This window comes from Rattus rattus, chromosome 15, assembly GCF_011064425.1.
Source record: "Rattus rattus isolate New Zealand chromosome 15, Rrattus_CSIRO_v1, whole genome shotgun sequence".
In the NCBI taxonomy this organism is placed as follows: domain Eukaryota; kingdom Metazoa; phylum Chordata; class Mammalia; order Rodentia; family Muridae; genus Rattus; species Rattus rattus.
Window position 1 is genome coordinate 24,983,356 of NC_046168.1, and position 72,089 is coordinate 25,055,444.

The window sequence follows — 72,089 nt, forward strand, 5'->3', positions numbered from 1 at the left end:
ATTACTGCATATAAACAATTTTTAAAATAAGTGGAGTATAATATTATATATGTTTGTATAAGTGTGTCTTAACAAATAAACATTTAATATATATGCATACATTTATATAGATAATAGATCATTAAGTTCTAGAATCCCTAACAAATTCCAGATTCCTGATAGAGTGGAGTAAGGTAGCTCATTGCTTAACCTGATGATGTACGATTAGGAATCCACATGATAGACGGAGAAAACTTGGTCCTGCAAGCTATTCCCTGGCCTTCACCCGGTGTGTGTGTGTGTGTGTGTGTGTGTGTGTGTGTGTGTGTGTGTGTGTGTAACTATCTATGATCTGTCTATAAGTTCTCTCTATAAATCTCTTAAAGAGTTCATATTTTTTTGTGTCATAACAAAAAATATCTTATCCTAAGCCAAGGTAACAAAGGATTTCTCCTTAGTCTTCATTCAAATGCCTTATGAATTTATGTTTTATTTCCATATCTTTACTACAAGATATTTTCAAGTTTTAGCTATTAAAGATGTATCAAATTTGTAGATATTTTATATGGATATTTCCTTTTCCAGTTCCATTTAAAAAAATTCATTCTACATTGGACTTCTTTGGAAAACATCCAAAGTTCAAGAACTCAATTCGAATAATTATTTCTTGAATATGTGCTAATATATGTAGCTCAATTTCCAAATAGTTTTGGAATTTCCAAAAAATGTATGTTAATTATTTCTAAATTTTATAAAAAAAAAGAATGCTTTGCAGTGTGTTTGTGTAGGGAGTGTGTCTGTGTGTGTTGTTATGTTTTGTTTTTATTACAGAAACTTGTCTCAGAGAATTGGTGATCTAAAATTGCGAAATTGCAAAATTGTTTGAGACTTTCTGCATTTCAAGTGATTAGCTTTTTTAACAATGTCCTTCATATATTCCATATTTTATTTCCCCAAATTTTGTAGTTTTTTTGTTTATTATTTGTTTCTTACACCTTATCTTCTTATGTATGCCTACATAGCCAGAACATACTTTGTTCCTGTTTTATCTTATTTTATAAAAAAATTCCAAAGGTCAAATAAAGTGGATTTGGGAAAACTATACAAATGAGTACAGTGATACCCTGTTTGACAACTTTATTTTTAACAATAGCATTTTCATTTTTAAATAAATGGTAAATACACCAAAAATGACAAGTGAAACTATTTAGATTAAAACTTTTAGTAATCTTTATTTTAAATGTTTAAGAAAGTTTATTGCTAATGTTTGTCATGTCTATCTCAAAATGTGCCTGACCAATGCAAGTATTTTAAGACTTTCTGTTTGTGTGCAGGAGAATTTCTACAGCTGAGCGTTTTGATAAGTATAATAAACTGAAAGCACTTGTCTTGCACTTGAAAGCATTTATTCTAACCTGTATTCTTTTCCTGCTTCCCAGGATACAGAAGAGTTCTCCTTCCTTTACTGAGGATAACACTGGACTAATAGAATGCCTTGTGAATGGATATGCTCAATCTTTAAGAGCTCAAGATCTGTGTACTCACTGACTTTCTTTTTGATGGTAATCACAGGTTATTCTTTCATCACCTAGCCTCATATTAGAATAGCTTTTCATTAAAATTCAAGAAAATAGAAAATTCAATTCTATGTACAATTTTATGTACAATTCTCCAATACAATTTCTATTTGTATAATCTAAGAGTTCCTGGAATATTTAGTCAAAACTATAAGAAAAAAGGCTCAAATCAGAAACAATAGCAAAATAAATATATTGACATAGCAATACTCAGAAACACCAGAGAAATCAATCTCTTTTCACAGAAAATTGAATAAGTACCCAAAATTATTGATGCAGAATATGTAAAATCCAGTGCTAAGGTTCACAGTTAAAGAATGGCTATTCTAAGTCTCACTGGGATGTATAGATGTTGAGTCTGGCTAATTTCACTACACAGTTATTGTTTTTTTAAGTTCTTTGCCATTACATTTATAAATTAAAAAACAAAAATTAAAAAGAAAATAAAATATTAGTGATAAGAGCAATCTGTCCCTATGATACTCTTCTGTCCCTGTGAATCAGTGAAATATCTGAGCTTTCATCTAAATCAAAGGAAACCTGCTTTAACTTTGTTTGACTTTAAAGGAGAAATGCAAGGTCCAATTTTCTATAATCATACTGCTTGAAACTCACATCAAATTGTACAAGCACATTTCATAATGCATGTTGATCACTGAATCTACACTAATGCATGTAGTAAATTGCTGAGTGAAAATCAGACACCAAATTCATACTATAAGCTTGTTTTACATCTTGTCATCTGTTCTTTCCCTCCCTATTTGTTTTTAAAGAAAATGTTTATGACTTAAAAATCCATATTTCTGTGGAATAAAGCTGACTAAAATCTGTAGAAACTGGTCAGCCAGTAAATATCACATTTAATGATAACATTGGGATATGATTCTGTGGTTTTAGGTATGTGGCTGCAACAAATATACATTTGGCTAATGTCTCTTTGACTAAAACACTCATCAAACCTTTCATTTGGCCTCCTTACATATTTATATAAGTCAAATACATCGGTATTATTTTCTAGAATTATATACTTTACAGTAGGCTTATTATCAGAAAAGTATCAGTATTTTGGTTTTGTGCTAGGGTGTTCTTTCTTATTTCAGGGTGTTTATCATTCTTCCTTCTGCATATATTAAGATGAAAAAAATCTCATGGACAACATCATTGAGTAGCACTCTTCTACTCATACATGTATATTTGGGAGAATATTAGAGACCACGGGCAAAAAGAAAGGTAAATTACATTTGCATCACATAATGTATCAAGATTAAATGTATGAAAGATGCAAGTACATGATTAGGATTCAACTAGCAACGTTTAAGGAATGGTCATTGCTAACAAATCAAGTCATTGCCCCTCATAAAAAAAAGTATGCCAATGTCTCCACAGCAGAACTTGACTTCTGTCCAAGCATTGCTACTTTGGATTCAAGATAAATATATAAAATACTTATCAAGGCCATTTCCCTCTCTGAATGGTATAAAAAATTGTAAGCTTGGTATTCTTATGTATTTGAGTTTCTTAGATGGTGGCACACTTTCTTTCTTCTGAGAGTTTGATAAAGGACAAAAATGTGTGCTGGTTAATTTTTGTTGCAAATTTCTTTGGACTAAAAAATATAGGCACTTCTGAGACATTTGTATGAGACATGTGTAGGGTAGGAAGTGTCTGAATAAGATTTACTAAGAGGAAATATCTTACATGTAAATAAATGTCCATATGTGACGGATAGAATCATGGACTGAATAAACAAAAACAAAAGCAAGAAACTACCTTACTGAACACTGGTATGGCTTACCTCTGCTCTCTGTGTGCTAGTTTTGAGCAGGAATCCCATTTGTACTGTGCTGTAGCCTAGAGGTTGTCTTAAGACCAAACACGGTATGCCATGCCATGAGAACAAAGAACTCTTCCTACTAAAAGAATTTGCTAACAGTTTGTCAGCAATAAGTAGTATATACTGATCTGAATAAGATTTTCTTAAAACTAACTAGGCAGATCTCATCTTCCACATTTTAATAAGTTTCATTTGTTGAGCATCTGCTACATTTAAAAAGTATAAATGTTTTCTGTAAGCATCTAATACGTGACTTCATGACTTAAAAATACTTTATTTCTATTTCATTTTTTCTTCTTCTTGTTTTTATTTACATGAGTATGTGGGAGCTGTCTTCAGACACATTAGAAAAAGGCACTGTGTCCCTTTACAGATGGTGGTAAGCGATCATCTGGGAATTGAACTCAGGCCCTCTGGGACAGTAATCACTGCTCTTTCCTGCTTAGACATCTTCTAGCCCTTATTTTTCTTAAAATGTTTTTAATGATGCCAAGCAGACATGTTTTTTTTTTAACTTTGAAACTATTACGTTTCTGTTATAACTAAATCACATATATGATGACCACAGCTAACATGCACATGTCTCAAAAGTGGCTATAAATTATCAGTCCCCAAACAAAAGGAACACAATGAAAGCAGTTTGAAGAGGTAAGCTTCCTTCGCTAAGTACGAGAAAACAAAAACAAAAACAAAACAAAAAAAACCAAAAAACAACAACAACAACAACAAAAAAAAACAAAAAAAAGAAAGCAAAAAACAAAGAAACAAAACTGGAAAGATCTCATACTAGCAACTTAACAGGACATTTGAACACTCTAACACAAAAACAAGTAGTCATACTAAATAGGAGTAAATACTCAAGAGCAAAAAATAGTTAAACTCATGGCTAAAATCAATAAAATAGAAACAAAGAAAATAACACAGTAAATGTATGAAACCAGGGTTGTTTCTTTGACAAAGTCAAGATAGACGAACCTGTATCCAAACTAACTAAAAGGTATAGAAAGAAGATCAAATTATTAAATTAAGAAATAGAGAGCTGGTTCTTTGAAAAAAAAATCAACAATGCTGAGAAACATTTAGCCAGATTATTCAAAGAATAGAGGGAAAAGATCTAAATTAATAAAATTAAATAGGAAAAGGGGTAGAGAACAACAGATATTGTGCAAATCCAAAGAGTCAGAAAAACAAATTTTAAAAATCTTAAAAAAGGAATATAGATATACAAATTTAAAACTATTAAAAGAAATGGATAATTCCTTCATCAGTATCAGTTACTAAAATTAAATCAGCATCTGATAAACAGTTTAAATAGACCTACAAGCCCTAGTGAAATAGAAGTCATAACTATCCCCTCAATGCTCAGTGATAGTTGGACTTACAAAGAATTCTATTCGATTTTCAAAAAAGAACCCAATGACCAGGAGTGTTCCAACATATAACAAAGACACATGCTCCATTATATTCATAGCAACCTTATTTATAATAACCAGAAGCTTTAAAGAACCCAGATGTCCTTCAACAGAGGAATGGATACAGAAAATGTGGTACTACATTTGCACAATGGAGTACTACTCAGCTATTAAAAACAATGACTTCATGAGATTCTTAGGCAAATGGATGGAACTAGAAAATATCAATCATCCTGAGTAAGGTAACCTAATCACAAAAGAACACACATGGTATGCACTCACTGATAAGGGGATATTAACTGAAAAGTTCAGAATACCCAAAATACAATTCACAGACCACATGAAGCTCAAGAAGAAGGAAGACCAAAGTGTGGATGCTTCAGTCCTTCTTAGAAGGGGGAACAAAATACTCACAGGAGGAAATATAGAAAAAAAGTGTAGAGCAGCGACTACAGGAAAGCCCATCCAGAGACTGCCCCACCTGGAGATCCAGCCCATATACAGATACCAAACACAGACACTAATGCAGATGCCAAGAAGTACATGCTGACAGGAGCCTGACATAGCTGTCTCCTGAGAGGCTCTACCAGAGCCTGACAAATACAGAGGCAGATGCTCACAGCTAATCGTTGGACTGAGAACAGGGTCCCCAAAGGAGGAGTTAGAGAAAGGACTGAAGGAGCTGAATGGATTTGCAACCCCATAGGAAGAAAAATATAATCAAACCACCACATACCCCAGAGCTTCCAGGGATTAAACCACAAACCAAAGAGCACACATGGAGCAACCCATGGTTCTAGCTGCATATATAGCAAAGGATGGCCTTGTAGGACATCAATGGAAGGAAAGGCTTTTGGTCCTGTGAAGGCTGAATGCTCTAGTGTGGGAGAAAGCCAAGGCAGAGAGGTGGGAGGGAGTGTGTGGGTGGGTGGGGGAGCACCCTCATGGAATCAGGGGGAGGAGGAGATGGGATGAGATGTTTCCTGGAGGGGAAACAGGGAAAGGGGATAATATTTGAAATGTAAATGGAGAAACTGTCTATGAAAGGAAAGGAAAGGAAAGGAAAGGAAAGGAAAGGAAAGGAAAGGAAAGGAAAGGAAAGGAAAGGAAAAAGAATCAGTGCCATTTCTCCTCACATTATTTCACAAAATAGAAACAGAGACATAGAACATTTCAATTTATGAAGTCACAATTACCCTCATATCTAAACCTCATAAAATCCAACAAGTAAAGAATATTATAAACTGAATCTAAGCACACATTAAAACATCATCCACTGTGATTAAAAGGCTTCATCCCAAAGATAAAAGTGAAGGTTCAATATATAAAAATTAATAAAATTAATCTACTATATAAGTAAACTGGAAGAAAAAAATAATCTCACTAGATGCAGAAAATGTCTTTAACAGTATCCAACACCTCTTCATGATAAAATCCCTATAGATATTAGATATACAAGGAACAAGTCTTAACATAATGAAGTCACTTTAAAGCAAGCCTATAGACTATATCAAATTAAATGGAGTGAAACTCAAGTAATTCCACTAAATCCAGGAAAAACTCTCTCCATATATATTTAATATAGAAGTTGAAGATCTATCTAGAGTAGATAGACAACTGACAGAGATCAAAATGATACAAATTTGCAAAGAAAAAGTCAGTTATCTTTGATTGCAGGTGATATAATACACACAAGTGACCCTAGCAATCAACTAGTAAACTGCAACAATTCATAAACACTTTCAGCAGAGCAGTGAACTAAAAACAAATGGACTCAAAAATCAGTAGCTCTCCTATATAAAAATGACAAGCAGTATCCTATTTAAGTTATTTTAGGTAATGTACTTTTAAACTCTATCTAGATAATGTTGTCTCCCAAATATACCCTTGTGTTCCCTGTGTGATTTTTCCAGTGTATTTATTGAGATTTAAGGAAGCTTTACCAGTCATGGTAACACACACTTGTAATACCAGAACTTGGGAGAATGAGGCAGGAGAGTAATATGCTCTGTGTTGAGACCAGTCTGGTATAAATAGCAAAAGAGAAAAACCCTGTCTGGGGGATTAGGGGTGGGGCGGGGATATGGAATGAAGGAGAGTAGAGAGAGCTTGACCAAAAGAGAAAGTTGGCAGCATCTGGAACTTTAGGTCAGGTCAGAGCTCCAGGAACAATCCTTTCCTGTAATCTCTGGTTTTCACATATGTAAACATGCAAAGGATTACCAAGAAGGAGCCCATCAGTAATGGTTAAACTGCACAACTTCTATTTATGTAAGGCTTTTTATGTAACATTTTCTCCTGCAGATTCTGCTTGTGTGTTTTATCACCTCAGTGTATAAGTGGTAAAGTTTGAAAAGTATTTGTAGCATAATTCAGTGTACATGTAGGCAATTATAAAAAAATCCAAAACTGTGCCAAATATTCAAGGTGGGGGTTGGTGTTGGGCTCATGTATAAGTTGTATTTTTTTTTCCTACTTTCTGAATCTTTCACAGTGTACATGTTTTCATGGAATTGTGTAAGAAAATTATGTGAAAAATAAATGTATGTGGCAAATCAAAAAAGAAAGAAAGAAAGAAAGAAAAGAAAAAAACAGAGTAACAACACCCTTCATGGTAGCCTGAAAGAATATAAAATTTTTTCAGTTAACTCTAACTAACAAAGTAACACTTGTTTGATAAAAATTTCACATCTTTAAAGTAAGAAATTGAAGAAAATATCAGAAGATGAAAGCTTTCCCATACTAATGGATTCATAGAATTAACACAGTAAAAATGGCCATGCTACCAAAGCAATATATACATTATATATATATATATATATATATATATATATATATATATATCACCAGTACAATCCTCATTAGAGTTTCAGCACAATTCTTCAGAGACCTGACAGAGAAATTCTCAACTTCATATGAAAAAAAAAGTCCAAGATAGCTATACCATTCCTGAACAATAAAGAAACTGCTGGAGATTTTATCGCTTCCAATTTCAATTTATACTACCAAGCAATAGAAAAATAACTTATGATATTGGAATAAAATAGACACATTGATCAATGAAATTGAATGAAAAACCCATGTATAAATTCACACACTTGTGGGCACGTGAATTTTTGATTAAAAATGTCTATAAACGTTCACTGGCAAAAGAAAGCATCTTCAAAAGATGGTGCTGGTCTAAATGGATGTCTGTGTATGAATACAAAGAGATCCATTCTTAATCATTCATCATAGAATTCAACTACACATTGATTTTAACATAAAATCAGATATACTGACTCAGATAGAAGAGAAAGTAAGGAATAACTTTGAAGTCAATGACATCAGAGAAGACTTCCTGAACAGAACTGTTGAATTGTCTTATACTGCCTTGATGTGGTGGTATTTGTTTTGTCATTATTTTTCATTTTTCATTTTCAGTTATTACCAATTAGTAGCATGTTATTTTCTAATGAGAGAAATGGAGTATGTCCAGAAAGGAAGCAAAGGCGAGAGGAACTTGGATGAGTTTTAGGAAGGGAAATTAGGATATATTGTATGAAGAAATAGTCTACTTTCAAAAATAAGGAAATAAGGTAAAAAAGAAAAAAGAATATAAGTGGTACCTTAGGGTTTCTCATCTTATGTATTGTTACTTAGGTTTATTTTGTCAGTAATATTTATCTCTGCTGATTAAGTTGAAGTTCCTTAAAACATTAAAGTAAAACATATTATAAAGTTTTTTTTCATGGTGGGGGTGTTGTTCCCTACTGTGCTTCCCCATCAGGATCATACAACACTATTACTTTGATTGACAAAAATGAAAATAAAATAAGAGTTATAGGAATTCAAAAGATTACCTTAAACTAAGAAATGTGGTAATTTAAATATACACCCTTTCAAAATAGTAAATAATATGGGAGAAAAGAGGACTAAGGAGACCAGAAAACACCATACAACCACAAAGCTTATTTTCAACAGAGTGATAGTTCTTTATCAAGTTCATGGACATAGGCACATGCTGGCTTTTAAAACTACTGTTTCTGATTTCTAAAGGAAATAATTTACAAAGTCCTTGGATTGTTAACTCATATAAAATAATTCTATAACTAACAGTATATTTGTTTTTGCTGTCAATATTTAATGTGTTTGTGAATATTTAAAGTGCTAGATTAATAATTTAAAAGTTAAAAAGGCTTCATTCCAGAACATTTTAAATTTAAACAGTTTGTTTTGTAAAACACATGAACACAATTAAATGGTTTGATGATATCATTCAACTGTTGGAGAAGAGAGTAAACTGAATTCAAACCCTGGTGATAGCAAGAAGTAATGAAAATCAGAGTAGAATCCAGTAAAATAGAACGAAGTCAATTCAATAAATCAATATATTTAAGAGCTGCTTCTATGGAAAAACACAGAAGAAAAACAGAGAAGAATGAAATTAACAAAATCAGAAATGAACAGAAAGCGTTACAACCAACAAGTAGCATAAAAATTCAGACTATTAGAAAATTATTTCAAACTATATTCTATAAAGATGGAAAAAACTAAAGATTGTAGGGTTCAGCCAAACAAACACAATTAAACCAAGAAGACATCAATAACCTTAATAAAATTCTTCCAGCTAAAAAATGTCCAGAGCCAGAATTCTACCAAGGATTTAGGAGGCTCTACATTTATTCAGTCCTGCTTAAACTATTCAAAATAACAGAAAACAAATCATATTCAGAAATTCCTTTTATGATACAAACATTGTTTTAAACCTATCTAAACCCAACTAAACCCGAACATAACAACAATATAAAAGAGAAGGAAGGATGGAAGGACAATAGAAAGAACCTATATAAACTACAGAAAATTACAGGCTAATATCCCTGATGAGTATACTCAAAATACACAACAAGATAATGGCAAACTGAGTAGAGATATATATCAAAATGATGAGGGAAGAATAATTCGCCTTTATCTTAGAAAAGCAGAGGTGTTTCTACATAAGTAAATCAATAAACCTAATGGCTATCATAAACAGACGTAAGGTAAAAGTAACACAATTCAATAAATGCAGAAAATTATTAAGAATCTAACATACATTCATGAAAAAAATCATAGAGAATATAAGGTTGAAGACAACATGTGTCAACGTACTAAAAATTGTATATAAGAAACCCACAGCCAATTTCATCCTAATGGATAAAAGCTTAAAGAGTATTACTGAAGTTGGAGATGAGAAAAGGATGCCTTTTCAGAACTGTGCTCAAAATCTTACCTTGAGCAATAAGGCAAATGAAGGAAATTTAAGTAATACAAATAGGGAAAGAAATCAAACCATCTCTATTTGCAGATGATACCATATTATTCATGCAGATTACAAAATGATTCAGAAACTTCTAAAAATGTTAATACAAATCACAGGTGGGACAGTATAGATGATAACCTTGGACAAATCAAAAGCTTTCCAACAGATCATCAGCAAACATACATAGTAAGAGAATGGGAAACACTTCCATTCACAACACCCTCAAACATATCCAGAAATAACCCAAACCACTGAACTGAAGGACCTCTACAATGCTTACTTTAAACCTGTGAAGTTTGGAGAAGAACAGAAGATGAAAAGACATCTCATGATCATAGACTGTTAGAACTAATACTGTGAAATGAGCACTCTACTAAAAGCTATTTATAGGTTCAGTACAATGTCATTCAATTTCCATATTTAATTCTTCACACAAATAGGAAAAATGGTAAAATTTTTATGGATCCACAACAAAAACGGAATGAAAACAAATAAAACCTGAATTAAAAAATTATCCTAGCAAAACAAAAAAATTGCTTGAGGTCTTACTGCTTTAGAATATAAGATAAATTATATACCAAATAATAATAAAAATAACATGGTACTGGCAAAGTAAAACAAAAGGAAGTATAACAAACTAGTCAAGTTAGCCAATAGAGAAAATATCAAAGACACAAATATGATTACATATAACTTCTGTCACTTACTATTTACAAAGATACGAAAACCAAAATATGGAGAAGAGAATGTGTGTTCAACAACGTATCTTGGAAATCTACATGTCTACACTACACACAGTAGAATGAAATTGTGTCAGGAAACGAGAGTAAACTCTAAAACATCACCAAGCAGCTGATTCCCATATAATTGCTTTATAGTCTCTTATTCAAGCTTGAGCTTGGGATCCCCTTTAACCCTGACACAGCAAGATGGGAAGGTGAAACTCCAAGCCTAGTTTCAGGCAAGCATTTATAGAAGCAAGCAAGCAAGCAAGTAAGTAAGTAAACAAGCAAGCAAGCAAGCAAGTAAACAAGCAAGCAAGCAAGCAAGTAAACAAGCAAGCAAGCAAGCAAGCAAGTAAACAAGCAAGCAAGCAAGCAAGCAAGCAAGCAAGCAAGCAAGGAAACAAGCAAGCAAGCAAGCAAGCAAGCAAGGAAACAAGTGTTTCTAGTCTGACACACATTTGACTTGTGAGTTATTATGGCCTTTAACATAATTGGCTGGTGCTGGGAACCAAACCATAAACTTAATTTCTGTTTCCCCTTGATTGTTGGCTGATAGGTAGTGAAGTGCCAGGGGCAGACTTGTAACCTAGAGGTACAGATTTGTTGGGGAGTAACCTGGACACTGGTGCTTAAGTGTCTGCTTGTTAGTTAGCTTGAATTCAACCTAGATCAGGTTCTCTAATATAGAATCTGAACCCAAAGTATCTGGTCTCTCAAAATTATACCTGTATCTATCACCTGGCACAGAAAAAAACTCCAAATGGATCAGACATCTACTCTTAAAACCCTAAACACTAAAACTGCTAGGAGAAAATATAGGCAGTAACTTACATGATATGATACATTGAAAGGACTTTCTAAATAGGCCTCCATATACTCAAGAATATAAGCCACTATTTGTTAAGGAGTATTTAATAAAACTAAGAAGTTGCTGTACAGTTAAAAAGATACCAGTTGAAGAATGTCTATAGAATGGAAGAGAATTTTTTTTTTTGCCTGCGATACACATGACAGAAATTTACTATCTAGATATCTAAATAAATTTAAAAAATGCTCTGAAATACCACCAGGTTTTTTCTCAACTCCATTTACAGAACCTTTATTCATAATAGCCAGAAAATAGACAGAAACTGACACAACCTAGATCTTCCACAAAGAATGGATTAAAAAACGTGGTACCTTTACTTAATAAAGTATTATTTGGTCATTCAAAACAATGACATCATGAAATTCTCAGACAAATAAATGGAATTAGAAAATATCATCCTGTGAGGTGATCCAGACTCTGGAAAACAATCATGGTATTTACTCCCTTATAAATGGATACTAGGCAAAAGTAAAGGTATAATTCATATGACTATAAAACCATGTTAATACACACACTCAAAGAAGCTAAGTAACAGGGGAGACCGAAGGTAGTGAGGGAGGGGTCCTGATTCTCACCAAAAATGGGAAATAGATAGTGGTGGGTGGATGGGGTAAGGGTAATGGAGGAGGATGGGTGTGGGAATGGGAACTGGAGGATCAGGTGGAGGGAGAATGGAGGAAGAGAATACTGGGACAGACAACTGGAATGGGGGTGCTTCTCTGGAATGTGCTAGAATGCTAGGGTAATGGAAACTTCCAGGAATTTATGAGGGTGACTTTAGCTAAGTCTCCTAGCAATGGGGGATATGGAGTCTGAAACTGGCTATCTTCTGTAACCAGGCAAAGGCTTCCAAAGAAGGGGCTGGGACACCAACCTAGCCACAAAACTTTCAACCTATAATTTTCCCTACCTTCAAGATGTTCAGAGATAAAGATGAAGTGAAAAATAGAGGAAATGAACAACCAGTGGCTAGTCCATCTTGTGACCCATACCATTAGAATGAGGCCACTCCTGATACTATTAATGATATTCTGACATACTTGTAGACAGCAACCTAATACAACTGTAATCAGAAAGCTTTCACCCAGCGACTGATGAAAACAGATCCTGATACCCATACCCAAACATTAGATGAAACTTAGGGAACCCTGCAGAAGATAGAAAGGAAGGATTATAGGAGCCAGAGAGTTGAGGAACACCAGAAGATAAACCTAAAGAATCGACTAACCTGTGCTCATAGGGTCCTACGGAGGCTGAACCACTAATCAAGGGGCATGCATTGGATTGTTCTAGGCCCTCTGCTCATATATAACTGTTCTGCAGTTTGACCTTTATGTGGAACTCATAACAGTAGAAGCAGTGGTGTTCTCTGACTCTGTTGTCTGCCTTTGCGATCTTTTCTCACTACTGGGCTACCTCCTCTATCCTCAATAGGAGAAGATACACATAGTCATACTGTAATTTGTTGTGCTAAGGCTGGTTGATATCAATAGAAGGTCCCTCCCTTCCTGAAGAGACAGGGAGGAGGGCGGGAGGGAAAGCTGCAGTTGGGATATAAAATAAATAAGCAAATTAAATAAATAAACAGAATCACAGATTATGATAGATAGATAGATAGATAGATAGATAGACTGACAGAAAGACAGACTGACAGACAGACTCATAGTGAGATAGATGATTGATAGATACATAAATGGATGGATAGATAGATAGATGGATGGATAGATAGATAGATTATAGATTTCAAAAATGAATAACACATTAAAATTGCCCTTGATACCTGGAAAAGTAGTTCGCAAAATAATGAAAAGAATGAATAAGAAATAGCTTTAAAATGTACATTGTTCATAACTGTTAGGAAAATACAAATCCAAACAACTTTGAGATTTAATCTTACACCAAGCAGATTGGCAAAGTCAACAAAATAGTGGACATGAATACTGGCAGAGTTGTTAGGAAAATAAAACTTTATCTATTCTTGGTCAGAATGCAAAATTTTATGTCCAGTCTGGAAATCAGTTTGATGGATACTCAAAAACTAAAAATAAATCCAACATATGGCCCAGGAATATCACTTCTTGTTATATGCCCAACATTTCAACACCCAACTCCACAGATACTTGTTCAGTCAATATCCATATCTGCTCTATTCACAAGAGCTAGTGAATGCTAACAGTCTGGACATCCTACAAATGAGTGGATAATAGAAATGTAGTAATACATATTATGGAATGCTATTCAGATGTAAAAGAATCGAAATCATAAATGGATGAAGTATGAAAGATCATACTTAGTGAGGTGACCAGGGCCCTTATATATTCTTTCTCATTGAAGTCTCCTAGATCCAAATCTTCAGATGTGAGTTATGTTCAGGAATAACTTCAGAAATCAGAATACTAAGATGGGAAGATTATCAGGGTAAGGTAGTAGAGAATAGTAGTAAAGGAGAGGGGAGGAGCAGGAAAAATATATGACTCTTCAGGGAGAAATGAATGAGCAACATAAATATGAGAAGAGGCTGAATAGCAGTAAGGATGTTTAAGATGATATAAGGAATCACAATAGCAATTTTGTCTAAATAAATGTATAGTAAGCAAAATTCTCTATTAATTCTCTATGTATTTTATTCTCAAATAATATATCAAGTATGTTGAAACTTTCGACACATGCCAACAAATGATATACCTGGGCCATATGTTGGATTTATTTTTAGTTTTTTGAGTTTCCATCAAACTGATTTCCAGAATGGACATATGATTTTACATTCTGACCAAGAGTAGATAAAGTTTTATTTTCCTAACAACTCTGCCAGTATTCATTGTCCGCTATTTTGTTGGCTTTGCTAATCTGATTGGAGTAAGATTAAATCTCAAAGTTGTTTTTATTTGTATTTTCTTTGCAGTTATGAACAACACACATTTTTGAGCTATTTCTTATCCATCCTTTTTATTATTTTGAGGACACACACACACACACACACACACACACACACACACACACACCAATTTTTTCTTATCTAGGCTGACAATACTCCCTCCAAGAAATAAGGATCACTTAATAAAAATGTCACTACCAGGTCTAAGAAATTGTCTTTTAAATTATTGACCAGTGTTGTCCTCCAGAGGTGGATGGTAAATGCATATTGTTGAAGACACCATTCACCTCAGACACAGGGATCAGAGGACCCTGATCTGGAAGTGGTTTGAATGCTTTCTCCCTGAGTACTAGATTTTGTTGTATTAGAATGCATCATGCAAGCTTCTATTGAGGGGAAGTAAGCAACAGTCATACTCAGCTACAATGTACTATAGTAACAAGAAGTGCAAGATAGCCAATGGTTCAGTATAGTTGGTTGTACTTCTATGGGAAAAATAAAACAAAGCAAAACAAATAAAAACCAACCAAACAAACAAAACCACCCAAAACTCAATAATTGAACTCAATACTTGCTCAACATAAGAGAAAACATGATTGGTACTGGAAACCTAGTCAATTGCACAGAGTGAGAGAAATTGGCGTGGAACCTAAAACCTGAATAGCAGTAAGCGCCATTATAATCCACACCCCTTATCAAGGGAAATTCTCTTTGAAACAGATGGAGTCCACTACAGAAAACTAAAACCAATGAAAATGCATAGTTGTGGAGCTCTGTCTCAGTGGATACACCTACAATACACTCTTATACTCAAGGATCAAGGAACATTTAGGAGAGGGGGCAAAAGATTTTAAAAGCCAGAAGATCAGAAAGTGACCTGTCAGATTGTGTTGACTAGTAATATCAGAAGCTACACCATCATGACTGTCTAAGTATGATCTGAGCACGTATCATCAACAGACATTTCAAAGAGGATCAGGAAAAGCCATTAAGCTGTAATCCTATACAAAGAACTACCGGCAAGTAAGGAATGATGAGTATTTATTATGCAATACCAAATGATTAGTCTAAAAACATGTATTCAAATAATATTGTATAGACTTAGTAGGTTATATTTCAGAAATTCAGGTTGTTTATTTAACAAATATGTGATGTGTCCATGTTAATGAATGCAGTTTTTTATATGTTTCAGTCAGATTCATATTAAGAGTTTAAGAAAAATGAAAATAAAGAACAATGTATGAAAATTGTTTTAAAATTGCAGTACTACTAATAGACATATCTATTTTGAAATATATGATATTTATTGGATTTTTGCTGAGCTATGGATCAAATACAACCAAGAATTTTGGATTTTGTATATCTATGTTGTATTCAATAATGTGTTTAGTATGAAAATAAAGTTATAATATTTATTCATTTCATTATAAGTGCCATCATTATATATACTAAGAGTATTAATCATCAATTTATAATAAATTTATTCTTTCCAATATTGGAAAAGGCAAAATTATTTTTTCAGCTTATTGTAGAAATTATTAATCCCATCCAGGGAATTTTTACCCTGCCTTTGACAATTTTGTTTCCAGATAAAAGACACACATGACCTTGTTATTTACAATATACATTAAGCAGCACAAGAGCTGGTCAGATCTCTACCCTCTGTGCTATTAGAATCTACTTTCCTATCAATAACCCTGAATTCTTACTGTGATTTATCTGAACTGCTCTTAACTCCTATTGGCCAGCCCTCAGGGCCAAATTTTTATGGCCACCTAACCCATGATGCCTTTTTCTTGTTCCTCCTGCATCTTCTTCTTTCCCATTTGGTTCTCCTCTGATTCCAAACCTGAGAAACTTAAAACCCACCTATGTCTCTTCTACCCAGCTACTAGCTGTTGGCATCCTTATTTACCAATTAGAAATAACTTAGTGGCAGGGTCATTTGAGTCTATGTGCAGACTTCAGGTCTTGAAGGTCCATACTTAGCATTAAAATAGACAGCAAGACCAAATTTCAATAGTTTATATATTTACAAAATGCTATATAAGATATTTCTTGTTTAAATAAAGTGTCTTGTAAAAGCTAATATATAATAATGCAATAGCTGCTTATTATTTTACATAAAAATAAACTAGTAGGCTGTTTGTTTCCTTAGTCTTCTGTGAAACGCCAACTTAAAAATGCATTTTTTCAAATATGCATAAATATGTTTATGGGAGAACATGTTACTTTCAAAGGGAACAGGAATAAAGAAACAAAATCTCAATGAGAAATATAGAAGAAATTCTTACACATTTAATTTTGTTTTATTTTATTTTACAAACATAATATAATTACATGATCCTCCCCTCTCTTTCCTTTTATTAAAATCCTACCATATGCTCTGCCATTCTTTTCCAAAATCATGTTTTTTGCTACTATTTCACGTGTTTCTTTCAATGTATATACATTGTATATATTCTCTATATATTCATACATGTAACCTATTCATTTTGTATAAGTTACTTGTATGTATGTATGTATGTATGTATGTATGTATGTATGTATGTATGTATAATGCTACAGCCAGGATCTCACAAGAGATAAGGGTGTGGATCATGGAAATTTGACTCCTGCCTTTGGGCTGTGGTTTTCAGTTCTATGGCAGCTATGGCTGAGTTCTTCTGGGTTCTTTCCCAACATTGCTTAATTATCTTTCTGCTGAGTCTGTCTCATTTTCCCCTGCAAATAATATATTATATGGTGTCCTTCTTAACCTTCCTTGCCATAAGCCATTAACTAGTGTAATATTTCCTTGTAGAAGCTTTCATATATTTATTTTCTCATCTTGTTCCCCCTCTTTCTACACTTCACTGTTCAGGACCTTATGGATTGGGATCAATCTGCTCCCCACTTTGACTTTTTCTCTAATTTGTGCAAGCCCTGAGATGCAAACATTCCACCTCTGCCTGGGTCAGGTTGTTTATTTGCTTATTTTTGAGGTGTAGTCTCACATGACCAAAAGTGGCTTTAAATTCTGTATGCCTGAGCCATTTCTTCTTAGATAGTGTCTATATTCTAGAATCCATTTTTGTGCTTACTCTGAGAAACTGAATACATAGGGAACAAGAAGCATGTTTGGCCTTTCTACTCTGACCACTTCCACCCTCACATTGACTAGCTCCCCTAAATTATTCAATGTTTCTGCCAAGTTCTGCTTATTCCTCTTTATAAAACAACTACTAAATCAGAGATGACACTCTATGAGAAAATTTAGTACTGCTGAATAAGCTTTTGATTTTAGAAAGAAGATCCTGAATGGCATGCATTTTGACTTGATCCCTTTAAAAAAGTCCTACATTATACTTCCTTTAATGTATGCGCTGAGAGATGTGATTCTTGTTGACACAAGTTGTTCTTTTTTAGGAAATGTTACATTTTATAAATCTTGTCTCTTGACACTTGCAAACATTCACAGTCCTTAGTTAGCAATTGGCTTTCCAGATTGGGGGAAGGAATCTTTCATATAACTCTTCAAGCATCAAATTACCCTTTTAAAGATCTAGCTATGTCTAACACAATAAGAAAATGTGTGACATTTTGTACCACATTCAAAAAATGAGGAAGAATCAATAATAAAAAAGAAAAAGAAGGAAGCCTTCTTTTGTATATTTCCAAGCTAAATCTTGATTTTAAGACAGTTGTATATGTCAGACCTATTATCTGCATCCTATTGCACTCTGTGGGGAATAAGGAAAGGCAGCTGGAAAACAAAGCATCAGTAAATATGTCACAGTGCACAGTAAATATGTCACAGGGCACAAAGCTTGACCTAAGAGCAGTGGCGTTTTCTCTTTTCACCCTGTTCAACACATTTCAGTCTGAGGACTACATCTCAATAAAATATCTGAAGAATGCAGTATAATTAGGTGACAATGACCTTGAAGTTTACATGTCTTTTAAAAGTCACTGGACAAATTTTTACAAGCGTGAGTTAATTTAAAATGGATGTTCATAAGAAATTCTGATGTGCAATTATATTGGAAAATTTGTCTTCTCATTATGAAAATCACTGAAAACTGGTTTTTTTTTTTTTTTTACCTCCTTTGCGGACAAGGCATAGAAAAAAGTTTATATGACTTAAAATTAGTTCATTTAAAGAACTAATTGACAGTTTTGCTTTAAGATAATTCAAAGTTTTAGAAAATTTTATATTCTTAAATATAGATTACAGATCACAACTTGACTCCTATGTGCATTTCGTTTTGCACTTTCACAGATATATATCCCTCAGCTGACAATATTTCTACTGTATAAGTTTAAAGGCATAATATTTTCGCTTTAAGTCAGTATTTTAAACTAAGAATAATAATTAATGTCTAAACAGCAACACTTTTTGAATATCATAGTGTTTACCTCACATCACCAACCTAACATTTATATTGTAGAGGGAGATGTGACAGGTGTTTCTCATATTAAATGTAACTTTTCCAATCCAATTTAAGTGTTAAGAAACAATCTCCTTGGCAACTGAAATCTTCAAACACCCGATAATTAAAACAGGACTTTTTTCTATAGTGAATATAAGATGAATTGAAATGTCAGTAATTTAACCTATGGCACACGTTGTGCTTGTAGTCTTATATCAAATTTGTTACTAGAACCTGACAGGTAAATGCAAGCATTTATAATATAAAAGTCAAGAGGAATCCTCTGCTGGTTATGAACCACAGTATGCTCAAAACAGAGTCTGAAAAGTAACAAATATCAATTTTTCTTTTAAAAAAAAGTAGAATGTGAAAGTCTCTTTCAATTTTAGGCTTAGAAACTAAATACTACTTGTGTGATCCAGAATGTTACCACTTTTCCAAGCATCACTGAGATCAGTCTGTGTGTAGTGTGTACAGAGAGTGTGAATGCCATTTGAAAACAAAAATATTGAATAAAAAAAAGCTTCATAGATATTTGGCAATTCTTGATGGAAGCAGATAATCACTGATGAAGTTTAGATAACAGTTCCCTATTTCAATCCAATTTAATACTCCTTTTAGGAAAAAGTACTTATTAGTGGTAAGTTCTGGTCACTCCAAGCATCTCAAATCAATTATAAAGCAATTAGAAGCCGTTTTTGAATGACAGAAGAACAAATACCAGTACTGGAAAGATTTTTCATTAATTAAGAGCACCTGGATTTTGTTTCTTCACCCACAACCAGGGATTACAAGAGATTGTTACTACAGTCCAAGAGATATGATGTGACGGCGCTTGACACAGACTGGGGTCATTTATGCTATGAAAGCACCAAAGGTTTACTGAGGTTCACAGTATATATACATCGAGTCTCAGGATAAAAACAGGAACACGGGAATGACAAAAACAAGTTTACGTTCTCAGGATCAAAATAGGTGACTCAATGGTGTTACTGTCCATTGTCAAACAGCAAAGGCCAAGATGGTCTTTTCTTAAAAACAAAAGGTTCCACATGTGTCACAAGGCTCAGCAGGGGGCAAACACTGAGGGAGCCCAGGAGGCTCTGAGGATGATGCCTTCTTTTGAATTTCCTAATATGGACACCCAAAAATGCACATCCTCACACACAGACATACCCATACTTAAAAATATAAAAGGAATATTTTTTAAAAATATGTATATAATTTTCCATAAAATTTTATGTAGTTCCTAGACTCACTACCTTCAAATATTACTAACAAATTGAAAGTCCCCTCTTCCTGTTCATGTTCACATTAACTCCCTCACAATAAGTTTGTCACTGCTTTATCTTTTATAAATTAAATCTTTAAAAATAAAGAAATGGAAAGAGCAATTCTCAAATTTATCTGGAAAGACAAAATAACAGAATAGCAAAAACAATTCTTAACAATAAAAGAACTTCTGAGGGAATCAGCGTTATGATCTCAAGCTATACTACAGAGCAATAGTGATAAGATCTGCATGGTATTGGTACAGAGACAATCATGTTGATCAATGGAATAGTATTGAAGACCCAAAAATAAAACCACACACATAAAAACACTTGATTTTTCACAAAGAAGTAAAAAATATACAATGGACAAAAGATAGCATCTTCAATAAATAGCACTTGTCTAATTGGCTGACTGTAGAAAAATGAAAATAGACCCATATTTGTCACTTTGCACAAAGCTCAGGTCAAAGTGGATCAATGACTTCAATATAAAACCAGATACACTGCATCCAATAGAAGAGAAAGTGGAAAAGAGCCTTGAACTTATTAGCACAGGGGGAAATTTCCTGAACAGAATTATAATGGCTCAGCTGTAAGATCAAGAATTGATAAATAGGACCTCATGAAACTATAAATTTCTGTAAGACAAAGGACATAGTCAATAGGACAAATCAGCAACCTACATATTGGGAAAAAAAAAAAACTTCACTAATCCCATATCCCATAAAAAGCTAATATCCAAAATACATAACGAACTCAAGAAGCTAACCATCAAAACCCAAGCAAAGTATGGTGTAGAGAACTAAACAGAGAATTCACAACAGAGGAATTTTTAATGGCCGGGAAGAATTCTAAGAAATGTTTAAAGTCCTTAGTGATCAGGGAAATGCAAATCAAAATGACCCTGAGATTCCACCTTACACCAATCAGAAGGGCTAAGATCAAAACCTCAGGTGACAGCACATGTTGGCCAGGATGTGGAGAAAGAGGAAAACTCCACCTTTGCAAACTGGTACAACCACTCTGAAAATCAATCGGGTGGAAATAGATTTCCCTGAAGACACATCTATACCACTCTTTGGAATATACCCCAACAGTGCCCCACTATGTCAAAGGGGCACATGTTCCACTAAATTCACACAGGCCTTGTTTGTGTAACCAGAAGCTGGAAACAACCCAGATATCCCACAACAAAAGAATAGATACAGAAAATTTGATTCATTTACACAATAGAATATTCTTCAGCTATTAAGAATGAGAACATCATGAGTTTTACAGGCAAATAGATGGAACTAGAAAAATATCTGGAGTGAGGTAACTCAGACCCAAAAGAACATGTATGGTATATATTCATTAATAAGTGAATATTGGCCAAAATGTATAAAATGTCCAAGATACAGTACACAGAACACAAAAAGGTTAACAAGCCAAAGGACCAATTGAGGAAGCCTCACTCCCACTTGTGAGGGAGAAGAAAGCAATCACAGGAGGGGGGAGGGAGAAAGGGACTTGGGTGGCAGAGGCAACAGGGAGGGGAAGAGAAAAACATGATCAGGAATAGCGTGGGGGAAAAGGACAGAACCCCTGAGGGCCAGCATAAAAAATGGAAACAGGCAACCTCAGAAGGTAAAAGGTGAGGGGACCCTCCAGAATGTATCAAAGACCTGGGAGGTGAAAAACTCTCAGGACATTATATGAAATGCCCAAGAGTGGGGAGAAAGAACTTATAGAATCCATCTCCAGCAGAAAGACAGGGCATCAAGTGAGAGGCAGGGTTGTCAGCCCACATACTTTACCATAATTGTTCCTGTCTGAAAGAACTGCAGGGATGGAAATGGAGAAGAACCTGAGGAAAAAAAGATCCAGTGACAGACCCAAATTGGTATCCAGCTCAAGGGATCTGACAATACTGCTGAGGCTGTAGTATGCTCACAAAATGAGACCTATCAAGACTGCACTACAAAATATTCAACAAGCAAGTGAAAGAGTAAGATGCAGATATTTACACTCAACCAATGAACAGCTGATGACCCCTGTGGTTGAATTAGGGAAAAGCTTTAAAAAGCTGAGGAGGAGGGCGACCTTGTAGGAGGAGCAGCAGTCCCAATTAACCTATACCTCTGAAAGCTCTCACACACTGGACACCAACCAGGCAGGATACACCACCTAATACTATGTCCCCAATACATATATAACAGAGGACTGCAGGGTCCGGGTTCACTCAGAGAAGATGGATGTAACCCTCAAGAGACTAAAGGCCCCAGGGAGTCAAGATGTCTGGTATGGGTGGGGTGGGGACATCCTTGTGTAGACAGGGGTGGAGAGAGTAGGGGAGATGGAGTAAAAATAAGATTAAATAAAATTTAATGTGTGTGTGTGTGTGTGTGTGTGTGTGTGTTTCTGAGTTTAGGTTTGTTGTAAGTGCAGTGTTTGTGGAGGCCAGAATTGTGGGTGATATGAATGATGCTTGGACTATGAACAAGAACATGAACTTTTCAATGAAGCTGTCTAGTCCCATAATTAATCTCAAAGTCCTGAATTATTGTCCTGTAGTCTTTACTGGTTTCAGTGACTTAGTACTTGCAATCAACAATACATGTAATTGAGAAACGCAGGCAATCTAAGCAGAGTTGTCCGAATAATGCTGCACTATCAGAATAGACAATAATATAGTTCATTTACATTTATTGGTGGCATGCTATCATATATGTATATATACTTATATATATATATATATATATTCAACTTAATTTTATCTATTGACTTAATTAAGTTTTTTCCAGTTTGGGTATATTGAGAATAATTACCTTTTCACAATATTTTACATGCCATTTGATATATGTGAATATGGAAAAATGGTATATTTACATATGTGTACATGTACATACATATCCCACTATACTACATGTATATGGATACATCACTTTTATGCAAGAATACACACATACACTCATACACACACACACACAGACACACACACACACCTGAATGAAAGCAACTCATTCACATTGATGGTTTAGCCTCTGGGATCACTGTGTGGTCCAGGTAGCCAACATTGTTCTTCATATGGGGTTGCAATCCCACTCTGCTCCTCCAGTCCTTCTGCCAGCTCCCCATCATGCTCTCTGAGCTTAGTCTGGTGGTTCTAAGCAACCACATCTGCATTAGTCAGTTGCTGTCTGGACTTCCCAAGGAGCAGCCATACTAGGTTCCTGTCATCAAGCACCTCATGACCACCTCAGCAGTGTATGGTTTGGTGTCTGAGACAGGAATGATCCCCAGATGGCCCTTCCTTCAATCTCTGCTCCATTTTTTGAACACTTTCTTCCTTCGGACAAGAACATTTCTGGGTTAAAACTTTGCTAAACAAAGAATTATCAACTCAGTAATATCAAATGGCCTAGAAGTACCTAAAAATATTATCAATATCTTTTAGTGACTAGGGAAATGCCAATCAAAACAACCCTGAGACTCCACCTCACAGCAGTCAGAATGGCTAAGATCAGAAACTCAGGTGACAGCAGACACTGACAAGAATGTAGAGAAAGAGGAACACTCCTCCATTGTTGGTGGGATTGTAAGCTGGTACAAGCACTCTGGAAATCAGTCTAGTGGTTCCTCGGAAAATTGAACATAGCTGAGGACTTGAGTACATGAGAATCCAGCTATACTACTCCTGGGCATACAAGCAAAAATGTTCCAACATATAATGACATATGTTGTACTATGTTTATAGCAGCCAAATTTATAACAACCAGAAGCTGGAAATAACCCAGATGTCCTTCAACAGAGGAATGGATACAGAAAATGTGTTACATTTACACAATGGAGTCCTACTAAGCTATTAAAAATGACTTCATGAAATTCTTAGGTAAATTGATGGGATTAAAAAATATCATCTTGAGTGGGGTAGCCCAGTCCTTGTACTTATTCCTTTTCAATCATCAAGACAATCTAGTTCTAGTTCCTAGTATTCATAAAGAGGGTAATGGTGATTTTTATCTCTCTGAGTCTGACTATCCAGGGCTATGCATGTTTTAATTTAATGGGCCATAGAAAATATAAACCGTATATAAATAGGTCTACTTTAGTTTTTTTAAATTATACTTTGAACTTAATACATTTGCTCTTTGCTTACTCATTTGCTGGAACTTAATTTGGAGACACAATGTAAAGAAATACGGTATGTAGAGTTGAATTTACCTACACCGATTTTTGCTTCTGGTGGGTTCAGTGCTTCCAGCCATCCACCCAGGAACCCTTTGAATTCTCGAATGGAAGACAAACACACACACAGATACACACACACACACACACACACACACACACACACACACACACACACACACACACACCACCAGTTACTTTTAAAATGCCTTGACTATCTCAAAGTCTAGCCACTCCTAATCCTTTCCCTATTTTCTTTGAGCCCCTGCAAGGAAGTGGCCTGTGGTTACCCATCCAAATTCTTACATGGTTTGTTTGGATTCTTTCTTTCAACTCCTTTGTCTCATCCTTCTCTCCTGACTCATGGTAATTCTCTGTCTTCTTTTTCCCAGTTCCTAGTCAGCACAACTCTGAAGTTCCTAACCTATCTCCCTTTTCCCAGTCATTAGTTGCTGAGGTCTTTATTGATCAATCAAAATCCAATTGGGGACAAGGACCTTCAGCATTTTGACACATAGCTTCCCAATTAGATCAAAGCATTAGAATGAGTTCCTAACAAAGATAATTCCTATCTTCTTTAGTACATCAAAATAGGGGGTTAGATAATCAGAGATAAATAGTGAATGTGTATATACATATTTGTCTGTATTTGTATATATGTATACATGCAGACACATGAACATTTCGTGGACACACATATGCAGAGACATATCTAAATGAATCTACAGTCTGGATTTAAAGGCAGAATAAGTTTATTTTAGGCCATGTTATGTCACATAATGTTAATATCTGGACTTCGAAGGAGTAGTCAGGAAGATCTACGGTACATAGCTTTTATAGAGTGAGATCCAAACCAGGCAGAGCTGGGAAATGTAGTTCCCCCCTCCCTCCTTCTCTCCCAACTTATCTTTTGTCTTTAGTATGAGGGAGATCTCATTGGCTTTTTGCTAGTTTTCATACACTAAAATGATGCTAGTTGGTGTTATAAAAATATCCAAATGATTATTATTTAAGGAAATAAACCTTAAGGAGAAAACAATCTTGGGCCACAGCACAAACTCAAAATTTCTTTGTAGGTATTGGTGGTAAAATTCGAGGTGTATAGTAGGATACCAACAATATAGGTTTTTAAGAAAAGACACACGTTATTTGAGGAAAGCTGTTAGTGCGTTGTTACCATAGAGGAAAAATCAGCTTGAGGGTGACTCACAATTTGCGAAACTGCTGAGTGAACTGGAGACCTTTGGCTTAGAAGAGCACAGACAGGACCAGTGTTACAAGTAAAGTGGCATGGTGACGAGACGCATCATCTGACATGTTAATGGCAAGTAGCTGGATTTATTATTTAAGAAGAGGAGGAGACGTGATCAGGAAATAAAACATGGACTTAAAGATGTTCAGCTAAGAAATGCATCTGTGAAATGAAAGAGTTCATAGGGAGGAATTTTGAAAGAAGAAAAAAATCCAAATGTCTATACTTTAGGATATTTTAAGTTGGGATAGGTTCTGAACCTTACTAATTTTTCAACCCTTTAATAGAGTATTCCATGGTGGGTTGACCCTAGTCTATAATATCATTTCTTTGCTACGTTATACCTCTAATATTGCTACTGTTATGGATCATAATGTACATATCTGATACGTAAGGTGTCTGGTATGCATCCCCTTTGAAAGGGTTTGTGACACATACGTTAATATTTGCTGATTTAAGATACTGTAACAGGTTTTCATAATTTTGTGAGTTAATCATGAGCTTGAAATTTGTCCTCTGAAAAATACAGCTTGGGTGACAGGACAGAGTAAATAGCAGAACAGTTCAGAAAATCCAAACACTTCCTATTTAATTTTAGCTAATTGTTTCAGATGTGGAAAACAAAATCTGCAGCTATCTATAGTGGCTGAGCTACTTTTAAAAACAACAACAGCAACAACAACAATAAATACTACTGCTTCATATTTCTAATGTAAAAAACATTTATTTAATAGTTAAATTGTGCCTTAAGAATATAAACATCCATCTATCTTTATAGTATCTACTCCTCTTTGCCTGCTATTTTCCATAGTAGTGAAGAAAGCAGGCTTCTATCATTGCTTTGAATGCTGATAGAGGAATTTTGAAGACTTTTAGACTTGCCAAAAATCTTACTATTTTAGAGAATTCATATTTTAGAAAGTTTGAAACTTCTGTTAAGTTTTTATTTTGTTTTTCTTGTCTTAGATTTGGTGATTGTGTTGTTGTGTGTGTGTGTGTGTGTGTGTGTGTGTGTGTGTGTTTTAAAATAATGTTACTGATATGTATACTTGATTTCTTCCCTCAAGTTTTTCCCACCAGAAAAGAAACAGTGGCTATTGTCAATTGCGGCTGTCTCAGACATTTGAATGTAGTAAGGGTTAAATTTGAGCTGTTCCATAAGAGTGAGACCCTTGTAATCAACTTTCACACCAGTGCATTTTCAAGTGTTATGTTCTCTGTAAAGAAGGGAACCAAAGAAAACTCTACGGACTATTCACAAAGTATAGTTGCTTTTGTAAATGCCATCTGCTTCATCTGTTCAGAAAAATCACTTTCATTATATTTCAAGTCTGAAGTCTCTTTTCTTTGTCTGTGGCACATTTTTTTTCTTACCCAATGAAAGAATCCACATCAATTTTGTGGCGTTTCTTATTTTTCTTTCTTTCTCTCTTTCTTTCTTTCTTTTTTTCTTTCTGCTTGTCACTCTTACAGAATTTTTCATCTTGCCCTGTGGAAAGCAGGACAAGAATTACTGGTCAATTGACAAGTCATTCAATTTTATATAAGGCACATTTCACTTCGTCTTTTATGTCTTGAGATTTTTTTGTGAGGGGAGACTACTTCTATTCACAATCAGCATGGCTTTGTTTGAGCTAAGATTTCTACCTTATAAAATGTCTTTTCTGAAAGGTAATGAATAACAGTAATATATTGTAAGGCAGCTAGAAAATTATTGAACTTTCAAAAATTAATAGGAAAATTAGCTTTTAACAGACTTTTACCATTTTTTACCATTGGCAATAAAATTGATTCTGAATGTGGTACTTAAAACTACACAGTTAATCTCTACTTAATGGATAATTATTAATGACATTGATGTGATAGATAAGGATAGTATAACCATATACCTAAGCCATAGCTTAGATGTATGAGTTGTTAATACTTGCATGACATTTTAGAGCAGGTATTCATGAGGAAACCTCTGCATGCAGACACGCATCCACACACCAACAGTAACATAAATACAACACAGAGGAGCAGAACAACATAAACTTATTTATCACTGTATTCATGTGCTACTTCATTTGGTCCATTTTTCCTCCATTGACAAAATGAGGCTTGTGTTTGGGGCTGCAAAGATGGCACCGTGATTAATAGCATTTGTTGCTCTTGTAGAGAACTTGGGCCTACTTGTCAGCACCAGCAGGGCAGGTCACAAAAGCTGTAACACAGCTTTCACAAGGTCTGATAGCAGTATGGCCCTAGTAGGGACAGAGTGACATGGTCCCTGCTGCTGGGTCTGTGTGAATCTCCAGGAATGTCAATGACTGCTGTAAGCAGAAGGCTTATTTGTGAAATAATGTATATATCTTCATATTCCTCTGAGGAATGTCCTTCCTGTTAATGTTAATGACTCCTTGAGAATTAGAAACAATGAATCCAGATTATGGCTAATGTCTCTGCAAAATGCTGGGACGTGCATAACCCTTAAGGCTATGAGAAAGAGCTGTAAATATGAGTTTGAAAATACACAATTTCTCAATTGTGCAAAAATATAAAGATACAAAATGAATTATGACGGCCTTCGTGAATCTAAAGGAACTATACTACTTTTTAGATACAAAGGCAGACAGATTACTGAGTTCAGTGTGAGCCTAGGGCAGAGTGAGGTTATGCCCAGGTGTGGTAGAAATGGTAATTTCAGGAAAGGGTCCCACCCAACTAGTTTATCATTTGTGCTTAATGAAGTCAGACAGATTTCTGAATTCTTTTGCAATGTTAAGAAAAAATGCATATTTGCTATTTCTTAAGAATTAGAGTAAATGATTGGATTTATATGTAAAATAAAAGGCTGAACCTGAATTTTGCAGATGAGACATCCAAAGATTTTTTAGGAAAAAAAGATAACTACTTGGAGAACATAGAGACAGAGAAACACAGTGGCTCGTGTGGGCACACACACACACACACACACACACACACACACACACACACACACAAACACACATACACACAAAAGCAGGACATAGTCAGAGAGATCTATTAGAATAGCAAGCAACCAGAATATAGACAGAGAAATCTCCGGAGAGAAAGCAAAACATAGAGAGGAATATAGAGGAGCAAACTGGAAAGGCTGTATCAGGCAGAACACGGTTGGTCAGTGTGGATCCAAGATTTGACTTTGAATACTTCTTTTCACAGCTCCCAGACAACCCTTCTCTCAGAACCCCTCTCCCCAAGCCCAGGCTGGTCCTTGGCATGTAGGCATTAGCAGTAGACATGGTATTGTAAGAATCAAACTGTCTTAAGTACAGGGAAAATCCCAAGTGAGACACAAAGGAATTTGATGCAAACACAAGAGGTTTATTTTCTAGCATGTCAGGGTCGACCCTCAATCAGCATCTCACGGCGAGTGACTAGAAGGCAACCCTGAATGGCTGTAACAAGCAGTTTTTATACTTTTTAGGAGTACATGTTACATCAGCAAGGTTACAGTTTAAACTTATTGACTAAGCGTATTGATCTTTTAATCTTTTGGCAATCAAGCACATGACATGCATTCGAACTCTATCTGGGATCAGAGGGTCCAGTGACTAGGAGTAAGTACATTCTGTGGTTTTTCAAGAATGTTTCTGCTCCTCCAGGGAAATGTGGGGGGAGAATGGAACGTGGCCTAGCCTTGAACTGAGGCGGGTGGGTGTGTGGAAGGCTGGCCTAAGCCCCTAGTGTTCTTCAATATACATACATGTGTGCAGGCTCTCACAAGTCTCACAGAGACTTGTATTATGCCATACCCTTTTATTTAATTTTGCTTGCTCATTTTATTTACATTACCAGGGTCATCAATCCTACAGGAAGATGGAGTTCTCATCATCTTTTAATGGTTTCACCTCAATATTGCCACTTTGGTGATCAACACGAGATTTCTAGAGAATGTTTTCTCAAGTCATTCAAAGAGTATGTACTTGTTTTGTAAATAAGAAGAAAATAAATTATAAATCATTCATTGGACAGAACATAGAATTACATATTGACTACTCAACTAACACACATGTGTTAATGCATTAGAAGTAAAAATGAAAAATGAAATCATGTAAAACAATGTTTAGTATTGCTACATTCCTCTCGTATTGGTTGCCTGCTATATCTTTTTTAAGAAGACAGAAATTAAACTGGTGCACAGAAACATAGATAAAGAGTAAAGTTTCCAAATCAAGCACATCCTTAATTTCTTTCCAATGATGGTTTAGCTATTTTTCAGGAATGAACTGTACTATTCAGGAATACCATACTATTACTTCTTATAAAATAATTTTCCAATGTGGAAAATTATAAAGAGTCAAATTTATTTATTACTTAATTTTGTATTTAAGAAAGAAAGCACTTTGAATTTTAAGATAAAATATCAACATTATTTTACTCATAACGTCTTTGTGATTTTATACCGGTCACACACTGGAGGGATATTCTACAATGGGTATTTTTTTCATGTATATGATAAGATTAAGTAACTCTGACCCAATCCTGAGATGGCTCCAGGAAAGGGAGTTAGGCCCCAATTCTGATAAACTATTTCTCAGAAAACCATAAAATGTACTGACCGAAGGACACCTGGGCCCTCTGGGGAACAAATGTACCCTCCCAGGATGATTGCTCTTACTGTAATCTTCCCTCTAAAAAATGTATAAAAGGTGCTAATGTAAGACACCTGACCCTTAGTCAGTGGTTCCTACTTCTAGACACCCTCAGTAAGACACAGACATGCAGACCAATGCAAAAGCAAGAGGTTTATTTTCTGGCATGTCAGGGTCAACCTGCAATTAGTCCCTGAAGGTGACCTCGAATGGCTATAACAAAAAGTTTTTATACTTTTTAGGGGCACAGGTTACCTCTGCAGGGTTACGGTTCAAACTTATTGGCTAAGCATATTGACATTTATATCTATTGGCTAGCAAACAGAAGTCAGTGCATTCTGAGTATTTTCTACTCAAGAATGTTCCTGTGGCTGGAAATGGAATTTGGCTGAGCCTAGACCCAAGAGTGGTAGGTGTAAGGCTGGTAAAGCCTTTAGGGTCCTTCACTTGTAAATCAGAATCAGGATCACCTCTGGTCTCTTGTTTGAGAGACTGCTGAAGGTCATCCAGGCATGCCAAAAAGATAAACCTCTTGCTTTTTCTTGGATTGGAGTCTCGTTGTCTCACTTAGGGTCTCCCAGCAGGTAAATACCCTCTAGGGCTTTCCATATAGGCATTGTATTATTTGTTTGTTTGTTTGGCTTTTCAAGACAGGGCTTTTCTGTTTAACCCCAACTCTCCCGGAACTAGACAGAATGGTCTTAACAATCATAGATACCCTGCCATTGCCTCCAGACTGATGGAATTAATGCAATGTGTTATCACCACTCAGTCAAACATGCTGGCTTGTTATATTTGCTCATAATGGAAAAAACAGGAAATTGATGATTTTCAATTAAAATAAATATTTATAATTTACTACTTATTGATAGGATGACCAGGAATTAATGAATACATACTAAATTTCATTTATCTAAGTATCTTTTAACTTAGGAAAGCCTCAAAAGTCATTATCTAAAAAAGAAAAGATGGCAGGAAACTAAAACTTGTCATCATTAATTGTTCTTAAACTGTATTTTAACTAGCTTAAATGTTTCTGAGGAATAAAATCTAAAGGAATTTATTGAAGAAAATCTCAGAAGATGGAAAGATCTCCCATGCTCAAGGATTGGTAGGATTAATATAGTAAAAATGGTCATTATACCAAAAGCAATCTGTTGTAGTTTGCCCTGAAGTTACTGTATTTTGATGCTAATTCCACTGCCCCAAGGACAGCTGCCTAGTCAAGGACTCAGAACTCAGGTGACCAGAACCACCTCTCCATTGAATTTGTAAAGTACTGGTGAGGGGCAGGTACAGGATAGAAGGAGGCCTGTCATTGGAGGAGAAGAAAGGATGGGCAGGAGAGAAGTTTGAAGGAAGAGGAGGAGTCTAGGGGAGAGAGGAAGAGACAGGAGGGAGAGAGGGGCAGAGAAGCCATGGCAGGACAAGATGGCAGGTGATGTTAAGATTCTGCTCTGTGTATTTACAGGCTGTTATTAATGTTCTCAAGGGATGGATGGTGCCGGGCTTTGTATATTTAAGTGGGCAATTATATCTTACCAATTGGGTCAAAGATTATTGTGTTGTGTGTTCTTTTATGTGAGGGTTTGAGTGTAGGAAACTGTGCGGCTGGGATGTGTTTCCGCCAAGATATCTAGCAGATATCATGGGACACCGCGGTACAGAGCTAGCGGGATAAAAGACACCGTTACCCTTTATTAATTTTATACTTTTACAACAACAGCAATCTACAGATTCAATGCAATCCCCATCAAAATAGCAATCCAATTCTTCATAGAGCTAGACAGAACAATTTGCAAATTCATCCGGAATAACAAAAAACCCAGGAGAGCTAAAACTATCCTCAACAATAAAAGGACTTCAGGGGGAATCACTATCCCTAAACTCAAGCAATAGTGATAAAAACTGTATGGTATTGGTCAGAAACAGACAGACAGACTAGTGGAATAGAAGTGAAGATACAGAAATGAACCCACACACCTATGGTCACTTGATTTTTGACAAAGGAACCAAAACCATCTAATGGAAAAAAGAAAGCATTTTCAGCAAATGGTGCTGGTTAAATTGGAGGTCAACATGTAGAAGAATGCAGGTCGATCCATTCTTATCACCCTGTACAAAGCATAAATCCAAGTAGATCAAGGACCTCCACAAAAACCAGAAACACTCAAACTAATAGAAGAAAAAGTGGGGAAGAATCTCGAACACATGGGCACTGGAGAAAATTTCCTGAACAAAACACCAGTGGCTTATGCTCTAAGATCAAAAATCGACAAATGGGATCTCATAAAACTGAAAAGCTTCTGTAAGGCAAAGGACACTGTTGTTAGGACAAAACAGCAACCAACAGTTGGGAAAAGATCTTTATCAATCCTACCACTGATAGAGGCCTTATATCTAAAATATACAAAGAACTCACAAAGTTAGACTGCAGGGAGACAAATAACCCTATTAAAAATGGGGTTCAGAGCTAAACAAAAAATTCACAGCTAAGGAATGCCGAATGGCTGAGAAGCACCTAAAGAAATGTTCAACATCTTTAGTCATAAGGGAAATGCAAATGAAAACAACCCTGAGATTCCACCTCACATCAGACAGATGGCTAAGATCAAAAATTCTGGTGAAAGAAGATGCTGGTGAGGATGTGGAGAAAGAGGAACACTTGTCCATTGTTGGTGGGATTGCAGACTGGTACAACCATTCTGGAAGTCAGTCTGGAGGTTCCTCAGAAAATTGGACATTGAACTACCTGAGGATCCAGCTATACCTCTCTTGGGCATATACCCAAAAGATGCCCCAACATATAACAAAGACACGTGCTCCACTATGTTCATAGCAGCCTTATTTATAATAGCCGGAAGCTGGAAAGAATCCAGATGCCCTTCAACAGAGGAACAGATACAGAAAATGTAGTACATCTACACAATGGAATATTACTCAGCTATCAAAAACAATGAGTTTATGAAATTCAAAGGCAAATGGATGGAACTGGAAAATATTATCTTGAGTGAGGTAACCTCACCACAGAAAAACACATAATGTATACACTTATTGATAATTGGATATTAGCCCAAATGCTCGAATTACCCTAAATGCCCAGAACACATAAAACTCAAGGATGACCAAAATGCGAATGCTTCATTCCTTCTTTAAAAGGAGAACAAGAATACCCTTGGGAGGGAATAGGGAGGCAAAGTTTAGAACAGAGACAGAAGGAACACCCACTCAGAGCCTGCCCCACATGTGGCCCATACATATACAGTCACCCAATTAGACAAGATGGATGAAGCAAAGAAGTGCAGGCCGACAGGAACCGGATGTAGATCTCTCCTGAGAGACATAGCCAGAATACAGCAAATACATAGATAAATACTAGCAGCAAACCACTGAACTGAGAACGGCACCCCTGTTGAAGGATTCAGAGAAAGAACTGAAAGAGCTTGAAGGGGTTTGAGACCCCATATGAACAACAATGCCAACCCACCAGAACTTCCAGGGACTAAGCCACTACCCAAAGATTGACCCTGGGCTCCAACTGCATAGGTAGCAATGAATAGCCTAGTAAGAGCACCATTGGAAGGGGAAGTCCTTTGTCCTGCGAAGACTGAAACCCCAGTGAACATGATTGTTGGGGGGAGGGTGGTAATAGGGGGAGGATGTAGAGGGGAACACCCATAGAGAAGGGGAGGGGAAGGGGTTAGGGGGATGTTGGCCCAGAAACCGGGAAGGGGAATAACAATTGAAATATAGGCCGGAACCTGAAGGAAACAGACCGGATAAACAGTTCTCTGCACCCAAATCCCTTGGGAGGGAGAGCTAAACCTTCAGAGAGGCAGACAAGCCTGGGAAACCAGAAGAGACTGCTCTCTGCACACACATCTCGGACGCCAGAGGAAAACACCAAAGGCCATCTGGAACCCTGGTGCACTGAAGCTCCAGGAAGGGGCGGCGCAGATCTTCCTGGTTGCTGCGGCCGCAGAGAGCCCGTGGGCAGCACCCCGCGAGTGAACTTGAGCCTCGGGACCACAGGTAAGACCAACTTGTCTGCTGCAAGTGACCTGCCTGGTGAACTCAAGACACAGGCCCACAGGAACAGCTGACGACCTGTAGAGAGGAAAAACTACACGCAGGAAAGCAGAACACTCTGTCCCCATAACTGGCTGAAAGAAAACAGTAAAACAGGTCTACAGCACTCCTGACACACAGGCTTATAGGACAGTCTAGCCACTGTCAGAAATAGCAGAACAAAGTAACACTAGAGATAATCTGATGGCGAGAGGCAAGCTCAGGAACCCAAGCAACAGAAACCAAGACTACATGGCATCATCGGAGCCCAATTCTCCCACCAAAACAAACATGGAATGTCCAAACACACCAGAAAAGCAAGATCTAGTTTCAAAATCATATTTGATCATGATTCTGGAGGACTTCAAGAAAGACGTGAAGAACTCCCTTAGAGAAACACAGGAAAACATTAATAAACAAGTAGAAGCCTACAGAGAGGAATCTCAAAAATGCCTGAAAGAATTCCAGGAAAACATAAATAAACAAGTAGAAGCCCACAGAGAGGAGTCACAAAAATCCCTGAAAGAATTCCAGGAAAACACAATCAAACAGTTGAAGGAATTAAAAATGGAAATAGAAGCAATCAAGAAAGAACACATGGAAGCAACCCTGGATATAGAAAACCAAAAGAAGAGACAAGGAGCTGTAGATACAAGCTTCACCAACAGAATACAAGAGATGGAAGAGAGAATCTCAGGAGCAGAAGATTCCATAGAAATCATTGACTCAACTGTCAAAGATAATGTAAAGCGGAAAAAGCTACTGGTCCAAAACATACAGGAAATCCAGGACTCAATGAGAAGATCAAACCTAAGGATAATAGGTATAGAAGAGAGTGAAGACTCCCAGCTCAAAGGACCAGTAAATATCTTCAACAAAATCATAGAAGAAAACTTCCCTAACCTAAAAAAAGAGATACCCATAGGCATACAAAAAGCCTACAGAACTCCAAATAGATTGGACCAGAAAAGAAACACCTCCCTTCACATAATAGTCAAAACACCAAACGCACAAACTAAAGAAAGAATATTAAAAGCAGTAAGGGAAAAAGGTCAAGTAACATATAAAGGCAGACCTATCAGAATCACACCAGACTTCTCGCCAGAAACTATGAAGGCCAGAAGATCCTGGACTGATGTCATACAGACCCTAAGAGAACACAAATGCCAGCCCAGGTTGCTGTATCCTGCAAAACTCTCAATTAACATAGATGGAGAAACCAAGATATTCCATGACAAAACCAAATTTACACAATATCTTTCTACAAATCCAGCACTACAAAGGATAATAAATGGTAAAGCCCAACATAAGGAGGCAAGCTAAACCCTAGAAGAAGCAAGAAACTAATCATCTTGGCAACAAAACAAAGAGAAGAAAAGCACACAAACATAACACATCCAAATATGAATATAACAGGAAGCAATAATCACTATTCCTTAATATCTCTCAACATCAATGGCCTCAACTCCCCAATAAAAAGACATAGATTAACAAACTGGATATGCAACGAGGACCCTGCATTCTGCTGCCTACAGGAAACACACCTCAGAGACAAAGACAGACACTACCTCAGAGTGAAAGACTGGAAAACAACTTTCCAAGCAAATGGTCGGAAGAAGAAAGCTGGAGTAGCCATTCTAATATCAAATAAAATCAATTTTCAACTAAAAGTCATCAAAAAAGATAAGGAAGGACGCTTCATATTCATCAAAGGAAAAATCCAACAAGATGAATTCTCAATCCTAAATATCTATGCCCCAAATACAAGGGCACCTACATACATAAAAGAAACTTTACTAAAGCTCAAAACACACATTGCACCTCACACAATAATAGTGGGAGATTTCAACACCCCACTCTCATCAATGGACAGATCATGGAAACAGAAATTAAACAGAGATGTAGACAGACTAAGAGAAGTCATGAGCCAAATGGACTTAACGGATATTTATAGAACATTCTACCCTAAAGCAAAAGGATATACCTTCTTCTCAGTTCCTCATGGTACTTTCTCCAAAATTGACCATATAATTGGTCAAAAAAAAAGCCTCAACAGGTACAGAAAGATAGAAATAATCCCATGCGTGCTATCGGACCACCACGGCCTAAAGCTGGTCTTCAATAACAATAAGGGAAGAATGCCCACATATACGTGGAAATTGAACAATGCTCTACTCAATGATAACCTGGTCAAGGAAGAAATAAAGAAAGAAATTAAAAACTCTTTAGAATTTAATGAAAATGAAGGTACAACATACCCAAACTTATGGGACACAATGAAAGCTGTGCTAAGAGGAAAACTCATAGCGCTGAGTGCCTGCAGAAAGAAACAGGAAAGAGCATATGTCAGCAGCTTGACAGCACACCTAAAAGCTCTAGAACAAAAAGAAGCAAATACACCCAGGAGGAGTAGAAGGCAGGAAATAATCAAACTCAGAGCAAAAATCAACCAAGTAGAAACAAAAGGACCATAGAAAGAATCAACAGAACCAAAAGTTGGTTCTTTGAGAAAATCAACAAGATAGATAAACCCTTAGCCAGACTAACGGGAGGACACGGAGAGTGCATCCAAATTAACAAAATCAGAAATGAAAAGGGAGACATAACTACAGATTCAGAGGAAATTCAAAAAATCATCAGATCTTACTATAAAAGCCTATATTCAACAAAACTTGAAAATCTGCAGAAAATGGACAATTTCCTAGACAGATACCAGGTACCGAAGTTAAATCAGGAACAGATAAACCAGTTAAACAACCCCATAACTCCTAAGGAAATAGAAGAAGTCATTAAAAGTCTCCCAACCAAAAAGAGCTCCAGGTCCAGATGGGTCAGTGCAGAATTCTATCAGACCTCCATAGAAGACCTCATACCAATACTATCCAAACTATGCCACAAAATTGAAACAGATGGATCACTACGGAATACCTTCTACAAAGCCACAATTACTCTTATACCTAAACCACACAAAGACCCACCAAAAGAAAGAGAACTTCAGACCAATTTCCCTTATGAATATCGACAAAAATACTCAATAAAATTCTGGCAAACCGAATCCAAGAGCACATCAAAACAATCATCCACCATGATCAAGTAGGCTTCATCCCAGGGCAGGGATGGTTTAATATCTGGAAAACCATCAACGTGATCCATTATATAAACAAACTGAAAGAACAAAACCACATGATCATTTCATTAGATGCTGAGAAAGCATTTGACAAAATTCAACACCCCTTCATGATAAAAAGTCCTGGAAAGAATAGAATTCATGGCCCATACCTAAACATAGTAAAAAGCCATATACAGCAAACCAGTGGCTAACATTAAACTAAATGGAGAGAAACTTGAAGCAATCCCACTAAAATCAGGGACTAGACAAGGCTGCCCTCTCCCTACTTATTCAATATAGTTCTTGAAGTTCTAGCCAGAGCAATCAGACAACAAAAGGAGGTCAAGGGGATACAGATCGGAAAAGAAGAAGTCAAAATATCACTATTTGCAGATGATATGATCGTATATTTAAGTGATCCCAAAAGTTCCACCAGAGAACTACTAAAGCTGATAGACAACTTCAGCAAAGTGGCTGGGTATAAAATTAACTCAAATAAATCAGTTGCCTTCCTCTATACAAAAGAGAAACAAGCCGAGAAAGAAATTAGGGAAACGACACCCTTCATAATAGACCCAAATAATATAAAGTACCTCGGTGTGACTTTAACCAAGCAAGTAAAAGATCTGTACAATAAGAACTTCAAGACACCGAAGAAAGAAATTGAAGAAGACCTCAGAAGATGGAAAGATCTCCCATGCTCATGGATTGGCAGGATTAATATAGTAAAAATGGCCATTTTACCAAAAGCAATCTACAGATTCAATGCAATCCCCATCAAAATACCAATACAATTCTTAAAAGAGTTAGACAGAACAATTTGCAAATTCATCTGGAATAACAAAAAACCCAGGATAGCTAAAACTATCCTCAACAATAAAAGGACTTCAGGGGGAATCACTATCCCTGAACTCAAGCAGTATTACAGAGCAATAGTGATAAAAACTGCATGGTATTGGTACAGAGACAGACAGATAGACCAATGGAACAGAATTGAAGACCCAGAAATGAACCCACACACCTATGGTCACTTGATTTTTGACAAAGGAGCCAAAACCATCCAATGGAAAAAAGATAGCATTTTCAGCAAATGGTGCTGGTTCAACTGGCGGTCAACATGTAGAAGAATGCAGATCGATCCATGCTTATCACCCTGTACAAAGCTTAAGTCCAAGTGGATCAAGGACCTCCACATCAAACCAGACACACTCAAACTAATAGAAGAAAAATTAGGGAAGCATCTGGAACACATGGGCACTGGAAAAAATTTCCTAAACAAAACACCAATGGCTTACGCTCTAAGATCAAGAATCGACAAATGGGATCTCATAAAACTGCAAAGCTTCTGTAAGGCAAAGGACACTGTGGTTAGGGCAAAACGGCAACCAACAGATTGGGAAAAGATCTTTACCAATCCTACAACAGATAGAGGCCTTATATCCAAAATATACAAAGAACTCAAGAAGTTAAACCGCAGGGAAACAAATAACCCTATTAAAAAATGGAGTTCAGAGCTAAACAAAGAATTCACAGCTGAGGAATGCCGAATGGCTGAGAAACACCTAAAGAAATGTTCAACATCTTTAGTCATAAGGGAAATGCAAATCAAAACAACCCTGAGATTTCACTTCACTCAGTGAGAATGGCTAAGATCAAAAACTCAGGTGACAGCAGATGCTGGCGAGGATGTGGAGAAAGAGAACACTCCTCCATTGTTGGTGGGATTGCAGACTGGTACAACCATTCTGAAATCAGTCTGGAGGTTCCTCAGAAAATTGGACATTGAACTGCCTGAGGATCCAGCTATACCTCTCTTGGGCATATACCCAAAAGATGCCCCAACATATAACAAAGACACGTGCTCCACTATGTTCATAGCAGCCTTATTTATAATAGCCAGAAGCTGGAAAGAACCCAGATGCCCTTCAACAGAGGAATGGATACAGAAAATGTGGTACATCTACACAATGGAATATTACTCAGCTATCAAAAACAATGACTTTATGAAATTTGTAGGCAAATGGTTGGAACTGGAAAATATCATCCTTAGTGAGCTAACCCAATCACAGAAAGACATACATGGTATGCACTCATTGATAAGTGGCTATTAGCCCAAATGCTTGAATTACCCTAGATGCCTAGAACAAATGAAACTCAAGACCGATGATCAAAATGTGAATGCTTCACTCCTTCTTTAAAAGGGGAACAAGAATACCCTTGGCAGGGAAGAGAGAGGCAAAGATTAAAACAGAGACTGAAGGGACACCCATTCAGAGCCTGCCCCACATGTGGCCCATACAAATACAGCCACCCAATTAGACAAGATGGATGAAGCAAAGAAGTGCAGGCCGACAGGAGCCGGATGTAGATGCTCCTGAGAGACACAGCCAGAATACAGCAAATACATAGGCGAATGCCAGCAGCAAACCACTGAACTGAGAATAGGACCCCCGTTGAAGGAATCAGAGAAAGAACTGGAAGAGCTTGAAGGGGCTTGAGACCCCATATGTACAACAATGCCAAGCAACCAGAGCTTCCAGGGACTAAGCCACTACCTAAAGACTATACATGGACTGACCCTGGACTCTGACCTCATAGGTAGCAATGAATATCCTAGTAAGAGCACCAGTGGAAGGGGAATCCCTGGGTCCTGCTAAGACTGAACCCCCAGTGAACTAGACTGTTGGGGGGAGGGCGGCAATGGGGGGAGGTTGAGGAGGGGAACACCCAAAAGGAAGGGGAGGGGGAGAGGGATGATTGCCCAGAAACCAGGAAAGGAAATAAAACTCAAAATGTATATAAGAAATACTCAAGTTAATAAAAAAATAAATAAATAAATAAATAAACAATTGAAATGTAAATAAGAAATATCCAATTTAATAAAGATGGTGGGAAAAAAATTTCCTTCCAGAATGATTTTTCTATATCATAAATTTTCAAATAAAATTTTCATGAAGTGCAATCTGACTTTAAAAATACGGATTATTAAATATTACAGGAATCTTGTGAGGGATTAAAAAAATCTATAATTTTGTGCTTGCGTGTGTGCCTGTACATGTACACGAATACCTGTGGGAGCTAGAGCTTAGTGTTGGGTATCTTTCCTAATCACCGCCCACTTAGGATAAATTTCAAAGGGGAAAGTATTCCTTAAAAGATAATCTGCTGGGGCTGGAGAGATGCCTCAGCCATTAAGAGCACTGACTGCTCTTCTAGAGGTCCTGAGTTCAATTCCCAACAACCACATGGTGGCTCACAACCATCTGTAATGGAATCTGATGCCCTCTTCTGGTGTGTCTGAAGACAGCTACAGTGTACTCGTATAAATAAAATAAATAAATATTTTTAAAAAAATCTAGAACAGGAAGAAATGTGAAAAATCAGTAGAAAACCTGAATATTTAACAGGGGAATGAGATAGATATGAGTGAAATAATATACTAGTTTAGTTTTCAGAGTGAATTCTAAGTTTACCAGCAATGATTAATAGTCAGGTCTGTATGCCAAAGTTCTTAGTATGCAATATCCAAAAAATTGTGCCAACACTGTCAAAGAAACTTTTTATCTGATGCAAGACGGTACAAGTGTCGGTGCTTTATTTCCCACATAATTGAGACTTGTAAATGATTGCAGAATGTAAAGACCCAAATGATTGGGGAATTGGTCAATGAGAGAGTTGTTCGAAAGCTTTTTCTTTCCTTCCTTTTGAATAAAATCGTTTCGTTAAATGGTCTTTTGCGAGCTCTCAAAATTAAAAGAAAATCTTTCATTTTCTTCAAATTAACAGCTATCTGTCAAGGTTTTGTTGCAACTTTTAGGAATGAGGTAAAGCACATTTCATGTTCTAAATGGAGAAATGATTCACCAGTTATTGGCAGAATACTGAATTGTCATTCTCATTATTAACCAAGCAAGTAGCTGACTTAGAGCAAATCAAAGGAATAAGTTCCTCATGAGCCTGAAAAATATACAGTAACAAATACTGAGTGATGGAACTCAACACGCACTCATATTTCCAGTCTCCCTAAAGTGACACTGCTTATCCACGTATTCAGAAAAACAGTAAGGGTCAGGTGCAATATTCTGCAGTGAAATTGTGAAATTTAATCTTTTTCAGAGAGTGAAAGTGTTTACTTAGCACTATGAATCTGATTGAGAAAAGGTGGGAAGAGGCTAGATGATAAGATTAGAGAGTTTAACAACAAATAACAATACATTCTTTAAAAATGTTGATTAAACCCTACTAAGTTTAAAATTTTATGTTTATTGCAGTAAGGGTAAAATGAGTGTATAACCTTTAGATTATGCTGCTTTATATTAGAGTTTAAAATGTCAACCTATAAGTTAGTCCGTATTAAGATATCTATTACTCAAAGAGTATTAAGAGTTCCTTGTAATATTAATTTGTTAATTTGTGTTAATATCATATATCATTTTGATAATATTTCTCATTTGTCTATGATGAGTAAATACAAGTTAAGTTTTATTAACTTTCATGTGTTTCTAGCAACAGAAATGTCTCTTGGACCACTCACAGCATCTAATATGAAATAATATAAAGATAACAAAATATTCTTGGGCAGGAATTTAAAACAGACAACTACTTTAAATGAATGTTGATCATCACATTTAACCTTTAAAAACTCCACCTGAATGGCTTGATCTAGGCACTGCATTTGTTGTGGATGTTTTGTTAGGTTGTGTTAGTATTTTCTTTGGTACCGCCTACATATTTTAGATTTGATTGTGTTCATCTATTTATTAGATATTCCAATACCTGAAGAAATGTTGGATGAATTATCTTTTTGTAAACTTTTAGAAATAACATTTCCTACTTTCCTCCACCTTTAGGTAAACATCCACCGAGTCAACCCTAACCAGATGGAGCTAAAATAGTAATCAAGCTTTGCATCTGGGAACTTGCTCATAAGAATAATGCACACCTAAAATAAACACCAAACGGTTATCATAACACCCTGTTCTTTTGCAGTACTAACAAGAGAGTTGTGAAACTAAAAATGGAAATGATTCTACATTTGTTTCAGTGTCCTGATTAAAGTGTTGTCAGATGTGTGAAGCCTTGGTTTCTGCAAGGACCAAAATAATCTTGCACCTTTTCTCTCTGGACTGATCTGAAATTTCACATATGATGATGTTAGCATGGTAGCTAAGTGGTGGGATAAAAGGGCTTTGTTGTTATCAGAAACCTTAACCATTATTTAAATGATTGGTTTCTAGTGAACTTGCCCTGATATATAACCACATCTTTATTTCACAAACATGCTAGTCTTTAATTTGTACCCCACAAGTCATTAAGCCAAGTTTTGAAATAACTTCATCTAACAAAGCCATGGAAAATTAAAATAAACACTTTTTTTTCTTTCAATGATATATTGATGAACTTGTACTTCCTTTTTGATGTAAGTATTGAATAATGTATGAGACGTAATCCAGAGACAACTATTCTCACTTAAAGTGTATTTTCTTGCTTTAGATAAGTGTGTGATGGGCTCCCACCTGTGAATAAATAGTTTGAGAAATATCTCCCTTTGGAGTGTCCGGCCTAATCTCTCCCTCCCATTCATTCGTCTCTGTTCTGAACTTTGAGTTCTTTGTTTTCTGAATCACTAGCCATATTTGGCAAGGCAAACGTTCAATAGTGTGAGTCAAGTAAAATTTTCCATTTGAAATACCCAGTTTCTAACCCAAAATATTATTTCTCTATTGTCTCAGAAAAGTTTTGTCAGCTGTCCTTTTGAGTCTAGTTGTGACATCAGTCTCAGTTTCAATGAATTGTCTGCCTGAACTGGAGCTCAAGAGTATCTCTTATATGCTGAAAGTCACGGCGGAAGAATCTGAGATTTTTCTGGAATGTTTGTCAAAAGTAAAACTCTTGAGCCAGAACATGATATTTGGGACAGTTTTTGAAGATGAAGCTATTTCCTTCTTTTATTTTTTTGGGTTATTTTTCTTTTGGATATTTTTTATTTACATTTCAAATGTTATTCCCTTTCCCGGTTTTGCATCCATAAGCCCCCATCCCATCTCCCCTCCTTCTTCTATAAGGGTGTTGCCCCACCCGAACCACCCCACTTCCCACCTTCCTGCTCTGACATTCCCCTACACTGGCGAGTCCAAACTTGGCAAGAACAATGGCTTCTCCTCCCATTGGTACCCAACGAGGCCATCCTCTGATACATATGCAGCTGGAGCCATGAGTCTGTCCATGTGTACTCTTTGGGTGGTGGTTTAGTCCCTGGGAGCTCTGGTTGGTGGGTATTGTTATTCTTTCAGGGTTGCAAACCGCATCAGCTCTTTCAATCCTTTCTCTAACTCCTCCAATAGGGACCCTATTCTCTGATCAATGGTTTGCTGCTGGCATTTGCCTCTGAATTAGTCATGCTCTGACTGACCCTCTCAGGAGATAGCTATATCTGGCTCCTGTCAGAATGCACTTCTTGGCTTCATCAATATTGACTAGTTTTGGTGGCTCTCTCTCTCTCTCTATCTATCCATCTACCTATGTCTATGTCTGTCTGTCTATCTATCTATCTATCTATCTATCTATCTATCTATGTCTATGTCTATGTCTTTCTATCTATCCATACACACACACACACACACACACACACACACACTCACACACATGTATGTGTGTGGGCTGGATCCCATACACACACATGTGGGGGAGGCTCTGAATGGCCATTTCTTCAGTCTCTGCTCCATACTTTGTCTCCATATCTCCTCCTATGAATATTTTTGTTCCTCCTTTTAAGAAGGACTGAAGCATCCCCATTTTGGTAGTCCTTCTTCTTGAGCTTTATGTGGTCTGTGGATCATATCTTGGGCAATTTGAAATTTTGGGCTAATATCCACTTATCAGTGAGTTCATACCATGTATGGTTTTTTTGTGATTGGGTTACCTCACTCAGGCTGATATTTTCCAGTTCAATCCATTTGCCTATGAATTTCATGAAGTCATTTTTATTGATACATGATTAGTACTCCATTGTGTAGATGTACCACATTTTCTGTTTCCATTCCTCTGTTAAAGGAGATCAGAGTTCTTACCAGCTTCTGGCTATTATAAATAAGGCTGCTATTTTCATTTTCAAGGTGTCCTTTAGGGTATCTCCCAAATTGTAGATTAAGGCTACAAAACCACATAAATGTTTCCTTACTATTATAAACTCTATGTGAAAAAGAATATTTAAACAAAAGCAAGGGAAACTGAGCAGATACTATTAGAATGATAGGAAAAAATAAATATGATGAAAATATTTTGGTTCACTTTCAGTTTTTTCTTTATTAGTGTGTTATTGGCATGCTCTTTTGTTGTTACTTTTATTTTGACTTTATATGGTCTATAGTTTCTTATGCAATTATGTAGGCATTCTATGATATAAACAAGGTAAAATACTTGTAGTCTCATATATAGAACCCATACCCCTGAAAACTGAACAACTCTTTATTCAATGATGACTTGGTCAGGAAAGAAAGAAAGGAATTAAAGACTTCCTGAAATTCATTGAAAATGATGACACAGCATACCCAAACTTACGGTACACAATGAAAGCAGTGATAAGAGGAAAATTCATAGCATTAAATGCCCTTATGAAGAAACTGGAGAGATCCCCCATTAGCAAATTAACAGCACACCTGAAAGCCCTAGAACAAAAGGAACAAACACAACCAAGAAGAGAAGACAACTGAGGGCCCAAATCAATCAAATAGAAACAAAGAGAATGATACAAAGAATCTACAAAACCAATAGCTAGTTCTCTGAGAAAATTCAGCAAGATAGGTAAACATATAGCCCAACTAACTAAAGGGCACAGAGACAGTATATAAATTAACAAAATCAGAAGAAAAGGAGACATAACAACAAACATTGAGGAGTTTCAAAGATCACTATATCCTACTACAAAAGTCTATACTCAAGAAACTAGAAAATCTAGATGAAATGGATGATTTTCTAGACAGATAGCATATACCAAAGTTAAATCAAGAGCAGGTATACTATCTAAACAAGCCCATATTTCCTAAGGAAATAGAAGAAGTCATTAACCCCCCTTCACATCCCCCAAAAACATCCAAGGCCAGATGACTAGCACAGAATTCTATTAGAACTTCAAAGAACTAATACCAACACTCCTCAAAATGTTCCATAAAATAAAAACAGAAGGAACACTAACTAATTAATTCTATGAAGGCACAATTATTCTGATACCTAAACTATACTAGTATTCAACAAAGAAAGAGAATGTCAGACCAACTTTGCTTATGAATATCAGTGCAAAAATACTCAATATAATTCATCCAAACCAATGCCAAGAACATATCAAAACCATCATTTACAATGATGAAGTAGGTTTCATCCGAGGGATGCATGGTTAGTTAAATAATCATAAATTGAAAATCCATTAATGGAATGCACTATTTAAACAAACCAAAGGAAATGATCATGATCCTTACATTAGATGCAGAAAAATAAATTGATAAAATACAATACCTCTTCCTTGTTAAAAGTATTGGAGAGATTAGAAATTCAAGGCCTGTACCTAAACATAATAAAAGCAATATACAGAAAACCAATAGCCAATATGAAATTAAATAGAGAGATACTTGAAGAAATCCCATGAAAATCAGAGACAAGCATACCCACTCTCTCCATATCTATTCAGGATAATACTCAAATATCTAGTTCGAGCAATAAAACAACAAGCTGAGATCAAGGGGTTTCAGAATTGGCCAAGAATAAGTCAAGGTATCACTATTTGCAAATGATATGACAGTACACTCATGCAACCCAAAAAATTCTCCCAGAGAACTTCTCCAGCTAATAAAGAACGTTGGCAAAGTGGCTGGAGATAAAATAAACTGGAACAAATCTGTAGCCTTCTTTCATACAAATGCTAAATGGGCTGAGAAAGAAATTACCCGCTTCACAATAGTCACAAATAATATAAAATATCTTGAGTCAACTCTAACCAAATTCAAGTTTCTCAAGAAAAACAATCAAAGAAGACCTCAGAAAATGTTCAGGGTTTGGTAGGATTAACATAATAAAAATGACCATCCTATCAAAAGCGAACTACAGATTCAATTCAATCCCCATCAACATTCCAACACAATTCTTCAAAGCCATGGAAAGAGCAATTTTCAGTTTCATGTAGAAAAGAGAAAAAAAAAAGCATAGGAGAGTGAAAACAATTCACAGCAATAAAAGAAGTTCTGGGGGAAAATCTCCATTCTTGACCTCAAGCTCTATGATGGAGCAATAGTGATAAAAACTGCATGGTATCGGCACAAAGAGACACATGTTCATCAATGAAATAAAATCAGAGTCAGAAATAACACTACACACTTACTGACACTTGATCTTTGACAAAGAAGCCAAAAATATACAATGGAAAAAGAATGCAGCTTCAATGAATGATGGTTGTCTAACTGGTTGTCTGTAAAAAAAAAAAAAAAATGGAAATAGACCCATATTTGTCACCTTGCACAAAAATCAAGTCCAAGTGGATCAAGGACCTCAACATACACTGAATCAAATAGAAGAGAAAGTGGGAAAGAGCCTTAATTCATTGGCATGTAGTGGTGGTGGGGTTTCCTAAACAGGGCTCCAATGTCTCAAGGTCTAAGGTAAAGAATTGATAAATGGGACCTCATGAAACTGAAAAGTTTTTCTAATGCAAAGGACACAGTCAATAGGACAAATTGACAACTTACAGATTGGGAAAAAAATCTTCACTAACCCCACAATCATTATAGGGCCAATATCCAAAACATACAAAGAGCTCAAAAGGTTAACCTCCATAAAATAAAACAACCTAATCAAAAAATTGGGTATAGAACTAAACAGAGAATTCAAAACAATGGACTCTCAAATGGCTGAGAAGCACTTAAAGAAATGTTAAAGTCCTTAGTGATCAGGGAAATGCAAATCAAAACAACCCTGAGATTCCACTTTACAGAAATCATAATTGCTAAGATAAAACCTCAGGTGATAGCACATGTTGTAGAGAATGTGGAGAAAGGAACACTCCTCCATTGCTGGTGAAATTACAAACTGTTACAAGCACTCTGGAAATCAATCTGGAGTTTCCTTAGAAAATTGGAAATAGATCTGCCTAAATATACAGTCTACCACTCTTGGGCATATACCCAAAAGATGCTTCACCACGCCACCAGGGCACAGGCTATATTACGTTCATAGTGGCCTGATCAGTGATAGCCAGAAGATGGAAACAACCTAGATGTCCCACAATGGAAGGAAGGATACAGAAAATGTTGTTCCTCTAGAGAATAAAATACGATTTGGCTAGTAAGAAAGAGGACATCATGAGTTTTGCAGGCAACTGGATGAAAGTAGAAAAATATCACCCTGAGTGAAGTAACACAGACCCAAAAGACATTCATCATATGTACTCACTGATAAGTGGATATTGGCAAAAACCATACAGAATACCCAAGGTACATTACAAGGAACTTAAGAAAGTTACCAAGTTAAGGGGTCCAAGTGAGGATACTTCAGTCCTACATGGAAGGGGGAGAAAAGCAATAATGGGACAAAGAGGGAGGGAGAAACCTGGTTCAGAGAGAGGATGGGGAGGGGAAAGGGGGAACATGATCAGGTATTTGGAAGAGGAAAACAGAAGAGAAGCCCCGAGGGACAGTAGAATAAATTGAAATGTGCAACCCAGGTTGCGGACATGATAGGGGGACCCTCTAGAGTGTACCAGTTACCTGGGAGGTGAGAGACTCTCAGGACTCAAAGAAACAGATCTTGAATCTTAGATAAAATGACCAACAATTGGGAGACTGTAGTTGTAGAGACCATCTTCAGTAGAAAGACGGGGCATCAAGTCGAGTGATGGGGGTGCTGTTCCACAGGCAAAATTTCTGACCCCGAATTTCTGACAGTTCCTGTCTAAAAGAACTACAGGGACAAAAATGGAGAGACAAATGAGGGGAAGGAGGTCCAGTGACAGACCCAAATTGGGATCCATATCAAAGGGAGGTTCCAAGGCCTGTCACTATTACTAATGCTATGGTTTACAGACAGGAAGGAGCCTAGCATAGCTGCCCTCCTAGAGTCCCAGCATGCAGAGGATGAAGACAAATGCAGATACTTACACCTAACCAATGGACTAAACTTGGGACTACTGTGGATGAATTAGGGAAAGACTGGAAGAAGCTGAGCAGGAGGGCTACCCCATAGGAAGTGTAGCGTTCTCAACTAACGTGGACCCCTGAGATCTCTCAGGCATTGACCCACCTAGCAGGTAGCATACAAGAGCTGGAAAGAGCCCTGCCATTAACATATATACAGAATACATATATACATATATACATATATACAGCCTGGTCTGTCCTATGTGAGAGAAACTGTGACTAACCCTGAGATACTTTAGGCCTTAGGGAGTGGGGAGGCCTCTTGGAGACAAGGGACCCCCCTGGATGAGATGAGGAACTCTGGTAGGGCAGAGTGGGACAGGGGTAAAGACTGGACTGTAAAAAAAAGGAATCAACAATTTGGATTGCCTTAATTTGGGGTTTCGCTGCTTCCAGAAAAACAACAAATTGTTGTCATTATATTCTTTACTGAAATATGCATTATAAATAAAGAGGGCAAAACCTGAAAGGACAAGTGAATGTCTGCTGCTGAGAAGCCTTACAGTCCATGGGATTTTGCTATTGCAACCCAAATATCTATACTGAATCCATCCATCAAGCTGCTATAAGAGGAAACATTCTCATTAAAATTCCTAACACATAATTTTACTGTGAAAGCTATCTCGTTTGAAATGTATGTCTATCCCAAACAAATTAGTGACTATTTTTAATTTAAATAAACACTGCTGCGAAAAGGTCTCTCATTACATTTTTAATGTATTTGTGTTTTAATTGAACATTTTCAAAAGTTAAATGAATAAAATACAGCTTCTTACGGAAGCAGTAGGCACCAGCAATAACCTAGAAAAATTGGTACCTTTGTTGTTATGTGTTTTGAATGTGCTGGGTAATGTGCAAGTGAATGACATCCCCCCCTCATCATAAAGTAATGTTTGGCCCAAGCCTGACTGTTTAGTTCAAACTGCAGAAACAATATACCCAGGTGTTAAAAATAACCCATTCCACTTCCTATAAAACAGCAGAGCTGTAATGTCCTCTTAGCTACCCATGTACATGTGTGTGTGATAAATATACTTATCCACCAGTCCCTCTGATAGCACTCAGCTTTCATTCTACATGAAGGCAGAGGCCTTTCATTGTTTCAATAAATAGTCTTAGCCTGTCAAGATAGGTCTTCCTGCTTCTTTGCCTTACTTTTCTTGCAAGGTGTAAACAAAATACATATTGGAGAGCTATCAGTAGAGCTTGAAAAGTGAGAATTTGTGCTAATGCTTGCCGACATGCATAATTCATCGTTAGGGTGTTAATGTCATTTTACATTAAGAATTGGGGGTCAGAGAAATGGTTTAGCAGACAAAGGCACTTGCTACCACACTTGAAAAGAAAAATTTCCATGACCTGTGTCGTGATTGTGTACCTCCCACTACCATGCCTACAATTATTGTGCACATGTTGCCACATACACCCACACCTAAACGCAATGAAAATATAAGGGAAAACGATAATGTGCTAAATGATTGTTATTTACCACAGAAGCTACCTTGAATATATTTTACATAGTAATTTTATAATTTATTCAGAAAAGGCATTATGAAATCATATTTGGGTTATTCTGTTTTGAAATTTTAATTTATACTTTATATATTACTTACTTTATGGACAAATCTTTAAAGCATTTTTTTGTAATTCCACAAATAAGCAGAGAATGTGCACTTACTAATTAGATTTATAATTCTTTCAGGGGATAGTTGACGGCTTAGGAGATTCTTGCTAGGAGTTGAAATTGGTTCTGTAACTTCAATAAACATATTTTAAAATCTTGGTTTCATTTATATGTAAAATAGAGAAGCCTTTCTCCTGTCTTTTGCCAATCTGTGCTTTTTCCGCTCAAGCAACCCTGTATTTACTCTGTAAGAAAATACCTATTCATCTGAAAAAAATCTTGTTCTTCCAATTTTCATTTAATTTGCATTGCTATCTTGGAGTTACTCTGAAATCTATTTTGCTTCCTCACTAAAAATGTCATTTTTCTTTATGCTGCTTGAGTTGTAAGTCATGTAAGAAGTGTGATGCACTCACAGGAAGGTGAAGAAATATTTCTTTTGTTTATAACTTAAGTTTAGAAGCAAAACCATATATCAGCTTGACTAAAGGGTAAAACTAAACAGGAAGAACAAAGGGACAGAGGGAGGGAATACATTTCTGCTTGCTGTATTAGAAAACAAAGAAAGGCTTATGCGAATCCTGAAATGCTAACCTAGGTGCAAAATTCTGAAAGTGTTCTTCATTTCTAATTTACAGTGAGCAAACAAGCTAGAAGCTATTGTCTCCATGCTGAAAGCAGCGATACACAATATTCTTTGGAAATCATGTTCGTGGCAGCACATTGAAAAGAAAAGCTCATATATTTCTGTTCTAAAAATAATGATTTGGGGGCTAATATCAAATCAAACCTATTATCACTTATTTATACTCAAGATCAACTACAAGTCTCTGGGCAATTATGATTACTGCATGGGTCTCCAAGATTATCCCCGTTTATTATTGTGCTTTGTTGAAAATTCATGTTTTTTTTTTAATGTGAGATAAATAAATGTGAGGTTCAATTAACTTTAGATAGTAGGTTGGCACTGCCAGATTTTCGAATCTGCAGTGAAAAAAAAATTATAGTGAGTAAGTGACAAGAAATTGCAAGAGTAGTAGAGGAAAAAGAATGAAGGAGAGAAAAGAAGGCCAAATGGAGCAACCAGTAACCACTGGTACCTAGCATCACGCGATTCTATTGTAGTCAACAAATATAATTGAAACATAATAAAATTATGAAGTAAGTTATTTGCTGTTGTTTCCTCCTGAATTTGGCCATTGCCCAGTTAAAAGATTTTTAAAAAATTCCAAACATATGCTATAGTTACTCTCAGTTTGTTAATACCTGAAGGAGATGAACACAACAAAGAAATTTTCCAATTTTTTTAAAGACACTGCATGAACAGTACAATTGATTGCTAACTGACAAACTAAATGAAATGAAATAGTAAATTATTTCACATTCAGTAAATGTATTTTTCTATACCATTATCATATATTTTTATTATTTATGTATGACTATGTACAATTTTCTACTTAAATCCTTTTAAGCACATTTATGTTTAAATGGCATTAAAGTGAGTTGTTTTGCAACCAGTCTCCAGAATACTTTGAACTTATGTTTCTGTATTATTCTACCATTCGTATCTATCCATTTCAGTTATCATTTTCTATTTTCTATTTATTTATTTATTCATTCATTCATTCATTCATTCATTCATTCATTGTACATTGCAGCCACCCTCTCCTCCTCGTCACCCCTCACATAGCTCCTCCCTCCATCCCTCTGATAAAGGGGAGGCTCACTCTGGGTACCAATCCCATCCTGACATCTCAAGTCACTGCAAGTCTAGGCGCCTCCTCTTTCTACTTAGTTCAGACAAAGAAGCCGAGTTAGGGGATCAAGATCTACAGACAGGCAAAAAGTCAGGGGCGAGCCTGCTCCATCTGTTGGGAGACCCGCAGGAAAACCAATCTGCACATCTGCTACATGTGTGGCAGGTGAAGGTGAGATAGGTCCATGTATGCTCGTTGGCTGGTGATTCACTCTCTGCGAGCCTATAAGCATCCAGGGTAGTTGACTCTGTTGTTTTTCCTGTGGGTCCCTAAATTTTTCATCCAACTGCCCCACAAGACTCCCTGAGCACCAAATAATCTTTGGCTGAGGGTCTTTGTTCAGTCAGCTGCTGGGTATAGACTTTCAGAGAACAGTTATCCTAGTCAGTTATTTAAATTGCCACATCTACCCATCCATATAAGATGTCCCTCCACAGCTCTGAATTGGTAATCTTTCTCATTTCCACATCTATGAATACAGGTATTCTATGAACATCTCCTGATTGCATTCACACAGTACTTACTTATTCGTTTGAATTCAGGATATTTTCACTTACTATAACATCTTTAAGGTTTGTGGCTGGAGAGATGGCACAGTGGTTAAAAGCTCTTCCAGAGGTCCTGAGTTCAATTCCCAGCAACCACATGGTGCCTCACAACTATCTGTAATGAGATCCGATGCCCTCTTCAGGTGTGTCTGAAGAGAGTGAGAGTGCATTCACATACATAAAATAAATAAATCCTAAGATTAATGTATGCTAAAACCTGAAGGAAATCCATACACCTTTAAGGCTAATTCCATTGTTTATGTATGTCTCTTTCACATTTTACCCATCTATTGAAACTTATTTGATGAAATTCCTATTTTGACTTTGAATGTTTATAAAGAATATCAATATCTGCTTAATGTCTACCCTATCATGTAATGGTGTCAGTTGCAATTTCATATTTAATTCAGAGTATTGACAATTTTCATATGTTTATTAAGTATTTGTTCATTTTATTTGAGAAATAGCTACTTGATACATATTTGCCTTTTAAAAGCCAGGTTGCAGCATTCCAATTATTATTGCCATTGTTAATTTTGATTTCACTCATTTTCTATTTTCTTATTTTTCATTTTGCTACTTACTGTATTCATTATTTATATAGTACTATTTAATAATGTTATAGGTATTGTATTGTTGTTGCTGTTTCTGTCATTTTTATTAATATCATCTCATAAGGGGTCTTTCTTGTACTCCTTGGACCTCTCATCAAGAATTAGACTTATGGATATTTAAAAGTATATTGTTGTAATCCTGCTTTTATTTTTCCACAATGATAAAATGAGGCAAGAGAAGACATCTGCTACATACATGGCCTGGGTCTCAGACCAGCCCCTGTATCCAATTTGGTTGGTGGCTTAATCTCTGGAAGCTCTCAGGGGTCCAGGTTAGTTGACACTGTTGACTTTCCTATGGGGTTGCAATACCCTTCAGTTTCTACAGTCTTTCCCTTAACTCTTACAATGGAGTCCTTGACCTTAGTTTAATGCTTGGCTGTGAGTATCAGCATCTAAGTAAGGTGCTGGTAGAGCCTCTCATAGGACAGCCATGCTAGGGTCCTGTCTAAAAACAACACAGTGTCGGAAATAGTGTCAGGGTTTAGTGCCCATGCATGGGATGGGTCCCAAGTTGAGCCAGTCACTGGATGGCCTTTCCTTCAGTCTCTGCTCTATTTTTGTCCCTGCATTTCTTTTAGACAGGAAAAATTCTGGGTCAAAAATTTCGAAGGTGGGGTGGTGTCCCCATCCCATCACTGGGTGGCCTATCTGACTCCTGGAGATGGTCTCTGCAGTTTCCATCTCCCCAGTTTTGGGCATTGTGGCTAAGGTCACCTACACTGAGGCCTAGAAGCCTACCACTTTCCAGATCCTTGGGACTTTGTAAAAATTCTGAGCACCCACCCCTGTCAGCTGCATATTTCCATTCGCTCTACTAGTTCTCTGGGATTCTTTCCCCCCCAATACCTCATCCTGCTCCCACCCCCCTTCCCTCTCCCATTCAGTTTTCTCCCTCTCTCTGTATCCCATGATTATCTTTTTCCCTCTACTAAGTGGGACTGAAGCATTTTTATTTGGGCCCTCTTGTTAAAATTCTTAGGGTCTGTGGAGTATATCATGGATATTCTGTACATTTTGGCTAATATCTACTTGTCAGTGAGTATATACCATATGTGTCCTTTGGGGTCTGGCATACTTTATTAAAGATGGTATTTTCTAGTTTCATCCATTTTTCCTGAAAAATCCACGATGTCTTTGCTTTTAATAGTTGAATAGTATTCCTTTATGTAGATGAACCACATTTTCTTTTTGAGTTTAGTGACATCTGGGTTGCTTCCAGTTTCTAGTTATTACGAATAAAGCTGCTATGAACACATGGGAGCATGTGTCTTTGGGTTATGGTGGAGCATCTTTTGTGTACATGCCCAGGAGCTATGGTATAGCTGGGTCTTCAGGTAGAACTATTTTCAATTTTCTGAGAATTGCCTATAACACTTTTCCCCTTCAAAGTAAAAGAACAGTGACTAGGAAAGAAAGAGGCATTGCAAAGCAGAAAGCTCACATCATGTGGCAGTGGAGATAACCCCTATTATCGTGATTTTCTTCGAGGAAAATAGAGTAGTTCAAACTCTGAAATTCAGAAAAAAGTTAAATTTAGTAGAGATCAAAAATATCTTGACTTGATATATTTCAAAAAGGATCACACTGATGGCTAATTACTTAAGAAGTATCAATAGTTTTAATAGTGCCTTATATAAAATTTCACAGGCCATTTCAACCAAGATTAAATAAAAAGAAGTATGTAAATAACTAAAACAATTCTTACATTTTAATTTAATTAAATGTTTTAAAAATGAGCTATAGTTTAGATCAGCACACCTGCCAAAGTCCTCTCTAGTAAGAAATTGTCCTTGTCTTGGATCTACAGGAATTTCAGTATTATAGTATTGCTAGGCTTTGGTCACTGGAGTAAATCACTTACAGTGAATTTGGGACACTTATCTCTTTCTGTTTTGGCTTTTAGCACTCTGTAACATAAGCACTCTAGTATATCATGTGCTCCCACTGTGTTATACTGTCTACTAAAGTTAAAAAAAAATCAGTGGTCCAATCCATCACATTCTGATCTAAAATATATAAAACAAGAATTCTAAATAAAACTTTTATCTCAGAATTATTTATGATATGGTGGTACAGTAATGGTGAGCTGATTCACAAAGTGTTTCTGTATGTCTTTATGTATGTGTGCAAATGAACATTTGCTTTCTTATTTTTAAATTATATTTTTGTGGAATTTGTTTTTATTTAAAATAACTTCTGATATTCCTTTATATATTTCATCTTATGTAACAGTCTATAGAAAGTAATCAGATGATTATTCCTATTTATTTATAGTTTTGGAGAGGATATAAGTGCCTTACCAGAGGAATAAAGAAATTATCAGTAATAGACAACTCTCAACTTTGTGAGTTACAATAATGACTGATCTAGCAAGACACGTCCACCAGTGCAATTAATGGCACAAATATGGAGTCATTAATCACTTTCTGATTGGACTTCTTAAATTCTTTTTCATCAGATAAACCTATGCTTCACACAAATAGTAGAGTAAGAACCTCTGACTAACCAGCATGTAAAGTCTAGTGGAGAAACTGGTACTATTAGGCTGTTAAATGGACATAGTTTTAAACCAATTCTTAGTAATCTATTATCACATCCATATTAATTTTTCTTCTTTCCTCAGACTCTTCTTATTGTAGTAGATGGTGATCAACACAGTAACAGAAAACTGGCTAGACTCAGAATATGAGATATTGCAGAATGCTTAGCCCTAGGGGGAACATGTATACTGTATTCTGCCCTTTTCACACAGGCTTAGAGACTTTGTGGAAAAGCAGAGAAAGCATAGAACTAAGAGACAGTGAAAAACTACAAGTAAGATATTATCTCCTGGATATAACTCAGCAGTTGCAGATATGAATTCAGTAAAATATGACAGAATGTGAAATTAACAGGTCACTGTGGTTTCTAACATGTTTTCTATGTTTGTGTAATGTAGTATTTTCTAGAATTCTTTTAAATTATATCAAGAAAAAGCCTGCGTAGTTTCCATAAAATTCTGGGCACAGACATACATACCTAAACACTTACACATATATTTATATACATAAATGCTATTTATCCACACAAATATACTAGACATATATATATACACACATATATAATGTATAGTGAAAAAGGTTTTCAAAGCACATAGCTGTTTAACTGATCATAATCTAGTACTGTAATGTATTAGCTAAACAAGTAGTAAATTATCAAAGGAGCAGACAAATTGTAAGAAAAAAGTTTTTAAAAAACTTACAACACTCACAGACGTGGTTGATATTAAGGATTCTATTATGTTTTATTGATAGTGTATTTTATTGTATGTTTTTCCTGGGGGTTGGTCCCAGCAGTTCGTCTTTCTAGTTCACTCCTCTTGAGGCAGTGGAACCGGGAAGAACATTGGAGGATAGGACTTGATCTTAGGAGATATTTAGGGTTACTATATAATAGTAAAGTGTTTATCTACATAAGTCTAAGTCACTTTGCTACTGCAGCTGACCTGAGTTCCCTTGAGGCCAGAAACTGCAGTCTCTGGCTTTTACCACCTCATCATAAATAACACGGGATTAAGTAAAGTTGCCTTTGTTCTGTCTCTACAAACTCAAACTCTTAGGCTGATAGTTGAAGTCACAGGAAGAAAAAGGAATACATTGAAAGTGATTTTTTGCATTTATTTCAAAGTTCATTTCTCCAAAAAGTTTCTACAAAAGTTCTCTTCCAAAAAGTTATCTCTGAGAACTCTCTCTGCTCTTTTTAATGTTGCTTCTTTTTTTAATTTTTTTATTTTTGCTCTGATGTCTCAATAATGCCATTATTCCCAATTCTGTGCCTTTGTATCCAAGTTCCTGAGAACAGAACTGAGTTTAGTTCTGTTCAGTTTAGTTCTGTCTTTTCTCTTTGTCATCAGCACTTATACGTCTTTCAGAATATATAATCACATGGTAAAAAGTTATCTACAATTTTATACATAAATTCAAATCATAAATCAAATAAGTTTACAGCAGAGAATGCTTACATGCATATTCATTAAGAGGAATTATTTTGCTAAACATTCTTTATCTGTCACAAGCTCAACTTTTTCACAAGTTTTCATGCTGATAATATGCTACTGGTTCACATATCTGAATGCTCTTTCCTAGACATGACTAATTTTCCTGTACTCAACAACACTTAGCCACCTGTGGTTTCCCAGGATTTTCATGACTACTTTATCAGAACTACTATTTGTATACATTTTCTCTCTATTCCTTTAGAAGAGTTTTCATTTGATATTTTCCTTATGCAGAGTAAAGATTTGGGGTTTCCAATGAACATACTTTTACTCTGTTTTTTCAATTTTATATTTTTACTTGTTCACTTTACATCCCACTCACTGTCCCTTTCCCAGGGATACCTCCCACAATTCTTGTCCTGAACAATAAAAGAACTTTGGAAGCAATCATCACCATTCCTGACCTAAAGCTGTACTACAGATCAAAACTGATAAAAACTGCATCATATTGGTACAAAAACAGACATGCTAATTAATGGAATAGAAAGGAAGTGCCAGAAATAAACACACACATCTCTATGGACACTTGATTTTTGATAAAGAGGCCAAAGCTCCCAAAGGAAAAAATGAAAGCATCTTCAACAAATGGTGCCAGTCTAACTGGATGTCTTCATGCAGAAGAATGAAAAATAGATCCATACTTATTATCCTATACAAAGCTCATGTCCAAGTGGATCAAGGACCTCCGCATGAAATCACATACACTAAATCCCATAGAAGAGAAAGTGGCAAACACTCTTGAATACATTGGAAGAAGAGACATTTTCCTAAACAGTACACCGATGGCTCAAGCTCTAAAATTAGCAATTGATAAATGGGACCTCTTGAAATTGCAAAGTTCTGATAGGTAAAGGATAGTCAATAGGGCAAATTGGCAGCCTACAGATGGAAAGATTCTTTAATTATTCTTTATTTCAGTAATCCACCACAGTGTTGAACCCCAAAGCTTTGCATTGGAAAGTCATTCCTACATTGTTCTCATTTACTCTTTTTAAAAATTGTTTGAGAATTTTCATTCATGCATATAGTATATTTTGATACCTTCCTAGTGAGTCTGTTCAGCTCAAAGTTATGGTCTAAGGCAAAATGTCTTCATATCCTGACTTCCTATCCCTCTCTAAGGTTTTCTTCCTATGTTCACTCCTTGTCTGTTTGGGGCTTGCTCCACCTCTTGACCTATATTTGACAGGTTTTTCTTTCTTTTTTTTCAGAGGAACTTTATTTCTCTTTTATCTGGCACATACAATAAATGCTGAAACATGTTTAATGTTCGAAGTTGTGTATTCAGTAAATTCAATAAACAAATGAACAGTGATATACCAAATACAGGCATTATAAGGATTTTTTAAAAAGTAAGTATCTGTTTAGAATACAATATTACAAAAGCAAGAAATGGATTCTAATAAAACAATTTAATAAAACAAGGCACAATGTTTAAGGCAAAATTTATGAAGAAAGTATATAAAGTTAATATAAGATCATATTTTTTAGTATCCTTTGGGGAAAGAGGCACAAAAATTAAAATAGCTTAAACATTTATTTAGAATATTAGCCATAATAAAGTAAAATAAATTTGATACAGTAGGACTCCATTTTTTCCAGAAAAGAAACTCCACTGTTGAATCATACTGTTGAATCATACTTCAGATGTCAGAGCATATGTAATGATTTGACCAAAATAAAGGTTAACATCTTTTCAGCATCTTTTGTTGTTTTTGAAATCCCCAGCTTTAAAAGCTAAGACTTGGTTGTTATTTACAAAGCTTTCCCCGTTGTTATTTTTTTGCCCTCACACAGTGGGCTGAGAATGGGACACACGTGACTGTTAGAAAGTGACTGGTGGGTTAACACTGTTTCTCAGAACAGCAGTGCTGACCATGTAAACTGTGCACAGTGACTCTCTTAACCAACCCCTTACACAAACCAACCAACTTAACTATGGCTCCAGTGCCAGCAAACAGCAGTGCCAGCTCATCTAAGACTCCCCCAGCTAGGGAATTAAATAATACAGTTATATTAGATTTATTTATGGCCAAAAGAATTGAGTCTATTCTGATGAATGCAGATAGTTTTCTGCATGAAAATAGCCTTCATTAAGCCACTAGATTTAAAACATATATGAGACTGGAAATTATATCAACCACTGAGGCTGATGTTAAGTAGAAGCTTACAGTACCCATAAAAACACTTTCTAAATATTCAACTTTGTGACTTAGTGGAATGCTTCTTAATTCAATCCATAGGAAATACAGATCACACACAAAATAAATGGAAGTTTTTATTCATATTAAACCACTCCCCTTTTGACCTATAGGAAAGCTTGCTGAAACATGCTAGACCTCAGTGACAATATTTTCATGAGATGGTGGAACTTCTCTTATCTTCGTGGTAGTATATATATTTTAAATAAAATACTATACAAAAGATACACAGTTTGACTAGGGGTTGGTGGTGGCGGCAGTGGTGGAGCTCCATCCTTGATTCCGGAGAGCTCTGATTTTGTGGCACGGTGTGATTAGAATTCCCTCCCCAGATGCCCTACACACACACAGTGGGTCCTGCTGTGGGCAAAGGAACCTCAGGAGCAGTGTTTCTCCCTCAGGTCAAATACAGACCACACAGCTACTGCCAATAAGCTATCATATAATGTACTGTCTTTCCCACACTTAGGACTAAGTGGAAGACTTCGGCACTTTCAGACGACAAAGGACATTGCTGCCTACTATACTATTAAAAAGATTGTACTACGATGGAAATGTAAAACTGCACACTACTGAGTTAATGACACATAACATTATATGCCTAATGTACAGCTAGTGAAGGCTAAATAAACACTTCCCTTTAAGCAATGAAGTAGAGCTATGTGTTGTCGGCCATGCTGCCTAAAAGCCTACAAAGCACCTTCACTGTGTTATATGCCTTGACAGGTTTTTCTAGCATCTAATCCTGGGGCTCACAGTGAGTTCAAACATCCTGCAACTGTTACTTTCCTTAAATTGTCAGTATCTTACTGTGTAGCCCAACTTGACCTCAAACTCACGATCCTCTTGTTTTAGCTTCTGCAGTATTGGATTAGAGGTGAACATTAATAAAACTGTATATATTATGTTTACTTAAATATTAGATCTCAATGTATAAGGAAACTTTCATGATCTACAGAGGTTTATCAATACCTTAGGCACAATATTTCATTATGTAACATTTTAGCCCATGATGATACTTTACTTATAAATTTAATCATAATCTCCTAATATAATTAATAAGAATTTGCATTTTATTTAGTTTTTCTTACTTATAGTTTTTGTCTGAAACATCAAGATCCATTTAGTTTTCATGTTTTTAAGCTTTCTCATGAATCTGATTGTTCCTCATAATTACTTAGTTTACTAAAAGCCTGGTATTTAAAACTAAAGGACAAATATTTGTCGTAATGAATACCTGTAAGAACAAATCTACTGCTTTAGGAACAATTAGGTTTATGACATGAATTACTGGGGTTTCACAGAAAAGCTCTAATTTCTATATTATGTTAAAGCTACATACTTTCCATTCCACATGACTGGTAACTCTTTATGTTAATTTCCATTTCCTGATAGAGGCAAATTTCCAAATTAGTTTTTTGAAAAATTGTCCTTTCTCCTACACTGTGTTATTTGGAAGGAAGTCACTATGCTGTTCTATATGAAAGGAATGCTAAAGAACATTCCATGTCTTTGAGACAAATTATCTTCATAAAATATTTGTAGTTCTTCTGCACACATAGTTATTTATTGTATTATTTTAGCCTTTATCCAATGCATTACTTTATAGGTTTTCCTTTAATATACTTTCAGCTCTTGTCACTAAGAATTCTTTTAGTAATTTTCTTTTTTGTTTGTTTATTAATTGGATAGTTTAATTATTTACGTTTCAATTGATTTTTCTAACTATGAATAATTGAGTTGGAATTTTGATGTGGATTGCACTGTATCTGTAGATTGCTTTCAGCAAGATGGCCAGTTTTACTATATAAATCCTGACAGTCCATGAGAACGGAGATCTTTCCATCTGAGATCTTCAATTTCTTTCTTCAGAGACTTGAAGTTCTTGTCAGAAAGATCTTTCACTTGCTGGGTTAGAGTCACACTGAGATATTGTATATTATTTGTGACTATTGTGAAGGGTTTTGTTTTCGTAACTTCTTTCTCAGCCTGTTTATGCTTTTAGTAGAGAATGGTTACTGATGTGTTTGAGTTAATTTTATATCTACTCACTTTCCTGAAGTTTTTCTCAGGTGTAGGGTTTCTCTGGTGGAACTTTTGGGATCAGTAAGTATACTATCATATCTTCTCCATACATAGTGATGTTTTGACTTCTTCCTTTCCAATTTGTATCTCTTTGGCCTGCTTTTGTTGTCTAATTTTATTGGTTCACTGGCTAGGACTTCAAGTACTGTAGTGAATAGATAGGGAGAGAGTGAGCAGCTTTGTCTAGTCTCTGACTTTACTGGGATTGCTTCAAGTTTCTTTCCATGTAGTTCGATGTTGGCTACTGGTTTGTTGCATATTGCTTTTACTATGTTTAGGAATGGTTCTTGAATTCCCAATCTTCCCAAGGTTTATATCATGAAGGGGTATTGATTTGACAAATGTTTTTTCACCATCTAATGAGATGATCTTGTGGCTTTTTTCTTGTGTTTATTTATACAGTTTATATTTATATAGTTATAATATAATTATATTGTTTATATAGTATATTGTTTATATGTTGATGTATTTTGTTATATTGAAAGATCCCTGCATTCCTAGGATAAAGCCTAATCCATCATGGTGAATGATTATTTTGATATGTTCTTAGACTCAATTTGCCAGAATTTTATTGAGAATTTCTGCTTTGATATTCATAAGGGAAATTAGTCTGAAGTTTATTCCTTGTTGGGTCTTTGTGTAGTTTAGGTATAAGCATAATTGCAGCTTCATAAAATGAACTAGGTAGTGTCCCTTCTCTTTCTATTTTGTGGAACAGTTTGAAGAGTATTGGTATTAGATCTTTTTTGAAGGTCTGGTAGAATTCTGCACTAAACCCCTCTGGTTCTTGGATTTTTTTTAGTTGGGAGACTTTTAATGACTGCTTCAATTTATTTAGGCGTTATGGTACTATTTATATGGTTTACCTGATCCTGATTTAAATTTGGTACCTTGTCTCTGTTTAGAAAAGTCTATTTCATCCAGATTTGAGTATAGGTTTTTGTTGTAGGATCTGATGATTTTTGAATTCCCTTGGTTTCTGTTGTTGTTTCCCTTTTCTCTTGACTTTATAAACTTTCCATTGTAAAATTATCAGAAACACTTTCTCATTTTTCTGTTACTATGAAATGTTTCAAGTTGTCTATTTTCTTCCACAGTCTTTAAATCAAGCATTTCTCTTGGGAATCTGGGTTTCTTTTATTGGAAAATGCTATTAAAAGCCAATATCTGTGAATCAGTTGTGATTTGTGATATTTTATTGCAGTCTGTTCTAGCTTTTCAAAGTTGAAAAGGCAAACAAATACATGAAAATCTATTAAATACGTCTATACACATACACATACATATCCACAATATTTTATTTCAATTATCCTCATCAGTGTTAACCTAGATGTGAGTTCATAGGGAAGTTGCTAACTCTTTATTATTACGTAAAAATAGTAGAGCCTCTATAAATTCTCTTTCAAAGTAGACATATAGGCCATATTCTATTTATTTACTTATTTTTTGTATTTCAGTCTAAATGCACAGCAGGATCAAAACTATGAACCCTTAACCTCCAAGTTCAACAAGTATAATGTATGATCACATATGACAGTTGCTTTGATTCTATTAGATTTATCGAAATTTACTGAGGTCAGCATGTTTCCTTCCTCTCCTTTAAAGAGCTATTTTACTCAATTAGATTGCAATTGTAGTTTGTTTGATTGCCTTACATTCCATCATGAGACTTTCCTGTCAAAACAATTTTTGTTATAACATGCACATGCTCAGTTTTGCTTTTGTATTAATAGTAATGTTTTATCAAATATAAAACTAAACTATCACTTGAAGATTAGTAAAAACAATATCATAGTTCTAAAAAACTATGTTCAGTTACCATACAGAATATTCTAACCCCCAAACTACTTATACACATTCTCCTGTTTTAGTTCCTAAGTGAGACTTGTCTCTGTCACAATTATCTGTGATATAAGGTGTATGTCTTTCATGAATATATTAGCATAAATGTTATATAAATATAACACCTATAAACTATTTCTAATGCATATTCCTCTTGAACTTGTTTGTTTGTTTACTTATTTATTTCTGGATCTAATTTTTAAAAGTTTATTGAGCATATTTCCAGTTATATTTGTGAATATTTTTAATTATTTTATTGTTCAGCCTAGTTTTACCTTAACTTTCATTTTAGAAAAATGGTATCTCATTTTAAAAGCTACATAACACTAACTAGTATAAACTTAGAGAAGTATTTATTTTGATTCATCTTGTTTAAAGACTAAGTTGTATTTTGATGGCAAATTTTATTTATAAATTTTGATAGTTTGTTATTTTCAGGAATCATCACATTTTATTTAAGATAAATGTGTGCACAAAACTTTTCATATTACATTGCTTTCTATATGCATTATTGGCCCTTAATAGTTTGTGTGATTTATATTTTAGGGTGTGTGAATAGTTTTATAACTTCCCCTTTGTTAGTTTAAACATCTTCATTTTATTCTGAATTTTTTAAATACAGTATTTTTTATTTTTTATTGGATATTTTTAATTTACATTTCAAATGTTGCCTTTCACAGTTTCCTGTCTATAAGACCCCTATACCCTCGCCCTCCCTCTTCTTCTATAAGGGTGTTCCCCCCAACCAACCACCCCTTCCACCTCCCTGCCCTAACATTCCCCTACAATAGGGATGTCCAGCTTTGGCAGGACCAAGGGCTTCTCCTCCCACTGGTCCCCAACAAAGGCCATACTCTGCTATATATGCACCTGGAGCCATGGGTCTTTCCATGTGTTCTCTTTGGGTGGTGGTTTAGTCTCTAGGAGCTCTGGTTGGTTGGTACTGTTTTTCTTATGGAGTTGCAAGCCCCTCCAGCTCCTTCAATCCTTTCTCTAACTCCTCCAATGGGACACTGTTCTCCATTCAATGTTTTGCTGCTAGCATTTGCCTCTGTATTTGTCATGCTTGGCAGATCCTCTCAGGAGCCAGTTATACCAGGGTTCTGTCAGCATGAACTTCTTGACATCAGCGATATTGTCTGGGTTTGGTGGCTGTATGTGCATGGGCTGGATCTCCAGGAGGGGCAGGCTCTGAATTGCCATTTCTTCAGTCTCTGCTCCAAATTTTGTCTCCATATCTCCTCCTATGAATATTTTTGTTGCCTCCTTTTAAGAAGGACTGAAGCATCTACACTTTAGTAGTCCTTCTTGAGCTTCATGTGGTCTGTGGATTGTATCTTGGGTAATTCAAGCTTTTGGGCTAATATCCATTTATCAGTGAGAGCATACCGTGTGTGTGTGTGTGTGTGTGTGTGTGTGTGTGTGTGTGTGTATTGTGATTGGGTTACCTCACTCAGGATGACATTTTCAAGTTCAATCCATTTTTCTATGAATTTCATGAAGTCATTGTTTTTAATAGTCGAGTAGTATTCCATTGTCCAAATTACCACATTTTCTGTATCCATTCCTCTGTTGATGGACATCTTGGTTGTTTCCAACTTCTGGCTCTTATAAATAAGGCTGCATTGAACATTGTGGAGCCTATGTCTTTGTCATATGTTGAAACATCTTTTGGGTATATTCCAGAAGTGGTATATCTGGGTCCTCAGGCAGCACTATGTCCAGTTTTCTGGGGAACTGACAGACTAATTTCCAAAATGGTTGTACCAGTTTTCAATCCCACCAACAATGGAGGAGTGTTCCTCTTTCCTCACATCCTTGCCAGCATCTCCTGTCACTTGAGTTTTTGATCTTAACTATTCTGACAAGTGTGAGGTAGAATTCAGGGTTGTATTGATGACTAAGGATGTTGAACATTTCTTTAGGTACTTCTCAGTCATTTCATATTTATCATCTGAGAGTTCTTTGTTTAGCTCTGTACCTCACTTTTAATAGGGTTATTTGATTCTCTGGAGTCTGACTTCTTGAGTTCTTTGTATATACTGCATATTTGCCCTCTATTAGATGTAGAATTGTTAAAGATCTTTTCCAAATCTGTTTATGGCCATTTTGTCCTAATGACAGTGTCCTTTGCCTTACAGAAACTTTGCAATTTTATGAGGTCCCATCCAGTGAAAACTATCCTCAACGATAGCAGAACTTCTGGGGGAATCACCATCCCTAACCTCAAGCTGTATTACAGAGTAATCTTAATAAAAGCTGCATAGTATTGATACAAAGACAGACAGGTAGATCAATGAAATACAATAGATGATCCAGAAATGAACCTACACACCTATAGTCACTTGATGTTTGATAAAGGAGCTAAAACCATCCAGTGGAATAATGATAGCATTTTCAACGAATGGTGCTAATTCACATGGGGGAGGTCAGCATGTAGAAGAATGCAAATTCACTCATTCTTATGGCCCTGTACAAAGTTCAAGTCCAAGTGCATGAGGGACTTCCACATAAATCCAGATACACTCAAACTAATAGAAGAAAAATTTGGGCAGAACCTTGAGCACATGGGCACTGAGGAAAATTTCCTGAAAAAACACCAATGGCTTATACTCTATAATCAATAATCGACAAATAGGAACTCATAAAATTATTCATTTATTTACTTTTAGTTTTTTAAGAGAGTATTTCTTTAAATAACAGGCCTGCCTGTCCTGAACTTGCTTTGTAAAACAAATTGTCTGGAACAATTGGCAATCTTCCTGGCCTGCCCTCTGGAGCATTGGGTTTCTTTTCTTTTCTTTTCTTTCATTTTTTTTAAGAATAATAAATTTTAGATTATTCTCATTTTTAAACTGGTGATATTCCCCCCAAAATCATAACATTAATTTTAAATGTTCTCAAAATAATTTTATTGTTTCTCCCTTCAGCTATAATAAGTTTTGCTCATTTTCACATTGAAGGAATGATTTCAGATACATTGTTCTGTGACAGTCTGATTTCTCATACTGTATTTTAAATTATATCACAGTTGTTACTCCTATTATTTTATTGCATCCAGTTATTAGATGCAGTATGGTGGAATCCAGAAGTCATCTCATAAACCATATGGACATTGATCTCAGTCACTCAGCATATACTCTAAAGCTGATGGATATGGCCCCAATTCAGGCTCTGAAGCTGAACTGTGAAAATGAGTTAAGGTCATACAAGATTTCTAAGCCTAAAATCCACAAACATCTATAACAAGTTATTCCAACAATTAGGATTTAGGTATAGGGGATTTCCTTAGGAACAGTGCTTTGTTTTGCACTTATCCTCCTCCTATTAATTGGGGCATTCGACTGTTGCAGGGGACTTGTCTAATATTCATACCTTAATTTACAAACCAGGATGCCAGCTATGTACATACATGTCTCTTTCTGCTAAGGAGGATGTAAGTTTCCAGGGAGGTTGTGGGGACTTAAGCTTCTAAATGGAAGCCTTTTTATCCAATAGTTTCTTATATTGGTGCAGGTGTATCTCTTATGTTGTGGTTTATCCCAGAGGCAGCTTATAAAATCCATACACGAAAGCTCACACACTGGTGCAGGTAGTACTGCTGCATGGTTGAGTTGGGTCCAAACTTTTTGCGGATTACTCTACAAAGCAGTTCTACTGACATATAACATGATTGGTTTCCTAGCCACATAATATAATATGTACTCAACTTGGGCATGAGAAAGTTCCCTGGTAATACTAGAAACAACATATGAGAAAAGTTTCTTATAATATTTATCAGCAGTCCAAAATGGAAGGCTAGCCAGGTAAAAGTTACCTAGGTCTTAAAATTTTGCATAGGCCTTAATATTTTACCTAGACCTTAACAAATTATAATATATATATTTCATAAAATATAGACATACAACTTTGAAAATAACAATTATAATTCTTTTAAACTTCTGATCTGATCATTTACAACTCCTTATACATATCACAACGTGATTATTGTGACTTTATTTTTTTAAGTCTAACTGTGTTTTTGTTTGTTTGGTTTGTTTGTCTGCTTGTTTGTTTGTTTTCCAGATTGATGTTAGTTGAGTCTGTTAATGTTTTAGATTAAATCTGCCAATGGGTAACATAAGCCAATACGACTACACATTTACAGTAAGATTCTATACTAGTTGCCTGGGCGTATGGATAGTTTTATGTTCTGTGTCTGTCAGTTATGAAAGACTCAAATTTCTCTAACACTTTTATAGTTTTCTCTGTGTTTCCATGAGATCTCAAGGAAATATTTCTCAGATCAAATTTACTTCTTGGCAGTTGTTAGACTGTTGATTGTGTGGAAAGCACAAAACAGGTCAGAAATTTTTCATTTTATATGTGACTATTATTAGCATGATTCTGGTTTACAACTTTCAACACTGCCTCTTAAATTTAATTTTCTTCACTATGAGAAAGATAAAGGTAAATGTATTGATACACAAGAAATGTTGTCAGGTCTAATAATTTTATTTTTTCTACTAGAAATCAGTCTTTGGCCTTGAAGACTATTCTACTAGCATACACAATGATCTCTCCTCTCCTCCCTTCACAGCTGCAACAGTAGGAATATTCTTGAATCTTACGCATGAAATATATTAGCATATTTTTGTACATACATTTGAAAATATGAGGGGAGTATGGGTTTGTTTTGTTTACTTGACACAAACAGGCATATCAAAAAGGAGGAGATTTTAGTTGAGAAGTTGCCTTCATCTTATGGATCTGTAGTCATGACTTCCAGACATGTTGTTGATTAGTGGTTGATTTGGAAGTTCCTGCCCACTGTGGGAGGTGCCTTGTGATCTTGAAATAAATGAAGCAGCAAGCTGAGCAAGCCATGCTAAGAAAGCGAATACTCTGTATTCCTCCATGTTCTCTGCTACAGTTCTTGCTTCTAGATTCTTTACTTAAGTTACTATCTTGACTTTCCTCAGTGCTGGTGTCTACTCAAAACATGAAAGTTCTCCCAAACAAAAATAAATAAATAAAATGAAGAAATAAAAAAAATCCAAGCCTTTCTTTTATTTTATTGATGGTGTTTATCAAGTAAGTAGAAAGCAAACTAGGACAAGTACCCATAAAGAGTGAATGAATCTCTTTATATACTTCACTATCTCATCAAGAAACATATCTTGCGGGGTTCATACAAATTTATGGTTGCAGAAATGTTTGAACCAGGTTGGCGGCTTCATTTGATTTTATGCAATCACTTTACTGCAGTTTTGCCTGATATGACAATTGTATGATATTTTCTTGAAAATTTATAGATTTGCTACTTGTTCATAGTTTTTATTATGAATATCAGAGCTGAGTCTTCTTTCATTGAGTTGTTTCAACTGAAAAAGCAGTATGGGCTCTTTTACTAGAAGTGAGTCACAATAGAAGTAGCGTGTATGTACATGTGTGCACAAGTGCTTTTGCGTGTGTCTGTGTTTATGTATATGTATAAGATGTATGTGTGTATACAGATAATATATATGTTTGTGTGTTTGTGTGTACATGATTTTGGGTATGCTTATGTGTGATTCTTGTGGTAGTTTGAATAGATTTGGCCCTCATAGATCATGTCTTTAAATGCTTGGCCATAGGGAGAGGCACTATTAGGAGGTGTGCCCTTGTTGGAGGGTATGTCATTGTGGAGGTAGGCTTTGAGTCTTCCTCTGCTCAGGCCCCACCAAGTGCAGAAGAGAGTATTCCTCTGGCTGCTTTCAGATCAAAATGTAGAACTTGTGACTCCTCCAACACCAAGTCTGCCTGCACGATGTCCCAATGATTCCCACAATGTTGACTATGAACTGAACTTCTAAAATGGTAAAGCCAGCCCCAATTAAATGTTTGCCTTTATACAAATTGACTTGGTCATGGTGTCTCCTCACAGCAGTGAAAGCACAAAGGCAAGTATGTGGATCATTGTAATCTTGTTTCTAAAGAATTGTTTGTAAATGGGGAAGCATCTGGAACACATGGGCACTGGAGAAAATTTCCTGAACAAAGCACCAATGGCTTATGCTCTATGATCAAGAGTCGACAAATGGGATCTCATAAAACTGCAAAGCTTCTGTAAGGCAAAGGATACTGTTGTTAGCACAAAACAGCAACCAACAGATTGGGAAAAGATCTTTAGCAATCCTACAACTGATAGATGGCTTAGATCCAAAATATACAAAGAACTCAAGAAGTTAGACTGCAGGGAGACAAATGGGGTTCAGAGCTAAACAAAGATTTCACAGCTGAGGAATGCCATATGGCTGAGAAACACCAAATGTTCAACATCTTTAGTCATAAGGGAAATGTAAATCAAAACAGCCCTGACATTTCACCTCATACCAGTGAGAATGGCTAAGATCAAAAACAGGTGACAGCAAATGCTGGCAAGGATGTGGAGAAAGAGGAACACTCCTCCATTGTTGGTGGGATTGCAGACTGGTACAACCATTCTGGAAATCAGTCTGGAGGTTCCTCAGCAAATTGGACATTGAACTGCCTGAGGATCCAGCTATACCTCTCTTGGGCATATACCCAAAAGATGCCCCAACATATAAAAAAGACACGTGCTCCACTATGTTCATAGCAGCCTTATTTATAATAGCCAGAAGCTGGAAAGAACCCAGATGCCCTTCAACTGAGGAATGGATACAGAAAATGTGGTACATCTACACAATGGAATATTACTCAGCTATCAAAAACAATGACTTTATGAAATTTATAGGCAAATGGATGGAACTGGAAAATATCATCCTGAGTGAGGTAACCCAATCACAGAAAAACACACATGGTATACACTCATTGATAAGTGGATATTAGCCCAAATGTTCGAATTACCCTAGATGCACAGAACACGTGAAACTCAAGAAGGATGACCAAAATGTGAATGCTTTACTCCTTCTTTAAAAGGGGAACAAGAACAGAGGCAGAAGGAGCACCTATTTAGAGCCTGCCCCAAATGTGGCCCATATGTATACAGCCACCAAACTAGATAAGATGGATGAAGCAAAGAAGTGCAGGCTGACAGGAACTGGATGTAGACCTCTCCTGAGAGACAAAGCCAGAATACAGCAAATTCATAGGCAAACGCCAGCAGCAAACCACTGAACTGAGAATGGGACCCCCAGTGAAGGAATCAGAGAAAAGACTGAAAGAGTTTGAAGGGGCTTGAGACCCCATATGAACAACAATGCTAACCAACCAGAGCTTCCAGGGACTAAGCCACTACCCAAAGACTATACGTGGACTGACCGTGGGCTCCAACCTCATAGGTAGCAATGAATAGCGTAGTAAGAGCACAAGTGGAAGGGGAAGCCTTTGGTCCTGAAAAGACTGAACCCCCAGTGAACGTGATTGTTGGGGGGAGGGTGGTAATGTGAGGAGGATGGGAAGGGGAACACCTTTATAGAAGGGGATGGGGAGAGGTTAGGGGGATGTTGGCCTGGAAACTGGGAAAGGGAATAACAATCGAAATGTAAATAAGAAATACCCAAGTTAATAAAGATGAAAAAAAAAAAGAATGCAGGAAAAAAAACAACAGAAATTGTAAATATTAGAATGAATATTGTAAAGTATACTGATTACTGAAAACAATTTTGTGGCTTAAATCAAAAACATTGATGGCCTTTTCAATAAAAACAAATTTTCTTTAAAGAAAAAAAGAAAGCTAAACACAGGTAACCAGCCACGTGGCAGAAATTAAATAATAATAAATGGAATATTGAGTTCTGGACTCATCTGAGAAAATGCCTAACCATATGGCATTTCTAAACATATTTTAGTCTCCGAGTTGATATTCTGGGAGCTTGATTTGGGAGGAAATTCAACAGATAACACCATCAACATTCTTTCTTTTGTCCTTCCTGTTCTTCCTCCTCTTCCTTCTTGTTTCCCTCTCCTTTCAATTTTCCTCCTTTTCTTCTTCCTCCTCCCTTATCCTCCTCCTTCTCTCTCCATCTCTTTTTCCTTTTCCTCTCAATTCTTGACAGAGATATGATTTCTCCATATAGCACAGGCTGGCTGGTAATTCAAAATCCCCCTGCTTCTGCCTGTACAGCACCTATATAGCAAGCATATGCTCCCAAACACTATACAGTATTTATTACTTCAACTTTATTGTGTTAAAATCATTCATATGATTCCACTGAACTCAAGCATTTCCTGCTAGAGAATAACTGTCCTTTGTGACTACCTGAGGTTAGACTCTTGGATTGTTAGGGAATATTTAATGAATATGTTTACATGCACATCTGTGACCTGAAAGAAAATATAGAATTTTGTATTTTTTATTTGGGACTTACATTAAAATATAAGAATAATTTGAACACTAAAGTGTTATTATAATAACACTTATTATAATTATAATTATACTATAATTATAAGTGAAATTATAATGAGTTTCAGTTGTTCAAAGCCAATAAGTAATTAACTCATTCAGTAATAGTACCTTAAAAAGTGAATGCATCCTAGTCAGAAAATTGAATATCATGTTTCTAGGAATGATATTTCAGATTTAAATAAGAAAATTAAGACTTTTTTGTCTTAATGTATTCTCATGAATATCCTAATAATCTATACTCATTAATAATTCTTTAAACTTCATCAAAATCTGTAATATAAGGCAGAACATTAGTTCATTGCTATGGTTAGTATTGTCAACTTGACCTGGCATAGAATCTCCTTGGATACAATCTTTAAGACACACCAGGAAGGGATTATCTTGACTCTGGGCATGACTG